Source organism: Camellia sinensis, chromosome 2, assembly GCF_055761805.1.
Source record: "Camellia sinensis isolate YWXY chromosome 2, ASM5576180v1, whole genome shotgun sequence".
Lineage (NCBI taxonomy): Eukaryota > Viridiplantae > Streptophyta > Magnoliopsida > Ericales > Theaceae > Camellia > Camellia sinensis.
In genome coordinates, this window is record NC_138962.1 from 30190557 (window position 1) to 30262645 (window position 72089).

At 34.1% G+C, this 72089-nt stretch overlaps 3 protein-coding genes and 3 pseudogenes across 5 annotated transcripts; all 6 read left to right on the forward strand.

Moving 5' to 3' along the window:
- The first annotated feature begins 1365 nt into the window (after positions 1 to 1365).
- Positions 1366 to 2561, forward strand: LOC114300266 (putative carboxylesterase 12). Its single transcript, XM_028245142.2, has one exon. The coding sequence runs from the start codon at positions 1431 to 1433 to the stop codon at positions 2388 to 2390; it is 960 nt and encodes a 319-aa protein (XP_028100943.2). The 5' UTR covers positions 1366 to 1430; the 3' UTR covers positions 2391 to 2561.
- A 23440-nt stretch (positions 2562 to 26001) lies between these two features.
- Positions 26002 to 27246, forward strand: LOC114300265 (putative carboxylesterase 12 pseudogene; annotated as a pseudogene). The gene has a single exon (XR_014360744.1). The product of XR_014360744.1 is annotated as a putative carboxylesterase 12 pseudogene (transcript).
- A 6877-nt stretch (positions 27247 to 34123) lies between these two features.
- LOC114300257 (putative carboxylesterase 12) lies at positions 34124 to 35395 on the forward strand. Its single transcript, XM_028245137.2, has one exon. The coding sequence runs from the start codon at positions 34334 to 34336 to the stop codon at positions 35282 to 35284; it is 951 nt and encodes a 316-aa protein (XP_028100938.1). The 5' UTR covers positions 34124 to 34333; the 3' UTR covers positions 35285 to 35395.
- A 2312-nt stretch (positions 35396 to 37707) lies between these two features.
- LOC114300271 (putative carboxylesterase 12 pseudogene) lies at positions 37708 to 38836 on the forward strand (annotated as a pseudogene).
- A 5879-nt stretch (positions 38837 to 44715) lies between these two features.
- On the forward strand, positions 44716 to 46056 carry LOC114300260 (putative carboxylesterase 12). Its single transcript, XM_028245138.2, has one exon. It carries the CDS (start codon positions 45013 to 45015, stop codon positions 46015 to 46017), a length of 1005 nt encoding a protein of 334 aa, XP_028100939.2. The 5' UTR covers positions 44716 to 45012; the 3' UTR covers positions 46018 to 46056.
- A 3898-nt stretch (positions 46057 to 49954) lies between these two features.
- LOC114300273 (putative carboxylesterase 12 pseudogene) lies at positions 49955 to 51119 on the forward strand (annotated as a pseudogene). The gene has a single exon (XR_014360745.1). The product of XR_014360745.1 is annotated as a putative carboxylesterase 12 pseudogene (transcript).
- The last annotated feature ends 20970 nt before the right edge of the window (positions 51120 to 72089 follow it).

The window sequence follows — 72089 nt, forward strand, 5'->3', positions numbered from 1 at the left end:
GCTTTGTATATAAGGTAGTAATTTTTTGATTGAGAATTGTGAATTCAATTTTTGAATATGTTATTTTGTGGGAAAATTAATGCTATATTTGTTATTTTGTGGGAAAATTAATGTTATATTAAATTGAATGGGAAAGTGAATTAATGCTATATTTGTTATTTGAATGGGAGTTATTATTTCATATTAGTGTTATTTAGTTTTATTATTGGTGTTCTTTTAGTTTAATCACATAAAATTAGCACAATTTCAAAACCAAAAAAAAAAAAGAAAGATAAGATGGCGTTTTTAAAATGTCACTATAAAGGTTGGAATTTTTAAAATTAAAAAAACCTATGAAGGCGTTTTAAAAACGTCGCTAAAATCATAGTGACGTTACAAACGCCATAAAGTTATAGCGACGGCCGTGTCGTCGACGTTTGGTACTCAACGTCACAAAAAGAATTAGCGACGTTTTTGGTACTTATAGCGGCGTTTTTTAAACGCCGCTAAAAGCCTAATTTCCAGCACTGTACTTAAAAGTATAAAATTTATGAAAAAAATTTAGGTTTTGTTTGGGATATATACATCTTTAGCCTCACTTTTTAATTATTTTAGCCTAACTAAAAAAATTCTATTTGGAATAAATTTTTGATTTTTTTGGTTTGAATGTGATGATTGTAAGAGAAAAAAATAAAATAATTATGATTTGTACGTGACATTGTCTTATTTTGGCTTTGTAACCTCTTTTGTCTTTTTATGGGCTAAATTAGCCCAACCCCATGCCCCAAACGAAGCCTTATTAAATACAAAAAAAGAGAGTAAAATTTCATATTTTTTTGGTCTTTATTAATTTTTTTTTTAAAATTTCTTTACAAATATTTTATTTTTGAGTAAATTTAGATAAGGTGCATCTTAAAAATTAATTACTAAAATATGAAAAAAAAAATTACTAAAGAAAATAAAACACGAAAAATAAAAAATCTAAAAATTCAAGCATTGCTATTTTTAAAAACTCAAAACCAAATAAATTTTTTATTTATTTAAAATAATGATAAATTCACATAATCATATTTTTCAATCATTCAATTATCTATCTATAATATAAAAAGGAGAAGGCCAGACTTGGTATATACATCTCATTATTTTTATTTTTATTTTTATTTTTTTGTTTGCTGCGCCAGTAACATGGGCAATTAATTTTGTTTTTAAACCTCTCAATTGATTGATCTTTTTACATTTAAAAAATATTTTAATTTTTAAAATTTGAATTCAATCATATATTTATACTTTTAATTTTAAAAAATAATAATAATCATGTGCACACGCTTCTCATCCCCACCCCTTACAACTACAACTATTAAATGGAGATGACTAAAAATCAATTAGTGTAGGATCAGCAAAAAGGCCACTACTTTTTCTCCCTCTCTTCATCTTCTTTTCCACTCTTTACCATGGCTTCAAGCGGAGCTGAAGAAATAGTTCATGATTTTCCATCCATCATTCGAGTTTACAGAGATGGCAGAGTAGAACGACTCCGAGGCACCGATATTGTCCCTCCCTCAACCAATCACGACACCGGTGTCCAATCCAAAGACGTGGTAATCGATCCAGAGACTGGCTTATCTGCCAGGCTCTACCTCCCCAACAACAACCCACATCACAACAAGCTTCCTTTTCTTGTCTACTTCCATGCCGGTGGCTTTTGCATTGAAACCGCTTTCTCTTCTACATACCATAACTATCTCAATTCACTTGTGGCTAAAGCCAAAGTTGTTGTGGTCTCTGTCGATTACAGAAGAGCCCCCGAGCACCCTCTCCCAATCGCCTACGATGATTCTTGGGCCGCTGTCAAGTGGGTTGCTTCTCACTCCTCTGGGGGTGGTGGTGAGGTATGGCTAAAAGATTATGTTGATTTTGATCGCATGTTCTTTGCAGGGCATAGTGCAGGTGCTAACATAGCACACAACATGGGCATTCGGGTAGGGTCGGATGGACCGGATGGAGTGAAGCTTGTTGGGATGGTTTTAATACATCCATATTTTGGAGGGAAGGACCCGATTGGTGGTGAAAAAACTAACATGGGTAGAAAAGCGGTTTGCGACAAACTTTGGGGTTTTGTGAACCCGTCAGCTGAGGACGGGTGTGATGACCCGTTATTCAACCCGGCTAAGGATCCGAAATTGTCGAGCCTGGGTTGCAATAAGTTGTTGGTATGTGTAGGTGAGAAAGATTTGTTGAAGGAAAGAGGGTGTTACTACAAGGAGGAATTGGAGAAGAGTGGGTGGGGAGGGGTGGTGGAGATTGTGGAGTCTGCAGGGGAGGACCATGTATTTCACTTGTTTAACCCGACTTGTGACAGTGCTTTGGCTATGCTGGACCGAGTGGCTTCTTTCTTGAATCAGGACAAGTAATGATGAACGTAGTCATTTGCTTGCAGCTTTTTTTTTTTTAATAAATTGCATCATGTTCCGAATTACTCATAATTATTAAATATGTCTTGAAATTTTTAAATATAAAAATTCTTACATGATGTAATAATTATTAATAATTATTAAATATGTCTTGAAATTTTTAAATATAAAGATTCTCAAATGATCTAATAATTATTAGTAATTTGGGATAAAGAACCAAAATTATTAATAAATATGTCTTGAAATTTTTAAATATAAAGATTCTCAAATGATCTAATAATTATTAGTAATTTGGGATAAAGAACCAAAAAATTTTGGAGACAGTGACCTTTGCCAGATTGCGTGAGACTTGATGTCTTTGTGTCTAGTGAAAATTCAGTTTTTTACTGTTTTTATTCATATATGATGTTATAATGATATTTGATAAATTATGATTATAATAATAAAAATAAAAAATAAAATGTAACACAATTATTGTGAAGAAACTCTCAAATGAGAAAGTGAAACCCAAGACTGAAAGGCAAGTTTGTCCTTTAATTACAATATTTAAGTTTTATTTTCTGTTTTTTAATGTCAACTCTCAAAATTAACACGTAAATCCAGTCAATTTTGACGAAATTAGTAACGAGGAGGTAAAATACAAATTTATTAAAATCATATAGAATCTCTACTACAAAAAATTAAAGTTTTAGAAATTAAAATTTATGGATAAAATTATTTTTTACGGACTAAATATTTTTGTTACAAAAAGTGTCGTTATTATATTTTTAGCAACGGAAATTAAACATTAGTAATGAATTATTATTTTTTTGAAATCAAATTTTGTCTCAAAAAATAAATCATTTTGAGACCAAATTATTTTACTCCTAAAAGTCTATTTATTAGTAACATTTTCAAAATTTTGTCACTTAAAACCTTATTTTTGACTTTTTAAGACGATACTTTAGCGACTATTCTCACTACGACAGAAATTAATTTCTAAATATCATTTATAATAAAATTTTTATTTTTAAAAATCAAAATATTTAATTTCTAAAATTTTTATATGTTATAGTGCTCATTGATTAGTTTAAATGACTAGGAATAAAGTGCTTAAGATCAAAATCGTAATGGTGTCCAGAATTTTTGCCCAATATACGACAAAGCCGAAGATAGGTGCAATTATTATAAAAGAGTATTGTTATTCTAATTTAAGAGATAAAATCATTTTTAAAATTTAATGATGTGATAACGTATTAAAATATCTAAAACAAATTATTTCTCTTCTATTTTTTTTAATCATTAGAGAATTATCTCATTTCTACATCATTCAATTTTCTAATTATAAAATTCCTGTGAAAATTTATAGGGAAAATAACAATCTTAACTATTCTAAATTTTTTCATAAATTTAATATTTTTAGAAGCTACCACTTAATCTTAACTTCTCAAAATTTATATGAGTTCGACAAATTCATCAGCTTTTTCCAATTTTTATCAAATATTTTGCGTCGTTTGATTTGGTTTCAAAATCAATTTTGAAAGATAAATTTTTAAAAAGAATTTTTTAAATTTTAAAATTTATTTAGTTGTATATTTTGAAACAGTAGTGTTATACCCATCAATTGATATACTAATTAGTATACTAACATATGTTACGTATCACTTCAAAACTATGAGCCCAACCATTATACAAGTTATAAAGATCCAAAACTTCTAAAATTATATCATATCATCCATTAGTATACTAATTAATGTGATGCTTTGAGAAGTTGGTAAAAAGATGACTTTTTGGCTTTTTTAGTCTATTTTGTCTTTTTGTGAATAAAAAATGTGAGAAGTGATATGACCTAAAATGGGTAAAAACTAAAAACTAGCTTTTTTTTTGCTTCCTAATATACCAATTTGTGCATATAACATTATTCATTTTGAAAATAGTTTTGTGGTTTTGTAATTTGTGATGATTTGTAATTTTTTTGTAGTTAAATAAATAGATGTGAGAGAAAAAATGATTAATTGATGTGTAAGATATAAGAAAATGAGAAAATAAATAAATAAAAATAAAAAAAGTGATTAAAATAATAAATCAAATAAATTTTAAATTTTGAACTCCCAAAAATTGTTTTCAAAACTAAACTAAGGCCAAGTTTGGCATCCTCCAAAAAATTCAAAAAGTCAAAAAGTCACTATCCTATTTAAGTCACATCATCTTATTTAAGTCACATCACCTCTCTAACACATCACTTCAAACCCAACCCAACCCAAATCCAACCCATATTTCATAAAAAGTCAAAAAGTGCATTTAGTCTTCCCAAACTTGGCCTAAACAAGCCAACATTCCTATAATAAAAGATGTCTTGGAAATGTCTTTAGCAAGCCGGTATCAGGTTGAAAAATCATTTAGATGTTGCTTGGAAATGTCTTTAGCAAGCCGGTATCTGGGTTGAAAAATCATTTAGATGTTGTTTGATGTCGTCAGAAAGCTCACAGACGGTGGTCGGCAGCCGAGCTAGTGACAAAGAGGTGGAGCAAATATGTGATATTGAATACGTATGTGGATGATAACTCAAACGTATATAATAAGGCATTTGAGAAGTTAAATAAATAAATTTTGAGCAAGATATTGTTATGCAAATTTAAAAGTTAGATTTAACTTTCAACTCGAATAATATATCAATCAATTAAGATAATTAAGGTAACACACTTTCTCTCATACTTTTCTTAATTATCAACTAATAATATCAATTACATATCATTAAATTTAAAAAATGAATTTACAAAATAAATTTGTATAACAATTTTCCTTCCAATAGAGAAATGTTCTTTTAGAGAAATAATGACTCTTTTATTTTAGAATAAAAGTGCATACATATGCTATCTCATTTTTTATAAATTTTTTTGCACAAATTTCTTTTACAGTAATGATTCAGACCCCCACAAAATATCATCCCCACTCATTTGTGATTGGTCCAAGTAAGAAAGAAAAAAAATAAAAAATAAAAAATAAAATACAAACACATCATTGATCCACATCACTGTGAGAGTGGTGGGGTCTCCCCAAAAGGGAGCCCCAACATTTTCCTTTCTTTTATATAACACTCTTTGAAAATTCTTACCAATTGACTGGATTGAGATATTTTTCCCTCTCATTATTCAGTTGACATAATAATTTTACGTAGATATCTTCTCTTACAACTACAACTATTCAATTGCAGAAGAGCTCTCGAGCACCTTCTTCCGATCCCATACGATGATTCTTGGGCAGCCGTCAAGTGGGTTGTTTCTCACTCCACTGCTAATGATGGTAAGGTATGATTGAAGGAGTATGTTGATTTTGATCGTGATTTCTTTGCAGGAGATAATGTAGCTCAAATTTCATGCTCTTTTCGGATACGATAATCCTACAGTTCAGACTCCCGTGGTTCTGAATTTGATCTCACAAGTGTAATGTGAAATAGATAAACACAAAAGAGTCCAAATCCGACAAATCTTTTGAAAAATCGATTTTTGAATCAAAATGTCCAAAACGGACTGCTATGCCAGATACAGAGTCGCTACCTAAATATTTTTGGGAAATTGAGGAAACCCATGACTCGTGCCAAAGGCCACATGTCTGTCATCATCAAGATTGTCTCTGTGATAACTCTGCCCCGTATTATGCTAATTGATCCTTATTATGAATGTGATTATGTATTTGATATGATTCTGAGTGCCATTTATATGAATATATGTGGTTTTGAATTTCTATCTATTCACCGTAGGAAAATCTGTTTGATTATCTGCTTTAGAATTTAAATTAAAGGCCCGATCGGCCACAGAAACCGAAATTGACTACGCCATTGTGATTGGCGTAATTTTTAGAGCCTATGGTGAAATTTAATTAAAAATTTATTCGGATCAAATTAAATAGATTAAATTGATGCTATAGTGCTTAATTAATTAGTATCAATAAGTGTGATTAAGGGAGTTTGTATAAAAGGGACCAATATAGACTTATATTCATTTGTTTGAGACTCAAATCAGATTTTGCTCTCGAGAGAGAGAGGACCGAACTTAGAATGAGAGAGGGAGCTCAAATTGAAGGTTTGGTCAAGAGGCTTGAGAATCTTGAAGATACACTCAAGATTTAACTAGAATTTGTGCATATTACAGCTCCTAGGTGAGTAAATTCATGAGTTTGAGCTTGTGATTTTGTGAATTCAAGATTAATGGTGATCAAAAACATGAGTTTTGTTGATTTTGATGAGATTGAAGTCTATATGCACATGCATGCATAGAATTGCTATGAATTGCCATGAATTTACATAATCTAACATGTAGCATGTCAATTATAAAAGATTGAGAGTTGGATCATACATGCAAGCATGGTTTTGTTGAGTTTCATGAGAATAAACACCATTTGCACCACATTTTTGACATGCACGTTTGATTATTGAAGGTATGGAGCTTATGTAAGGTTTGAATGCATGAGTTTTGATTACACAAAAGAAATGTTGAATGATTTGAGAATGTGACCATGATTTTGAGCAATTGGCCTCATATTGCTTGTATACTCATGATATATAATGCATTTGCATGTGTTGAACCAAAATTGTGAGTTTTGGACCCTTGGAGGTCGAGTTTGGACTTGAAGAACAGTTCTGGAAAACTCAGAATTCGACATGTCCGCTCGAGCGGGGAAAGCGCCGCTCGAGCGTGAAATGCAAGCTCCCAGAACTTTTTGCAGACATGGATGTCCGCTCGAGCGGAGAGATTCACACTCGAGCGGGGAGCCATGTAGTGTGACCTTTAGCTCGAGCGTCCGAATTCACACTCGAGCATAAAAATGAGGTAACCAGTACTTTTGTAGACTATAAGGGTCCGCTTGAGCGGTGTAATCCACGCTCAAGCGGGAACCCCTGTTTCAGAAATTTTGTAAAGGTGTTTTGTGTTTCATTTTCCATTCTCTTTCATTTCTGAGCACTCTTAGACATGCATTAAGCATTATAAATGAGTTAAAAGGATAAGAACGAAGCCTAAGGGGAATATATGAATTAAGAACGGATTGAATTGTTTGTGACCCATTGTGTTCATAAAATGTGTAGGGTCAAGCGCGAGGGCAAATCCATCGGCAGATCACTGTGAGTAATATCTTAATAAAGATATCTGAAGTATGTTATTTGTCCAATTGTTTACCTCCATATAAGTCTTATAAGTTTGTTACTTTGAATTGTGGGCAAATGTTGTATATGCCGAATGAATAGACCAAAGGCCGTATGACACGAATGAATGGGCCAAAGGCCGTATGACATGAATGAATGGGCCGAAGGCCGTTTGACATGAACGAATGAATGAATGGGCCGAAAGCCGTCTGACACGAATGATAGTCCGACATGAATGATAGTCTGACATATAAATGATTGGGCCAAAGCCCGTCTGACACGAATGATAGTCTGACATGAATGATAGTTTGGCACGAATGATAGTCTGACATGAATGATAATCTGACACAAATGATAGTCTAACATGAATGATAGTCTGACATATGAATGATTGGGCCAAAGGTCGTCTGACATGAGTGATAGTTAGTATGAACGAGTGGGCCAAAGGCCGTCGGATATGAACGATTAGGCCGAAGGCCATCGGATTTGAACGATTGGGCCAAAGGCCGTCAGATACGAACGATTGGGCCAAAATGCCATTAGACATGAATGGATGGCCCAAAGGCTGTCGGATATGAGTTAATTGGGCCCGAGGCCGTTTGATACGTCTAGAACTTTAGTCGATTGATACATTAAATAGAAACATGAATTGGGCCCAAGGCCGTCTGATGTGACCGTCTCAAAGATTGTTCATGTGTCTTCCTTATTTGATATTATTCACTAGGCTTTCGCTTACACTCATTCATGTCTATGTAGGTGAGCCAAGGGACGTCCAAACCGAGCCTCGATGAAATATGTGAGAAATAGTCAAGGTTTTGGAGAGTCAGCCCAAACCTCTCATGCACGAGACTTGTCTTCGCCTCTTTTGTTCTTTTGATATAGTTTTGTCATATTGGCGAAAACATCGGATTACTTTTGTATATAAATCTTGGGTTTGACTGACGTAGACTTGAATGATCCTATGTATGTATAGAACTTTGTGTTATTACCCCTTTGATGTGAGTTATTAACAGAGATATATATATGTGGACTGTTATGATGTGCCATGTAAGCACAGCTCTATGGATAAAAGTTTTAAATTTGTTTCTGTTTGGCCCTTTTACTCTGATGAGATATGTCTTGTTTGGTTTGAAGCCGTAGGTAATCCCTTGATTACTAGCCGGTTATGTCCTTAACCCATAGGGGCGGATTCGGGTCATGACAGTCTCAGCTCGGGAACTTAGGTACAAAAGGGAAAGGTCATGAATTGAGCACTCCACTCGCCCGATCAAAGATCGACCTTTACTAATTATGATGTGAATCTTATTTAAATTATATACTCTTGTTCCGGTTATTAGGCTATTGTTACTATGTGATATGCACACAAGTATAGACCAATTTGTAAAAAATTGGAACACTTTGGTGCCGTTTGGTAACACTTACGTTTTCAGTTTTTTGTTTATATTTACAAAAAATTTTAAAACTCAAATAAAAACTTGTTTGGTAAAATTTTTGATTTATAAATCAGTGGTCTCAGTTTATAAATTTGGCCAAAAAATGTAAACTCAAAAAATGTGTTTCCGTTTTGAGTTTTCAGATTTTTTTTTTTTTTACCACCCAACACTAGCCACCACTCGCCACTATTTTCCACCACCGTCTTCCGCCACCACCACCCACCACCCACCCCCTACCACCACCTGCCACCACCGCTTACCACCCACCTGCCACCCACGCGCCACCCCCCACCTGTCACCCACGCGCCACCACCACCTACCACCCACCTGCCATTCACCCGCCACCCCCACCACCCGCCACTATCATTCACCGTCTGCCACCACCACCCGCCACCACTCACCACCCACCTGCCACCCACTTGCCACCACTACCACCACTACCCACCACCACCTACCACCACCACCCGCCACCTACCACCACCTGCCACCACCACCCGCTACCCACCATCCGCCGCCGTCACCCACTCACCCACCACCCGCCATCTGCCACCCACCTGCCACCACCACCCGTCATCCGCCATCCGTCACCCATCTGCCACCACCACCCGCCACTGTCACCCACCCACCCACTATCACCACCCACCACCACCACCCACCATCACCACCCACCACCACTACCCACCCGCCACCACCACCCACCATCACCACCCACCACCACTACCCACCCGCCACCACCCACCATCCATCACCCACCTGCCACCACCACCACCACCACCACCACTCACTCGCTACCACCCACCACCCGCCACCATCACCAATCCACCCACCACCACCAGCCGCCACCTACCCCCACCACCACCCCCCGCCACCACCCATCACCACCACCCGTCATCTGCCACCCACCTGCCACCACCACCCACTCGCTACCACCCGCCACTGTCACCACTTTCCACCACCGTCTTCCTCCGCCACTTGCCATTTCTCACTTTTTTTTATATTTTTAAATTTTTTAAAACATTTTTTCAATTACCAAACGCATTTGTAGTTTATGTTTTTCTAAAAATAAACAAAAGCCAGTTTATAAATTTTTTGTAAATATAAACTGAAAACGTAAACGTTACCAAACATACCCTTTGATTTCATGTTTGTTTTGAAACTTGTTTCAAATATGTACCACTTGAAAAAATGATCTCATATGCACATTTGATCAAATTATTTTAATTCAAGCAATTAGCCTTCATCCACATGCATTCAAGCAATTTATCACTTAAGCACTTAGCCTCATGATAAGCATACTAGACATGGCAACAATACTAGACATGGCAACAATCACACTTATGCGATATGCAAAAGTACAAAAATGCTCACCTCGTGCTCCAAGGCATGACTAATGCAACACATGCGATATAGTGCAACTAATATGCTCAGCTACTAATTATGACATGTAAGTCAATTTGATAACATGAGGTTTAAACACGTATTCAACAAAGTATGTAAACTACTATGCTTTGTTAGAATGATGAACCAAGCTTTGATGCATGTAAGACAAGTGGATGCAAATCATGGAGTATGCTAAAAGAAACATGATGTTCTACACTATCCATCGTAAGCGGATAAATAAAATGGAGAAAGATGTGGGGTTAGAAGACATGCACATTATTACATCTTGGCCTTCGCGCAAGAGGGTCTGAATAAATAGACTAGCTAATTAATTACGTAATTAACTAACTATTACAAACTAAAATAAAATAAATTAGCTAAGCTACTTAACAAATTATTATTACAACAGCAAAGTTAACTAACTATTCTAGCTAATTAGTTACAAATCCACTACTTCAAGCATAACATACTAATATTACAACATCATTTCACAGATCCCAAGACTCAAGGGATGGCTCATGAGTGGATGTGGATTTCTACCCGAAAAAACTCTTCGTTTTGTTACTAGAATGCCTTTGTTGCACAATTAGAAAATTGCCTCTGCTTTGCTCTGCCGGAAAAAGGACACTGCCTGCCTGGGAAAAGTGGCCTGTAACCCAGAAGTAGTGGCCGGCCACCTACTAAAAGTGGGTTGTCGTCCAGTAAAAGTGGTCTGCTGGCCACTAATGTTGTTTTTTTTCCTACAGCAACAGAGGACAAACAGAGCACAACCAAAGTATTCTAAGACGATGTTTGTCCACCATGCCTCTCTTTATCAACAAACAGGTCAAATGAGAGATAAGCTTGGTTCGCAAGCTATCAATCGACGCAATTTCATTGCGTGACGACTTATGAACCAAGGGACACAATTTCAATAAATGGTAAGAAAAGAGTAACCAAAACCTCCACCCTATCATAGATTTATCAAGATAAGTGGTTAACCTTGGAAATTTGAACCATTTCATCATTAGCAAGTATGAAATGACCCAAGTTTTCATGTGTTCAATTAACGTCCAATTGAACACTAAATTGCTTTATTATCTTGCATCACTTTTAGTCTCAATTTTATTACTTCATTCCAATTACCATCAATTCATTAGTTCATTTAAGTCTAATAATGAGCTTTAAGTCCTCTAATGGAAAAGAGCATCAAACAAAGAGTTGTTTTGGGCATAAGAAAGACACCATGCAATTGGTAATGAACCCCCAAAGGGATTAAACCATTAAGCATGATACCTCTATCTCAAGCTTAAACAAGCAATTAGTTTGAAACAACTTTCAAAACATAGAAAAAAAAACAAGAAATGAGGGAGGTTGCAGAGGTGATTAGGGATGAATACAACTATAGAAAGCAAGAAATAAATACTATTAACTCAAATAGGTTGGTGGCTACGGCCTAAACCACCAAACCTATGAGGACCATTACACTACAAGCCTACAATACAAAGCATACATAAAAAAACGGTCCTAAAATAGGCTAGAACAGTGCTGGAATTGAAGCCAAAAAAGTTAAAAGAGTAAGCTACAACATAGAGGAAGTTAAGCTAGTAAGCAAACACAAGGAGGGGAGGCTACCCCCTCAATTTTTGAGATTTCAAAACATGATTTTAGCCTCTGAAAAACCTCTAAAATTCAATAGTAAAAAGTTCAAAAAAAGATAATAGAAAGGTGGAAAACACAAGGGCAAAGGCTTAAGAAGTTAGGTGTAAAGAAGGGTGATCCACCCCTCCACCCTTAATGGCCTTAGACCACAAGTTTCAGCCCAGAAATTCAGTGTCAAAAATAGTCCAAAAAGCAATAGAAAAGATGGCAAATAAAGAAGGGAAACTAGTTAAGGATTATATCTCTTGAAGAGAGGTACCCTCTTTGAGTTACAAACCAAAACCTCAGCACAAATACTACAATGTTTGGTTTAGAGTGTATAGGCAAGGAGTGAAGAACTTGCAAGAGAGATAGAGAATTATAGAGAGAGAAATATTTTTGCTCCTAAATTTTCCTAACCTTTTAAAATGTGAGAGAGGGTCCTTTATATATAGAAAAACATTAGACCACCTCAGAAAATATATATACAAACACGTATGGACTGGTGCATGCATCTGTGGAAACAGCTAGCACAGCTGGCAAAAAGATCTAAAAAAACACACAAGTGGCCAGCAGGCCACAAATAGTGCATTGCCAGCCCCTATCAATGGCCGACAGTCTACACTAATGGGTCTGCAGGTCCCAGGATGTTTAGGCTTGAAAAACTGCTGTTTTGGTCCAAAAATGAGGCAAAAGGTTCATACGGTTTTGAGGCTCAAAGCTGAGGCATTCTGATGAGAACTTCGAGCATTTGACAAGCAGATACAAATTCATCATTGGGTGTGCAATCAGTGGCGCCCAAGTCGTAAGGGCGGTTAAAAATGGGATGTCTACAAATAACGTAAGTGGTAACATAATACACAATATGGGCATACGGGTCGAATGGGCTGGATGGAGTAAAGCTTGCTAGGATGGTTTTAATCCACTCGCATATTGAGGGAAAGGACCTGATTGGTGGTGAGAAAGCTAGCATGGATTGAAAAGCAGCTTTAGACAAATTTTGGGTCTTTATCAACCTATTGACGAGTGGGTCTAATGACCCATTATTCAACCCGGCTAAGAATCCAAAACTTTCTAGCTTAGGTTATAACAAGGTATTGGTATGTGTAGCTGAGAAAGATTTTTTGAAGGATAGGGATTCGTATTACAAGAAGGTTATTATATTTTTTTTATTGGCAATCTCGTTTAACAAAACTCCTTTCAGTTGTAATTTTATTCGTTCTTTTATTTCAGTGAGGCTATAAGTATTTAGATACGAATCCAACCAGAATTGTGCCTATGCAGAGTAAAGGAGTTTGTGATGTTAATCATATCATGTTTGTGACTTCACTGACTATGTCGGAAATCGAAGTTGTTTGTCTGCTCGAGCAGCCGATTGTGTGCTCAAGCGAAGATGCAATTCTTTCAGAAGTTTCACTTACCTACAAAAGTACAAGGAGTTGGATATTTATGCTAGAGTGGTCTTTCCTGCGCTCAAGCGTAGACCCTTGTTCTGAAACACGCGTTTTAGTTAGTCTGCCCAAGCGGCTATTTCTATGCTCAAGCGAAGATCATGATTCTATTTTCTATAAATCTGCGATTAATTCCATTTCTAGGGTACGACTTCCAGTTCTTCTTCTTGGATATTAGGGTTTTCATCTTGAGCTTCTTTACTTGTTTCCTTTGATATCTGTGAAAGTTTATATCATGAATTGAGTGGATTGTATTAAAGGGGTTTTGTTTATTTTATTTTATTCACAAAAGAGAGATTGGTTCTTCGGTGGATTCGGTGGAATTTGGGCCTAAAGCTTTGGTGAATTCTGGAGTGGCTCATCTTCGGTGGATTCTATGGAATTTGGGCCTGAAGCTTTGGTAGATTCCAAAGTGGCTCATCATAGTGGATTCGACATTGGCGTTGTGGATTCAACGTTGGGCAAGACAATTCTAAGATGAAGATGGTGGTGGAAGAGACATATAGAGGTCGGTTTAATTTAGGCTTAGATTTGCTAAGTAATTGAGAGTACACTTGTGTAATTCATTTTTGTCTTCTTAGTGAATTATTTTGTGGTTTTTACCCGTGGTTTTTTTTTTTTATCATAATTAGAGGTGCTCCAATTGTGGTTTTTTCACATTAAATCGTTGTGTTGATTTATCTTTGATTGTTTGATTAGAATTGTTATTTAAAATTGATACATAATCACAAATAAACATCTTAGGGATTTTTAGTTTTTTAAGAGGTGTTGGAGAAGAGTGGGTACTGAGGAGTGGTGGAGGCTATGGAAGCTCCAGGTGAGGGCCATGTGTTCCACTTATTTAACCCAACTTGTGATAATGCTGTGGCTATGCTCAAACGAGTGGCTTCTTTCTTGAATGAGAGCAAATCCTAGTTGAATGTGTTATGTTGAAAACGAACTTACCTCTATAGTTAATTTTTTTATTTATTTTTTAACAATAACTTTAAGGGTATAGAAAATCAAATACAGAGTGACACATAAAATGTGAGTTTTACATGTGAGTCCTATCTGTTTTGAAACTTCTATGTTTTATTCTACTTTATTTTTGGTTTCTATGTTTTTAATGTTGCTTTTTTCTTTTCTTTTTGAGAAAATTGGTGATAAATCCAATTTAAATGGTGTATAAGACATTAGGTCCAGTGTATTTTTTTATTGATGAGAGATCTACCATTTGTGAAATAGTTTAGTGAGAGGTGCTTTTACTTATTTTGAAGGACATTTTATTTTTAATTTTATCCCTTAATTTATCTATTGACTTTTTTTATCTGTTGACTTTTGTTGACTATCTATTCAAATTTCTTTCTATCTGTTCAAAATTTTCCATATCTGTTCAAATTTTATATCTATCAATTCAATTTTTTCCTTTGTCTGTTCAAATATCTATCCAAATTTTATTATCTACTCAAGTTTTTTCTATTCATCCGTTTAAATCCGTCTATCTATTCAATTTTTCTCAGTTCAAATTTTATTATCTATTTAATTTTTTCATTTATTTGCTTAAAATTATCTGTTGAATTTTTTTTATCTATTTTATTTTTTTATCTGTTCAAATTTTAAACATATTTTATGATCTATTATCTCTCTCTCATCATTTATCTGTTCAACACAAAAACAAAAATAAAAACTATCTTTCTTTTCTCTCTGTAACAGAAACAAAATTCATATGTTTGATCATGATCATCAACACTAACACCAACACCAGATCAATTAATCAACAACTAAACTAAAAAATAAAATAAAAAAATGAATCTGAGCTACAACTCAAAGCAACATATAAATATATAATTTTTATCTGTCACAGATCTAATATCTATAACAGATCTAATATAAAAAAAAAAAATCTAAGCTACACACACACACACACATAGATATATATATATATATACACATATATAACAGATCTGATATCCGAGATCGAAGGAGACCATACAGATTTGAGATATGTGTGGATTTGAGGCAACATTCCATATTTCGAACCTGAGATCGATGACAAAAAACCCTAAGTAGGTGTGTGGCATGCACTAAAAAAGTGCAGTTTTTTTTTGCATACATACATTTATTTGGGTCACATCAATCAACATCTACCAACGTCTCATCTCTACTTTTCTACTCATTTTCTCTACTTTTCTACACATTTTTTTTATTTATAAAAAGTCAAAAAATGCACTCATTTAAAACATTTCAAACCACCCCTAAGTGCGGCGCCATGGATGTGGCACAGAGAGAGAGAGAGAGAACGAGACATGTTATCAGATCTGATATGTTCAAATCGTTTCTCAAACAATATAGATCTAGTTATAGCAGAACAGTGACGGACGCCATAAAAAAAGTCGAAAGTCACCAGACGTCGTGAAACCCTAGTTGTGGTGGTGGCCATGGTTGGTAGCTGTGGTGGTTATTGGCAGTGGAGGTGGCAACGGCAGTGGGTGAGAGTTAGAAAGAGAGAGAGAGTGCGTCATCGTAAAAGGAGAGAGAGAAAGTGTGTAATCTGCGAAGAGAAAGAGGGAGAAATGAGAGAGAGAAAATAGTTTGGTTAGGGTTTTGATTTTGAGAACCATGTATATATATACATGGGTATTTTTGTCATTTCACAAAGGCTTGTCCTCGTGGACATGCTAAAATAACAAGGGGACTTTTGAGGTGTCACGACCTAACCCTAGGGGCTCAGGGCATGGAATCGCAACTTACTAATTTATTTATAGCAAATTAAATGGCGCAGGCGGAGGCAAATAAAAATAATTAAACATAAAATTTACTTCATTCTACTATTTTAATAAGAGAAAATATATCTATAGGGCTTTTATTTATTTATGTTTTTATTATGCAGTGATCGACCCTCAGTAAATAAAAAATAAAAGGAAGAAAAGAAAAAAAAGCCAAAATAGTGGATCAGCATCAATTCTTGCTCAGGTTCCACTACATGAGGTTACAGATCTTCCTTACATCTCGTCACCTAAAAGGGTAACAGTTATAAGTACACAGCAAAGTGAGAAATATTATGCCAGGAGTATAGGGAATACAAAGTAACCATAGATAGTTAGTTAAGTTAAAACATTTACATAACTTAATTTGAATAAACAAATTATTCAAAGTGTTAGAAATTGAAATACGAAAATTATGTAAATAAATAACCATAATCACGGTACAAAACATAACAGAACAGATGTCACAGAAATGACAGTCAAAACAGAGATCAATGGATCCATGACGAATAGAAGACCACAATGTGGCTAAACAGAGGCCAATGGTTATTTAAATTTCCCAAGGCATTGGACTCCCATAGTGGTACTTACAAAATATAATTGTTTATAAGGTCATTGTCAAATATTTTCTAAAATTTAAACAAACATATCCATGGGTTCCATTTAAACAAATAAAGTTCAAAAAATAATTCACATAATTGAAATATTAATATAATTTATAAATATAACTTATATAAAATAAATTATGGTAAGTCAAAACATACGTAAAATATATTATGGTGAGTCAAGATATAATATAATTCACCTTAATATTAATTCTTACCATTTCCCTCCTATTTACGCTAGCTTCTCGACACCATTTCCTTCCTCTTTTCTATCTTTTTTTTTTTTTTTTCTTCTTTTTCCCTCATTTCTTTACTCAATTCACAGCCCCCACCCCCTTATATATACACAAGCACATGATGCCTAAAAATAATGACTCACTTCCCCTGAGGCCTAGATAACACAAGTGGTGCAACATCCTGGAGAGATTTACAAATCTTCTTAATTAATTGTTAGTTAATTGATGTTAGCCTTATCACTTGCTATTAGCCTTATCATACTTTTTTTTTTTTGATCGGCAAAGAAAAATTTCATTTAACAGCATGAAATTAAAAGTACAGGAAGATGAGATGCATCGAGAGAAATTCAGAAGTATAAAAATACCCTTACTATTGCTACTCGCATCCAAACAACCAACCCTTAAGTCTCTCGATTTTTTAATTAAAAAGTTAAGAAGAACTTAACTAGAAAATAAAAAACATGAATCCCCACAAAAACTCACAAAAGCACCCAAACCAAACTAAAAAAAAAACTAACTAAACAAGACCCACAGCAGCCCACGGCTCTAACTAGAAAATTCAAATTCAAACCAACGTCCAATCAGCAACCCACGCCTCTGCCAAGACCACGTCTCTGCTGCTACAGCTCCCCATGCCTCACGCCTCTGCTGCATCAACTCCCCATGCCTCTGCTGCGTCAACACCCCACTCCGTCCAAGAAAAACACCAACGCCACCACCGGGAAGACTACACCTCCTCTGCCAAACTCCCAATGCCCACTCCATGCTGCTGCTACTCCTCTCCTCAACTTCTATCTCACACCCAATACCCTTTGCCAAACTCCCAATGCCCACTCCAAGCTACTACTACTCCTCTCCTTATCTTCAATCTCACACCCAATACCCTCTGCCACACTCCATAACCAACAAGTCTTCAATCTCACGCCACCCAATACCCTCTGCCAAACGCCCAGTGCCCACTCCATGCTGCTACTTCTCCTCTCATCATCTTCTAACTCACACCCAATACCCTCTGCCAAACTCCATAACCAACAGGTCTTCAGTCTCACGCCGCGGATCCGCACACCCACCGAACATCGACCACCCGCTGGGACACCTCCAAACAAATGGTAGAACTTCACCCCTCAAACTCTCACTCGAGGAGGAGCGCTCGAGTGACAACCGGACAGAAACTGGAACGCCTACGATACCCTTGTTTCCACCCAAAAAGCGCACCCCTCAAACTCCTACTCGCCAAAGAGCGCTCGAGTGAAATACCTCCCTGCTGAATCAGATATTACGGCAAGGTTGAAACACATGAGGACAAACTGAAGACAAAACAAAAACACACCAAACTCTCCCGCAGCAACGAAACACACCTAGGTGGGTAGAACCGGGGGACTCAATATTATTGAAAAGACAAACTAACAAAACAAAGGGAAAAGCGAGCTAGGCCAGCCGACCGCCATAGCCAAAGGCGGCGGCCAGCCGGCCCAAAAAAGAGACCGGAGAAGGAGGTTTTTAGAGAAGGAAAAGAGAGGTTTTTTTTCTGTGAAGTGCTCTTATTAGCCTTATCATACTTGGTATGCTTATTATTAGTATTACTATTTCCCACTATTATTATCATTATTATTCTTATTCCATATATTTATTTTATTATTATTGTTATTATTATTTATTTATTTATTATTTTAATAATATATTATCACATATAACCACAATTATATATAGTTATAAATATTTATGTGATATTTAATTAAACGTTCAGGGTGTCATATGAAGGAAATTCTATTTCCATGCAGCTATTTACCTCAGTACACATCATTTCTCAATACACACACTTATAAATTTAATTAGGTATTATTTGTCTCATCTCACAAACTACATATTCCAATTATAACCCTAAACTCAAATATTGTACACACTTTTTACCCAAGCACACACCCACACATCCACCGTGTAAAATAAATTGATGTATTATTATTGATTTGTGTATATTACAAGATTGATGTATTTACAAAGAGATTTACACTCTCTTTATAGAGAGGAGAAAGCCAACATTGGGTGCCAATTGAGGCACCGAAAGCATAAAGCAAACTAAACATAATGATACCACTAGCATCACTAACATATAATATTAACATATTTTAACAGCCCCCCGCAAACTCAAGGAGGATAGAAACTAACCAACTTGAGTTTGGAGAGAGTCACAAAACAGAAAAATAAACTGATAAATAAAACAGGATAGGAGACACGGTATGGTCGTGTCAGACCGATGTAGCAGACAGTTTATGGGGTCGTGTCGGACCGATGTAGCAGACAGTTTATGGGGTCATGTCGGACCGTTGTAGCAGACAGTTTACGGGGTCATGTCGGACCGTTGTAGCAGACACTGTGTGGTCGTGTCAGACCGTTGTTGTAGAAGCTAACCGGAATAAATGTCGGGACAGTTTACGGGGTCATGTCGGACCGTTGTAGAAGCTGACCGGAATCAATGTCGGGACAGTTTACGGGGTCATGTCGGACCGTTGTAGAAGCTGACCGGAATCAATGTCGGGACAGTTTACGGGGTCATGTCGGACCGATGTAGAAGCTGACCGGAATCAATGTCGGGACAGTTTACGGGGTCATGTCGGACCGTTGTAGAAGAGGTTGTGGTGGTGCACCAAGGGGGCGACTTAGGGAGTGCGCCATGAGCGACTTATACATGATACTGTATATAACCCCCCCTCAAACTCAAATAGGTGTGAAGATAGAAACCTATTTGAGGTTGAAACAAAGGGATTAATAAAGCTGACCGGGGTAGAAGACACTGTATGAGTGGGTAGATAGGCGGCCCAAAAAAAATATACATGTAGATATATATCGAGCCTTCAAAAGTCGTGCCCTCAAAAGGCGTGCCCACTTTATCAAAAGATGTGCCATGAAAAGGCGGGCCAGATATGATGGCGAGGCACGTGAGTGCCTTGGCTGGCGTGCCCGTTTGTCTGGCATCAAGAGGCGCGCGATGCGCGTGGCTGCCTCGGCTATTTAACCAAGACAGAGCCTGAGGCCGAGGCAGAAGCAAGAAACCTGCGAAATCCTCTGTAAAACTCTTCGTTGTGCTGAGAGAGAGAGGCTGTAACACTGTTGTGCTGAGAGAGAGAGTCTGTAACACTCTGTTGCGAGAGAAAATGGCTTCGTCGTCCCGTGGTCTGCTGACTCTCTTTCCCGACCTCAACGAGTCAACAAGAGAGATAACGGGTGCGGTGTCCCGTGAACCTCAACCAAACACCACTGGGTTTGCTCCGTTGAACTTTCCGATGCAGTCGGTGGAGCAAAAAATGGCAGTGCAAACGGATGTGGAGGCTAATCAGTATACTTTGAAGGCATGTGTGGAGTCCATGACGACGGTCACAAACTTGTCGCACCGGCTGCAGAGTAGGACAAATGAGGTGCAGCAATTAAACGCCCAACTGGCTCTGCTCCAACGCATGTATAAGGATGCGCGAGCAGAGATAAGCGTGCTAAGGGCAGAAAACAAGGAGCTGAAGCGGAAGGCCACCGTGATGTTCCGATTTGGAGGTCCGCCATATGCTGCAGTGGAGGAGCAGGGAGTAGTGATCGTGCCCAGTGGAGTGGGAAACACGGAGGCAACACCGTCAAGGGCCGGCCAGGACGGAGGCAAGAAGAAAAGACCGGCGGCAGAGTAGAGAAGAAAAATCCCGCCTGTGGATGAGGTTGTTGGGTATGGGTGGTGTTTGTTTTGTTTTTGTGTTTTTTTTTTTTTTTTTTTTTTTTTTTTGTGTAAAATGGATCGGGGTGAGTCCCGACAGGAATAAAATGAATTTGGTGTGCAGTTCGTCCAGTTCGTCTTCTTCGTCTGTTTGTTTTTTTTTTTTTTTTTTTTTTAAGTAAAATGGAAGATAAAATAAAATAAAAAAAAGTAAAATGGTGTGGTGGGAACGTGGTGTGGTTTGTTGAATTCTACGAAAAAGCAAAAAGCAAAGAAAGTGGTGTACTCTCTGGCCCACGAAAAAGCAAAGAAAAATAATTAGAGAGTGGTATAGTGGGAACTTCTTTTTAGGGTTTCACATGTTGATGAGACTTCCCCCCCCCCTCGATGGATGACAGTGGGATGTGGCAAAGTCATTGTTGTGCTGTGAGTCGGTTGTCCATGAAAAACCTGAGGAGCTGAGTGGCGAACGGAGTGAGGCTGCAAATGTTCAAACACAGGAAACAGACTCCCCATATTCACAGACTCTCTCTCACTCTTCCCTGAAAAAGCTTCACCACCATTAACGCTGTCTCGGCCGTTGTCTAAGCTCAAACCTAACGGAATAAACGGCTGATGGAAGCCGCCGCCGCCGCCGGCGGAGCTGAGCGGGGAGGGCGTAGCTTGAGATGAGCGGACATCGGGTCCAGCCAAGCCGGCGGCGTAAGAAGGGATGGCGAGGATTTGCTCGAGGAAGTCGTCGGTGTAGCTCTCCGATGGGTTGGTTGACATGCCGGAGATGAGGAGAGAGAGAGAGAGAGAGAGTGGTGTCGGAGATGGGGGAAACAGATTGATAGGGTCTGTTTGGGGGTGGGGGAAGATTTTTAAAGTAAAATTCCCTTGCGGTTTTTGCGTCGACCCATGATGGCGATCGATGCTCCATGCTTGCCCAACTGTGTGGATATCTCTCTCTCTCAATTTTACAAACAGAGACGACACAGTTATTTCTTGGTTGGAGGATGAACATGAAGACAACTTTGATTTTGAACGACTGCCTTCAAAATGAGATCTGGAAACTGAGAGAGTGACAGCTTCCTTCTGAAGAGAAAGAGAGCCAGAGCCCTCAGCCCATGTGTGTGTTGTGGTGTTTGTGTGTATGGCAGTGTGTGGATCAATATGTGACGCTTCTGCTAACTCCGAATCAAAACAGCGGGAGAGAAGGTATGTGTAGAGGTCCGGCGGGCGGCCAAGGCGAGACTGCCGCCCGCCGGTGAAGCAGAATGACTAGGTTGTTAACCTAGCTCTGATACCATGTAAAATAAATTGATGTATTATTATTGATTTGTGTATATTACAAGATTGATGTATTTACAAAGAGATTTACACTCTCTTTATAGAGAGGAGAAAGCCAACATTGGGTGCCAATTGAGGCACCGAAAGCATAAAGCAAACTAAACATAATGATACCACTAGCATCACTAACATATAATATTAACATATTTTAACACACCGAAAAAGCCATTCAAAGGTAAAGATGAAGGAAAAACTGCTGCAACGGTTAGGAAAGTTCCAGTTCTGTTGCTTTGTGCAGCCATGGCCATTGGTGTTCATGTTACTGCTAAGTGGGCTGGGTACCGACACTTGACATGGATAATAGTTTGACCAACAAAGGGTGTTATGTTGTAAAGGTTGCAACTGTATTTTCTTCATGAGATTAACTCAAAAGTAGCTATCAAAGTTTTGTACTCTCCACTTGTGCTAATCTTTTTTCTTTTCCATGGTTAGAAAGGCCATTCCGTGGGGTGCATCAGTAATCAATATTAGGCAACTCTCAAATTGCCAGAGAATTAAGTTTTGATCATTCGGTACTGATTTTCTAAATAAAATTAATTTTTTCGATTGTTAACTTCCAAAAAATTCCTAAAATTTTGAAACTTGATTTTCGAATGTAACTACTTTTTTTGATTCAATAATTGTTTTTTGAACAAAATTAATAATTTTGACAATTGATTTTGGGGGATTTGGTGATAGCCCCCTCACTATCTAATTTGTCTTTCAAAAGGACAAGAATTATATAAGTACTTTCAAAACCCCCTAATATTTTAAAACTTGTTTCTTTTACCATATTACCCTCATAAAATTTTACTTTGTATGAAAGTAAAATTTTACTCTGTATGAAAGTAAAATTTTACTCTGTATAAAAGTAAAATTTTACACTCTGAAATTAAAAGTAAAATTTTACTCTGTATAAAAGTAAAATTTTACTCTGTATAAAAGTAAAATTTTACACTCTGAAACTAAAAGTAAAATTTTACTCTGTATAAAAGTAAAATTTTACACTCTGAAAAACGAGTAAACTGTGAGATTTTGAAGCTAAAAGTAAAATTTTACTCTGTATAAAAGTAAAATTTTACTCTGAAAAACAAGTAAACTGTGAGACTTTGAAGCTAAAAGTAAAATTTTACTCTGAAAAACTAGTAAAATGTTACTCTACACAAAAGTAAAATTTTACTCTGTATAAAAGTAAAATTTTACTCTGGTTCTGTCAAATGAAAAAACAGAACAATAGAATCAGAGTAAAATTTTACTCTAGTTCTATCAAATGAAATTTGATAAAAAAACAACAAAAATAAATCAAAAACAAAACAAACAAAAACAAAAAAAATTAATCAACATATCTAATTGAGAAGAAAAACTTCTAAAACTCGATCAACAATCACAAATCTCAATGAAAAGAATACATATGTTCAACAACACTCATACACACAAATATATATATATATATATATATATATATATATATATATATTCTCAAAATCTTGAATGAGGAATGTAACGGCTGCGAGATCTTCAGATTTAGAGATCGTCTTCATCGATTTTGTGAAGTATGATCGATTTGGAGATCGTCTTCATCGTCTTCATCGGCTACGAGCTCAGATTTCAAATTTTTCATACGTATGATACTATATATATAAGGGCAATATTGTGATAAAAAAAATAGAAATTATAAAATGTCCTTATTAAGGTAAGCATTTCTTACTCATGGACTTTTTGAAAGAAAATTAATTGGGTTATCCTTTACCCTAATAAAAAGGCCCAAAATGGGGGTTCCACCAAAAATCCCATTGATTTTCGACAAAAATAAAAAATTTCAACACTAATTTGTTGAAGAGGGCTTTCAAAGTAAAGCTCGCCAGAAAATCAAATTGGTGGTTTTGCGGCAGCAGCAGTAGAGGCGATGATGATAACGAAGAAGAGACCATCTATTATTAACGACGAACCATTCAAGACCTTCTTCCTTTCTGTTGTTTTCTATTGGATTCGTAACCGAAACAAATTGAATTGATTCTAAAGAGAGAGGAGGAAAACAAAAGGGTTTGTGGGTTTGTTTTGTTGGTTGTTATTAGAGAGAGAGAGAGAGATGGGTTGGCTAAGGTTTTGATATCTATTATGGTCATTTTATTTTAGGATATAATTGTCACTAAAATAATATTTCATTAAGTGTGTGCACTGAGGTAGATAGATGTATGGAACTAGAATTTTCCAACTTTTGAGCATAGAAAATACATAATTTGATTTTTCACCCGAGTACCTTTTCTTTTTTGTAATGTAATTTTGTAACATTTATCAAATGTTGCTTTCTTGCCACATTTGATTAAATAATGGATAAATTAATTTAGAGTTCTGCATTATATGCTAGCACCTAGTTGTTTAACTGTTCCTTTCAAATCTTTTTGAAGTTGTGTGATTTTTTTTTTTTTTTTTTTTTCCTTCTTTGGAGGTGATAATATGTGATGATTAATTATAGTACTATTGTTTGGGAGATTCGACATGTGTAAATACAAATTGAACAAAGAATTGTGATTTTGTTTTTGGTGATTCTAAATCATCGCCTTTAAAAAAAATGATATTATTGTGGGGTTGTTTTCAAATTTTGATGGGTATTTTATTTCATATCCTTTTCATTGAACTAAAATCTTAAATCAAGTTGGATTAGCATCTACTTGGCATATTGTTTGAAACAAATGAAACAAAAAGTGACCCAATCGTGACATACTTCATGATATAAGTTTAAAAATTCCTACAAAATGAATTGATTGAGATCTATTTTCATTACATTATTTAACTGATGTGAAAAAATCACTTCAATATTTGCATTCATTTTGTTTGATTTTATAATTTTCAAAAATAGTTTTTGAATTTGTATTTTTTTGGTTTGTAGTGAATTTTTTAAATATTTTAATTAAATAATATAATTTTATTTTTTAGAACTATTTTTTTTTTCTCAGCTTTTAGATCTAATAGATATATTTAAAAAGAATAAAATTTGAGAAAATATATTAAATATAAAATGATTAAAACTATATAGAATCTCATTGATTATTTTAAACAATACCGAATAAAATGCTCAAGATCAAATCACAATGGTGTGAAGTAATTTTTGGCCAATATACTATGGAGACAAAAGCAATGATAGGTGCAATTATTATAAAAGAGTACTGTTAATCTAATCCAAAAATTAGACTTGCTTTTTAAATTCAATGATATGGCTAATATATTAAAATATTTTTAAAAATTTATATTTCTCTTATATATTATTTAATCATCAATTAATTATCTCATTTACACATCACTCAATTTAAAAAGTGAGTTTGTATATTATTTGTAATTATAAGATACTTGTGAAAATTTAAAGGGGAAAAAACAATACATTGGAGGTTTAGAGAAAAAAAATTTACACGTCAATGATAAAGTTTGAAAACTTTAATAATTAAAATTTTAAGCTTTTTCATAAATTTAAAATTTTTTTTTAGAAGTTACCACTAAATCCTAATTTCTCCAAATTTATATGTGTTCGACTAATTCATCAGGTTTAACTAATTTTTATCAAATATTTGATTCCTATAATAAATGATGTCTTGGAAATGTCTTTAGCAAGCCGGTAACATCAAGGTTAAAAAATCAATTAGATATTGCTTGATGTATATATAAGGCCAGTTATGATCAAGAAATCTCATCATTATAAATTTTTTAAACTAAAATTTACCTTAGTTTGACAAATTCAACCGCCTAAAATGGAATCAATTTTGATCAGTATTTTATTTCATATCTCTTGGGGCTGGTTTGGCATAGACTATATAATCCATCTTTTTATCTTTTTATCTTTTTTCCATCACATTACCTCTCTACTTTTCTGCACATCTTTTCGTAAAAAGATAAAAAGTGTACTTTTTTAGGACACCCCAAACCAACCCTTGTTCTGCAGTTGTATTAATATAAACTTGTGCGTTATATACTATGCAAAATTGCTTCAAACAAATAAAAACAAAACTAACCCAATCATCATATATAACTTCACACACTCCATTATTTACTATACTTCACAAACAAACACAAGCCTCATTGCTCAGTTTCTTTGCTTCACCATGGCTTCAAATGCAGCTGAGGAAGTAGTCAGTGATTTCACACTGCTCGGCTTTCGAGTATACAGAGATGGCAGAGTAGAAAGATTAATGGGCACCGATATAGTCCCTCCTTCAACCAATCCAGAAACTGGAGCCCAATCCAAAGATGTGGTAATTGATCCAGAGACTGGCTTATCTGCAAGACTCTACATCCCAAAAACCCCCAACCCAGATCACAAACTTCCTCTTCTTGTCTACTTCCATGGTGGCTTTTGCATTGAATCCGCCTTCTCTCCCACATACCAAACCTATCTCAATTCACTCGCTGCCAAAGCCAATGCAGTTGTCATCTCTGTTGACTTTAGAAGAGCCCCGGAGCACCCTCTCCCAATCCCGTACGATGATTCTTGGGCCGCTGTCAAGTGGGTTGCTTCTCACTCGACCACTAGTGGTGGTGAGGTATGGCTAAAGGACTATGTTGATTTTGATCGGGTCTTTTTTTTCAGGAGATAGCTCAGGGGGTAATAAAGCACACAACATGGGCATTCGGGTCGGGTTGGAAGGGCTAGATGGGATGAGGCTTGTTGGGATTGTTCTAGTCCATCCATATTTTGGAGGGAAGGACCCAATTGGTGCTGAATGTAATAACATTTTTGGGAAAGAGCTTTCTCACAAACTGTGGCTCTTTGTTTACCCGTCGTCAAGTGGGCATGATGACCCGTTATTCAACCCGGTTTTGGATCCGAAATTTTCGAGCTTGGATTGCAAGAAGGTGTTGGTATGTGTAGCTGAGCAAGATATGTTGAAGGATAGGGGTTGGTATTACAAGAAGGAATAGGTGAAGAGTGGGTGGGGAGGAGTGGTGGAGGTTATGGAGGCTGTGGGGGAGAACCATGTGTTCCATTTGTTTAACCCGACTTGTGGCCAAGCTGTGGCTATGCTGGAGAGAGTGGCTGCTTTCATGAATGAAGAAGAAGAAAAAGCTTAGCTGATTGTGCTGCGTTGTGGACTTTCTTATTGCTTGTTTCTCTGGTTTTCTATTTCATTATGTGTATGACACCTAGTCATTCCTCTCTTCTTTTTTTCTTTTTTTCTTTTTTCATTTCTTTTAAATAATTTTGTTGCATCTATCATATGTTTTGTTGCAACATTGTATTGGTTAGTAAAAAAATTAAATTATTTGCCTGAAATGCCTGATTGGAAGTGAAAGTGCAGGACCATCTGTTACTGCATTGTAATGTCAGCACTTTGTCGTATAGGTATCTAACTCCACCAAGGATCCTTTAGAATTTTTTTTTTTCTTAAAGTTTCTTAGAGTGGTGCATTGTGTGATTGAGATTTAAGTTGCTTCTTGGTTCTTTATGATTTTTTTTTTTTTTTTTAAGTTGTGTGATTTGGATTGGCAATAATACTATAATGAAAGGGTTTTGTTAATTGAAAAAATTACAAATCAAGTCAATTGTTCAAAAATAATTACACACGGATAAAAAGTTTATAATTTTAATAATTAAAATTTATAATTTTTTTCATTAATTTGATTTTTTTTTTTTCATCTTTAAATTGGTATACTTAAAATATTTGATAAGAATATAATGAGAGTGCAGCACGTTCTATAATTAATTTAAACATAGTTAACCAATGTCGTTTGGATACTTGTACTATTATTGTTTAAGTGTTAAAAACATTAACTTTGATACATAGAGTTTGTTTGGGATGTGGATTGGTTTTTTGACAAAGTTTGGGACTAAAAAATCTCGTTTGGGATAGATTTTTTTTACTTTCGTGAGAGAAAAAAATAAAATGATCATGAGCTGGATGTGACATTTTGTCATATTTAGCTAAAATAGCCAATTTTATACAGTGTGACTAATTTAGCCTAAATGTGTATTCCAAATGAACCGTAATCAATCATATAACACTTGAATAATAAAAAAAAAAAATGCAAGATTTTATCTTTGTAACATAATAAATATTTAATTTTTAATTTTATCAATGTAAAATTTAATGTTTTGATTTATTTTAAATCTAAATCATATGTTTATTTTTGCTAAGTAAAATTAACAAAAAATTAATATTTTAATTATTAAACTCAATGAAAAGGATTATCGTAGACATTTTACATTGAGCTTAATAATTAAAATATATTTAACAAAAATAAGCTGATAATTTAAATTAAGGGGTTATTTAGCATAATTTTATCTTATTTGAATCATATAACCTCTCTACTGCTATGTATATCTTTTTATAAAATATTAAAAATATACTTAGGTGATACTAAGCAATTCTTAAATAAAGAACAATATTAGTTTTTTTTTTTTTTTCAGCAGTGTTGAGGACCCCAGCACCCCTACCTCCCTCTACATGGGGGCTATGAGAGCAAGCCAACAATATATATATATATATATATATACATATATTTGAGCCAATAAAAAAATAGTGGGGGTGGTGAGGTCACCCCCACTGAGTCTGGATCCTCGGCGGCCCCTTTCTGCAGCCCGTCCTGCGGTGCCCCCAAAACGACGTCGTTTTGGGGGAAATTTCAATTTAAAAAAAAAAAAGGGACAGAACAGAGGCAAACAGAGAAAAAAGAAGGAAGGAGAAGAAGAAATAAGGGAGCACCAACACCTACAGTCCCAATTTGCACGGTCTTATATATAAAACCAACACCTACTGTCTCAATTTGGAGAGATCAATAATCTTCTCATTCATGGCCAAAAAATTAAATTGAATAACTTCCCATTCACATTTTGATGCTTCACAATCTCTATGTAATAATCAACAGTTTTTTGAACACAGAAAAATAGAATAAAATAAAAGATTAAAAATAAAATAAAATGAAAAAACCCAACCTATGAACAATGAATGAGAAAGCACGCAGAAATCATTAGGGGGCTATTTGAATCGATTATCGATTTCAATATTGTGGAAGTTCCTTGATAGCTTCAAAAACAGATCCCATACTTGGCGATGAAAACAGAGGCAAACCATAGAGAGGATATATATATATATGTATATTTATAAATCAAAACACACAAATATACAAACGATTTTACCAACAAAAAAAAAAAAAAATTGAAATCACAGATGTGGGTTGCTTGAATGAGTGCTCTGTTCCTTCTAGAGTGCTCTGTTTGCTTGTATGAATTTCAAGAAGATGAGACTCTTAGATTATTTTCCAAATGTAATCATCCCTTCAGGGTGTGAAGACCATTGCTCGATTTGGAGATCTCATTTGGCGACACACTCTCTCTCTTTTTGTTGGATCGATTTGGTTTTCACTCTCGACTATGTTCGATCCATAGCAGGCAAACACTCCCTTCTTTCTTCTTCTCCCTTCGTCCTTCCTTCTTCTCCCTCTGTTTGCCTCTGTTCTGTCCTTTTTTTTTTTTTTAAATTGAAATTTCCCTCAAAATGTCGTCGTTTTGGGGGCATCGCAGGAAAGGCTGCAAGAAGGGCCGCCGAGTATCCGGACTCTACCCCACTGGGGGTCCCACGCTTTTTTCCTTTCTTTTTTTTTTTTTTTTTTTTTCTTTTTGAGCTAGAGGGCCACATTATTATTTTCCTGTTCTTTATGATAGCGTGGATCACTTTATTTGATTATGTTTTTGGATTTTCCAATTTTAAGTTTTGTTGGGTTTGTTTGGAAAGTGGGTTGGTTTTTTAATTTTTTTTTTAATTATTTTTGTCTGGGATTAAAAAATTTAGTTTGGAAAGGACTTTTGACTTTTTTAGATTTCTTGTGAGAAAAAGAATATAATGATTATGGGTTGAATGTGATGTTTTATCTTATTGAACTAAAAAGTCTACTTTGTTTTTTGTGACTAAAATAGCTAAAAAAATCCCAAGTGGAGCTTCCCAAACGAAGCCTCACTATATATTATTTGATTAAAATAATTAATAAAATAAAATATTAATTTAATTTATAATTATTTTTTCATAATTATCAAATCAATTATAATTTTAAATACAATTTTTTTAACTAAATTAAAATAATTAAATAATTAAATAATCAACTACAATAGCATGCTCCTAAACAAGTCCATGTCCGTAGCATGATTCACCTACCGGTATCTCCGAATTTATATGGTTGATTAATGTTGAAAGCACTAAAAAAGGAGTGTTAGGGAGACACTAATGAGTTGGCTCCTCTCTTAATGTGATTGTTGTCTTTAGGGGTGAGCAGCGGATATATTGATTCGTCTAAATCGATCGAATCGAACCGATCCGTCACATTTTAGACAGATGCGTGATGACGAGCAGACGGTTGCGGATTGATTTTCTCCAATCCGCCAATTTGGCGGATGGATGGCGAATTTGAGATTCCTTTGGCCGCAACCGAACCGCCAAACCGCGAGCACTCCTAATAATTTATAAGATTTTATGTTTTCAATTTGTTTAAATATTTTGTTTGTGTTTTTAATTGAAAAAGAGTTTACATATTCTGTTGAAAAAAAGTTTTCATCTTGAATATATTTTTTGAATTGGAAAAAATAAACGTATTATTTATCTATATTTTTTGATTTTTAAATTTAACTCTAAAAATAATAAATAGAAAATATGACATACGTTGGTTCGTTTTTGTTTTCAAAAACATATATAGATGTAACAATACAGAAACATACAGTCTCTATTACTGCCATGTTCATGGTTTTGGTGGTTTGAATTGTTATTATAGTTTAAAAACCACATATTGTAATACTTTATATGGATGAATCATGCTGTGATTGTAATATGTGGATGAGCCATGCAGTGATTGTGATATTCTAAAATTTCAAACTTTTTTTTTTTTATGAGACATACAGTGATTGTAATAGTTTTTTAAGTCATTGATTGTAATACTCTTTTTTTTTTTTTTTGAGGAAGTGTACAAGTTAAATTATGTTGAAAAATTATAAAATTTTAAACCGCCAAACCAATTCGCATACATCCGCCAAACCGCCAAACCGCTCAATCCACATCCGCCAGATTGGCAGACGGATGCGGATTGATTTTTTCCAATCCGTCAATCTGGCGGACGGATGATAGATTGGAGGTTCTGTGGCCGCAACCGACTCCCGCACACCCCTAGTTGTCTTTATTATTATTTTTTTTAATACTATTTTTTAACTTATTAGAACTATCAAGTTGCTTGTTTTCACTTTTCAAAAAATATTTTTCAGAAAATTTTATTTTTTTATTTTTCGTGTTTTTTTATTTTTACTGAATTTTTTTAATATTTTAAGTATTTTTTTTCTTTTTAGACACATCTAACATAAATACACCTAAAAAGTAAAAAAATTGTAAAAAAAAATCTTTTAAAAATTTACTAAATACCAAAAATATAAAAAAAAAATATAAGAATTCAGTACATTTCTTGTATTTTTATATATTTATTAATTTTTTTATAAATTTTTTACTTTTTAGATACATCTAAGTAAGGTGCATCTAAAAAAGTAAAAAAATATTTAAAATTTTAAAAATATTCACTAAAAATAAAAAAATATAAAAATTAAAAAAATTAATTTTTAAAAAAGTTAATCCAAAAAATTCAAACCAAAATTAGTGTTACTCCCTCCGTCCCATAATATTAGTCCCTTATTCCATTTTTCATTGTCCCAAAATATTAGTCCCTCTTCAAAAATCAAGTACAAAAATAATATAAATTTCCCATTTTGCCCTTCTTTTAAATTCATAAATAATATAAAAAGTACAATCATAACATTGATATTCTCAAAAAAGTGTACTATCAAAGGGTGATTTTGGAAAACTAACTTTTTAAAAGTACAATAATTGTACTACCAAAAAAAGTTGAATTCCCCAAAAGGAACCATTATTTTGGGACGGAGGGAGTATATTTTTTAATAATCTCCGTCACTTCTGTTATATGGTACTAAATTGATCCCATCAATTGGGTTCTCTCTTTCTCAATCAATCAAAAGTCTATAAAGACTTAGACCATCATCTCCACTGCACTGCACTGTTTGTTTTTTTCAAAATTGGCTTCTTCAATCTCCGATGAAGTAAAATATACCTAGGTGATTCTAAACAATTCTTAAATAAAGAATTATATTCAGAGGGTATGATTTGGGTTTTTTTAAATTTTTTGAATATTAAATTTTTTAGTTTTTATATTTTTTATTTTTAGTGAATATTATTAAAATTTTAAACATTTTTTATATTTTTTTAGATATACCTTATGTAGGTCTTGTTTGTCATAAGTTAAAAAAATCAAAAAAATTAAAAGGCATTATCCTATTTAAATCACATCATCTTATTGTCACATCATCTCTTTACTGCATTGGACCATCTCTAACGGTTCATCAAACTGAGCAAATTTGAAATTTGGTGAACAATTGTGCTACGTAGCTCGAAAGAGAGGCCCCCGAATCCCTCCGAATTCAAAAATGACGTCGTTTTGTCGTTTTGAATTTTTTTTTTTTCAATTAGAAAAGAAGAAGAAGAAAGAAGAAGGAAGAAGAAGAAGGAGTAGTAGAGAGAGAGTGAGGGAGAGAGAGAGAGACAGAGAGATCGGGGGCGACGACGGTCAGAGGCGAAGGCGGGGTTGCGACGAGCTGCCAGTCGATCTACGATCGATCGGCGGCGGAGGAGGGGGAGGAGGGGCCCTCTCTCTCTCTCTCTCTCTTCATTCCCTCTTCTCTTTCTCTCTTTTATCTGTTTCGAGCTGTTCGGGGGTGCAAAAATCGAGGGAAAAATCATTTTTGTTTGGTGAAAAAGTCACTTTTTGGAGCTCCAATGGTTTCACCAAATTGGTATCAAAATGAAAATCGAACAAGAAATTCATCAAAGTGAGAACAGGCTCCAGATTTCACCATTTGGTCGACCGGTTCCCTTTCAAATAGATAGGTTCAAACAGGTAAAAAAAAAAAAATTTGCCCTTATCAGTCGACCTTTCTCTTTTGATGCACGGTTGGAGCAAGCCATATCAGATTGAAAAAATTGGCTTTTTTTTACTCAAATTTAATGAAAAATTTGGTTCACCATTGGAGATGCTCTTACTTCAGACACAATCCATATCCAACCCATATTTCATACAAATCTTATTTAAGTCACATTACCTCTCTGCCACATTACGTCAAATCCAATCCATACCCAACTCATATTTCATAACAAGTCAAAAAATGTTCTTATTTAGATCATCTTAAACCACTTCTTAGATGTATCTAAAAAGTAAAAAAATTGTGAAAAAATATTTTAAAAAATTAATAAATACATAAAAATAAAAAAAAATGTATTGAATTATCGTATTTTTTTATATTTTTGGTATTTAGTGAATTTTTAAAAGATTTTTTTCACAATTTTTTTACTTTTTAGGTATATTTATGTTAAGAATATCTAAAAATTAAAAAAAATTACTTAAAATATTAAAAAAATTAGTAAAAACAAAAAAATAAAATAAAATTTTTTAAAAAGTATTTTTAGAAAGAATAAAGTTTTGGACCCTTAGTGGGGATGCTGGGGTCGGCTGTGATTGGGCAAAAAAGCTTCTTTTTTTTTTTTTCCAATCAATGATAGGCTAACACGTCACTGGGGGTTGTTAGTAGGGTCACCCCACTGGAGGTCGAAAGCATGACTGTTTTAGAAAATTTTAACTAAGCAAAGTGATTGCCATTTTTTTTTTTTAAGCTAATTATTCTATGGGCCGTGATTCATACCCCAGTGGGGTCGACCCCTAATGACATGGTGGCCCCCTATTTGTTGAAAAAAAAATAAAATAATTTTTTTTGAACCAATCAATGACCTAGGTCTTAGGCATTTTCCTTATTCTATTAGCCTTCCTATCACGTCCCTCAATAGAATATTCCTGCCGCCCTGGCCACATTATTATTTTGCCTTTTCTTTATGATAGCGTGGATCACTTTATTTGATTATGTTTTTGAATTTTCCAATTTATATAAGTTTTGTTTGACTAAATGTTATTTGGTTAAAATAATTAATAAAAATAAAATAAATCAAAATAATTAATAAAATAAAATATTATATTTAATTTATAATTATTTTATTTTTTTTATAATTATCAAATCAATTATAATTTTAAATAATTTTTTTAATTAAATTAAAATAATAATAAAATTAAATAACCAATTAAAATAACATATCCTAAACAACATCATGCGTATATCATGATTCACGTACCGGTATCTCCGAATTTATATGGTCTAATAAATTGATCCCATCAATTGGGTTCTCTCTCTCTCTCTCTCTCTCTCAATCAATCAAAAGTCTGTGAAGACTTAGACCATCACCACCACTGCGCTGCACTGTTTGTTTGTTTCAGAAATGGCTTCTTCAATCTCCGATGAAGTAACCCACGATTTCTCTATCCTAGGCCTTCGAGTTTACAAAGACGGCCGAGTCGACAGATTCAAAGGCACCGATACAGTCCCTCCCTCAACTAATCCAGAAACTGGAGTCCAATCCAAAGATGTGGTTATCGATCCAGAGACTGGCTTATCTGCAAGGCTCTACATCCCCAGAATTCCCAACCCACACCGTAAACTTCCTCTTCTTGTCTACTTTCATGGCGGTGGCTTCTGCATCGAAACCGCCTTCTCTCCGCTGTACCACAACTATCTCAATTCACTTGTCGCCGAAGCCAACATCATTGTGGTCTCTGTTGATTACAGAAGAGCGCCCGAGCACCCTCTCCCAATCGCTTACGATGATTCTTGGGCCGCTGTCAAGTGGGTTGCTTCTCATTCCTCCGCCGCCGCTGGCGAGGTATGGCTGAAGGACTATGTTGATTTTGATCGGGTCTTCTTTTCTGGAGATAGTGCAGGGGCCAACATAGCACACAACATGGGACTTCGGGTCGGGTTGGAAGGGCTGGATGGAGTGAAGCTTGTTGGGATTGTTTTAGTCCATCCATATTTTGGAGGAAATGACCCAATTGGAAATGAAGGTACTAACTTGATTGGAAAAGCGTTTTCTGATCAATTATGGGTGTTTGTTTACCCATCGTGTAACGGATCTGATGACCCGTTATTTAATCCGGTAAAGGATCCAAAATTTTCGAGCCTGGGTTGTGGCAAGGTGTTGGTATGTGTGGCTGAGAAAGATTTGTTGAAGGATAGGGGCTGGTATTACAAGGAGGAGTTGGAGAAGAGTGGGTGGGGAGGGGTGGTGGAGCTCATGGAGGCTAAAGGGGAGGATCATGTGTTCCATTTGTTTAACCCGACTTGTGACAATGCTTTGGCTAAGCTGAAACGAGTGGTTTCTTTCATGAATTAGAGCAAAGCCTAGGCAGCAATTCGTCCTTTGTCTTACAAACCTTTGTCTCACCTATTATATGCTTCTTGCTAAATTCCATTAGTAATTAATAAAGCAAAGGATTTGTGTTCTTGGTGGAGGTGTCAAATATACTCTTCTCAAATATTTCATGTTATTATCTTTTAATACATTTTCAATCATTATTAAAATTTTCAGGCACAAAAATCTTATAATATTATCAAATTGTCAAAAATGTATTGGTAGGTGAGACAAAAAGATTTAGAAACTAAACATGATAACGTGGTGCAAATTTGAGGAAATGGATAGAATGTTTCATTCTATACGATACCTGTCGATTTACATATATCATTTTGACATTTAAAAATATTTAACATATCAAATTTTGAAGGTACACATAGAGATGCTCTAAGATTTTCAAATGATTTGATGGATCCAAATTTTTTGTGTGTTTGGCAAGATTTGGTTTTGGATTTTTTTTTTTATTTTTTTCACTAAAAGACAAGGTTTTTGCAAAATAAAAAAAAATAAATTTAAACAAAATATCACATCCAACTTCATAATCATTTCACTTTTTCTCTTACAACCATCACATCCAACCACAAAAAACTCAACTATCTTCCCAATCACCAAAAAAATTTTATCCAATAATATCTTACAACTAAAAAACCTACATAAAAACTCACTTTCCAAACACTTACAAAGAATAGATTGTGTACACTATGGACTTTATGAATTTTGTATACTATAAGGCCAAGTTTGGCAACCCTTGAAAAATCTAAAAAGACAAAAAGTTACCTAAAAAGTTAAAAAGTTAACATTATTCACCAAAAAAAAATATTAAAAAAATAATATACACATATTAATACAAATCAAAAAGTAAACTCATGGATTGATACTGACGAGATGGTGAAGTCACTAACCGGGGAGGAAAAAAAATTATAGTAAAATATTCACTAAATTGAATGGTAGAGCTAGGCCCATGGGGGCCACCATAGGTCCCGTTTTGATAATCCGAACTGTTGAATAAGTAGAACTCGTCTAGTACTATATTTTTGTAAAAAATCACGCCTATCGGATATCGCTAAATACATGATCAAATCAGTTTTGTATAAAAATGAATGGTGTTATAGTTAATAGTTAACAAAAAAAACTAAAACGATCAGATAGCTATCAATATCCAATAAACGTGATTTTTTACAAGCATATAGTACTCAACGAGTTCTACACATTAACGGTTCCAATTGGTAAAACGGGATCCGTGGTGGGCCCCTATGGGCCGAACAAAACCGACCTTATGCCCGAAAAGTAGAGAATCAATCTCCTACACTGTCCTCTACTGCGCTGCCATTTAGGCTTCCAACCGTACGGCCTATTCCATCACTTTATTCCTCTATACACTTATTTATATAATTTTTTAATACAATTTTTTCATAAAAAGTCAAAAAGTTAACCCAAACATCCATATTTTTTTTCCTTTAGTTCAAAAAAATAAAAAGTACATTTATTTAGAACACCCTAAACAACCCCTAGAACATCTCTCATGAAGCATTGTTAAAATGGATAGTTGAAGTTAAATTTTAAGAATAGATTATATTGCTTCAATGGTATATATGTTATTAGGACACTCATGTGACAAATTTAAATTTAAATTTTCTTTGTCTACAAATCCAAGCGCTAAAACATTCCGTCCATAAGAACAAGTTTATGCAAAAAGATCAAGCTATCCATATATTTTAATCCACATATATCTGTTCAAATTCAACTCTCTAGAATCAAATCTCTCTCTTTCTCTCTCTTTATAATCTGTCACCTAACGGCGGACCTAGGGCTGCGTATAGGTGGCTGCAACCCAACCCAAAATTTAAAACATTTTTTTTTTCCAGCCCACTCCAACCCAGTCTCCCAGTCTAGCCCAGCCTCGTAACCTCTCCCAGCCCTGCCCAGCCCAGCCCCACCCCAAATAAGGGCCAATAGTTTTTTTATTTGTTTTTTAGATAGGCAGCCCAACAGTAGCCCAATACTTGCCCAAAAAAAATAAATAGGCAACCTAATAGGTTTGTATTTTTTTAAAGAGGCAGCCCAAAAATATAAATAGGCAGCCCCATAAGCAGCTTTGCACCATCCAGCCCATCAATGATGGAGATCCAAAGAGGTTGTGGGGTCTCCCAAAATTGGGGTCTAAATCATTGTTGAAAACTTAAACTCTAATGGGAGTTGAATAATGTATTGAGATCTTCAATTATTACAATTATCAAATGGAGATGATACGAATCCTCCTTCAGTAAGTGTACAAAAAGAAAAGAAAAAGCCACCACTTTTTCTTTCCCTGTGTTCAGTTTCTTCTCATCATCACCATGGCTTCAAGCACAACTGAAGAAATAGTCCATGATTTTCCATCATTCATTCGAGTTCACGGAGATGGCAGAGTAGAAAGATTCATGGGCAACGATGTTGTCCCTTCTTCAATCAATCCCGACACCGGTGTCCAATCCAAAGATGTCGGCCTTGTTTGGTTTGTGTTTCTCAAAAAAATTTGGGAAAAATTCTCTACAAATAAGTTTTCAAAAGTAATCAAACCAAACAAATTTTTCTAAATTTTTTTTCTAAAACTTGTTTGGTTTACAAATTTTCCAAACAAATCTCTCTCTCATACACATCAAATCAATCACTTTTTTCTAAAACTCTCTCAAAATAATTTTTCAAAACATCTTTTGAAAAAAAGCTAAACCAAACAAATTTTCGTACTTTTTATCTCAAAACATGTTTCTCAAATACAAACCAAACAAGGCCGTCGTAATTGATCTAGAGACTAGCTTATCTGTGAGGCTCTGCATCCCCAAAACCCCCAATCCATATCACAAACTCCATCTTCTTGTCTACTTCCATGGCAGTGGCTTCTGCCTGGAAACCGCCTTCTCTCCCACATACCATAACTATCTTAATTCACTTGTGGCCGAAGCCAACATCGTTGTTGTCTCTGTTGATTACAGAAGAGCCCCTGAGCACCTTCTTTCAATCCCATACGACAATTCTTGGGCCGTTGTCAAGTGGGTTGCTTCTCAGTTGACCGCTAATGGTGGTGAGGTATGGCTAAAGGAGTACGTTGATTTTGATCGGGTTTTCTTTGCAGGAGACAGCGCAGGTGGTAACATAGCACACAACATGGCAATTCGGGTCAGGCTGGATGGTGCGAAGCTTGTTGGGATGGTTTTAATCCATCCATATTTCGGAGGGAAGGGCCCGGTTGGATTTGAAGGTGTTGACGGTAACATCATTGGGAAAGCGGTTGCTGATAAATTTTGGCTCTTTGTGTATCCATCGTCTAATGGGTCTGATGACCCGTTATTCAACCCAGTTGTGGATCCGAAGTTTTCAAGCATGGTTTATGACAAGGTGTTGGTATGTGTAGCTGAGAAAGATTTTTTGAAGGATAGGGGTTGGTATTACAAGGAGGAGTTGGGGAGGAGCGGGTGGGGAGGGGTGATGGAGATTATGGAGGTTGCAGGGAAGGACCATGTGTTTCACTTGTTTAAATCGACTTGTGACAATTAGGGGTGTTCGCGGATCGGTTTTGTGCGGTTTGCAGTTCGGTTTTGACCCGCCCGCATCTATGCGGTTTGGGAAAAAGTCAACCCGCAACCGCCCGCAGTGCGGTTTGCGGTTTGTGCGGATAGGGTTTGCAAATGTGCGGGCGGTTGCGGGCGGTTTGCGGTTTACACTTTTTTTCTTTAAAAATTAATTTTCGAGTTTTTTTCCCAGCGAATTTAGGCATTAAATTCATTTTATATATTTGTGATAACAATTTTTTGATGAGTTTACAAATAAAAATTGAATATCAATGCATTAAATGAAAGTACCTAAAACAAAGAGACTCTACACTAGCATTTTTGCCATGAAAAAAATGTATATCAATGCATTGAAGGTTGTACTCAATTAGAATTGCCAGTTCAGTAATCAATAATCAAACTATAAGTTCCATCGACCATTAGAAGGAAAATTTTATTAGGAAAAAGTGGATGAATCACCAATGAAAATCATATAAGAAACTAAGTTTAGGACTTGATAATTCTATGGCATTAAGAAAGTTGAGAAATACTTAAAAATAAGGATCCTAGTGTCATAGATAATATAATGGTACTCCTGTAAAAGTCACAAAGTTGGTATATAAATAATAATAATAATAATAATAATTAAAGTGCGGGCGGTTTTTGCGGGTTGATGGTTTAAACCGCAACCCGCCCGCAACCCGCAAATTTGTCATATTTCAAACCGCATCCGCCCGCATTATGTTTGCGAAACCGCCCATTTATATGCGGGTTGGGCGGTTTGAACGGTTCGGATAAACCGTTGCCCACCCCTAGTGACAATGTTGTGGCTTTGCTCAAACGAGTGGCTTGTTTCTTGAATGAGAACAATGCCTAGTTCTTTGTGTTGTGCATTGTTCTATTTTTTTAATGTAATGTGGTTGCATCTATCAAATGCTTTGCTTTTTTGCAAAATTTGATTAAATAATGAATAAATCAATTTACGGTTCTTTTACTGCATTATATGCTAGTAGGGGTGTCGTCATGGTATTTCGAATTCGTATTAGAATTATCTTAATACTAATCTAACTTATTTATTATTTCGTATTATTGTTTCGTGTCATTTTCAGACCATCTCAGATTCGTGTTGTGTTAATGTGTTATGTCAACAAATTTCACCATAAACTAAAAATATAAAATGTTCAAAAAAAATTTGAAAATTTCCTCACAAGTTAAATTTTAATAAAACTAATCTCTATCAAATGAAATTATTTATAAAAATATTTGATTTCAACTTAATTTGATTTTCTTAATTTAAAAAAAATTATTTTATAATTTTATTTTTTTTACTAGATTAATAGACAAAAATATATTAAAAGTTCAATTAAAAGCAAAAACAAAACTTATATTAAACTTAAAATTGTATTTTATATAATTTTTAATAAATTGGATGTAAATTACATAAGAGATTAAAAAATGTCATGATACTCTTTAGTAAAAATAATATTAACGGTGTAACTAATTCTTTATTATACCGATTATCCGTATCAATTTCATGTTATACAATTTTGATACTAACCTGATCTGTTTAATATTCTTGTTATCAGGTCGTGCTATATACGTATAAATGTTAGGAAATGATCAATCCTAACCCTCTAATTTCGTATACAATTCGAGTTATATTATCATGTCCTATTGCAAATTTCCACCCTTATATGCTAGTAGGGATCGCAATTTGAAACCGACCCGACGGGGATCCCCGACCCCGACCTCAATCTGAGCGATTTTTTCTCAAAAAATACCCCCGACGGGGAGAAGACGGTATTTGAAAATCAATCCCCGATCTGTTTCAAGCCGGGGACGGTGATCAGAGTTTAAGCCCCGTTCCCATCCCCGAATTTTCCCGAAGTAAAATTACTTTTATACCCCTTATATATATATATATAAAATAAACCAAATCGTGTATTATATTTATAATAAACCAACCTGTGTATTATATTTATATATTTGTTACTGTGTTGTATTATATATATATATATATCTCTCACTCTCTAACTCAGATATATCTCTCTCTCACTCTCTCGTTCTTCTCTCTCTGTCAACTCTCTCACTCTCGCAGTCACCGATGGCGACATCACCACCACCGCTGGCTCTAACCCCCTCTCTCTCTCTCCACTTCATCTCTTCTGTATTTCTCATGGCCACCGCCACCACCACCACTACCGCCGCACAAGGTCTGTCTCTCTGTCACCACCACTGAACCCACTGCCACAGCCAGCCACTATTGATCTTGCGCCTAGTCACTGGTAGGGGTGTGCACGATGTGGATCGGGCAGTTTGAGAGCAAAATTACAAACCGAATGACGATTTAGCGGATTAACGGATTGACAAATTGCAGTTTGGGTGGTTTTTGGCGAATTTGCGGATTGAAGAATATTATAACTAATTATCATACATTTGCATAATATATAACACTAATTTGTATAATATTTTTTAAATATATAACACAAAGTAATTTTACATAATATGTTTCATATATATAACTATTAATTTGTAATAAATTTCATATCTTAAATCTCTCTCACACTCATTTTTACATTGATATTTCATTGAAAGTTAAAAAATATACATGTATTAACTATAGTGGAGCGGAGCGGAGTGATTCGGTTGGCGGATTATAAATTTTAAAGTTTAAACTGCGGTTAGCGATTAGAGCGGTGCAGATTGATGCAGATCAGTGCAGTTTAGCGGATTGGGCGGTATTTTTGCACAGCCCTAGTCACTGGCGTCGCTCAGATCTGTGCCAGACGATGGAGGTGTACTCAGATCTGTTAGATCTGTTATCTGTGTGTGTGTGTGTGTGTAGGGATGGCAATATCTGTGTGTGTGTGATCTGATTTGTGTGGTGTATTCACACTGTGATTAATTTTTTTTTTAAATTTAAATATGTATTTGTTAATGATGATGAAACATAGTGATATATATTGATTTGTTGTTCTTGTGTTGAAGCTCGGGGATTTTTCGGGGTTGGGGAAACCCGATCCCCGTTAAGGGACGGGAGGGGTGATGGGTTCCCCCATCGGGGATCAGGGCGGGGACGGAGATTTTTTAGCCTTCGGGGATCGGGGACGGAGAGTGTAGTCTCCGGTCCCGCCCCGTTGCTATTCCTATATACTAGTACTTTGTTGCGTAACTTAAGTTACCTCCAGTACCTTTCAAACTTTCTTTTTTTTTGTTTTTACCATTTTTTTTTTAGAAGTTTTCAACTAATATGCGATTATTATGACATAATTGTTTTGAGATTTGACATATATGAATGTAAAAAGATTAATGATTTGTCTGTCGAATTTGTTTAACTCGAATTCGCCTAAATGAGTCTTTTCTAGAAAAGGAACTCATATTTATGTGCATGAGTCTCTTGCCGAAAACAAACTCATTCAGACTTATTCAAACTAAACAATTTGAGGTAGCCATACGAATAAAAAAATATTTGTGATTCCCCTATTTTTGTGATTTTAAATCACGCATCTCAACCAATTAAAACTGATTATATAGAAAAAGTGAGGCTTGAAATGTCAATATGTACAAATTTGATTTGAAATGTCAATTTGTGTAAACTTACATTTCCACAAGGCAGGTGATGGAGTTCCATCCACCAGTCAGTCTGCCAAAAAGTTAAGATTTTTAAAAAAAAAATTTTTAATAAATTTTATGGTTTTATTTAACAAATTAAAAATGACTATAAGTGTCTCTTTAGTTTGACGAATTCAACTACTAACGTTGTGTTTGGTTGTAGATTTGATGAGGGATTTAGAAAGAGAAAGGAAAAAATTAAGTGAAATGTGAATAAAATATACTTACATTTCACCTAGTTTCACATACCTTTTTATTTTTCCTTTCTAAATGTCTTCCCAAATCTCCCAACTAAACACAGCATAAATTTACATTATTTTCAAGTTGCCTTCAAATTTTAATGGATATTTTATTTCATATCATTTTCTTGGATGGACCATTGTTCTAGAAATAAAATAACTCAATGGTCAAGTAACTTGTCATTTGAAAAATATTATAGGTCTAATTTTTTTTATTAAATAAATAATTAAATATCTTATATAAGTATCAAATTCTCATACTTAGATAAGATATTTAATTATTTATTTAATAAAAAATTTGATATTTTTTCATGATGTGTTGTCACCACAATAACAAGACACTAGTTATGTGACTCACAATAAAATTTAATGATGTACAATGACAAACGGAGGAGAAACTAATGTTTACTCAAAGATCAAAATCATTATTTATTTCTCTCTCTCTCTACTCTTCGTCTCCTTCTCTTGGGACTTGGACTTAAATATGAATTCTTCCTCATCCATCTCCTCTGTCGCTTGATCTAATTCGACTAATAGTTTGAACTGCTGGGGAGATTTAAAGGCTAATGTACGAAAAGAATCATCAAACAAACATTTACAGATACGTAAAATTTATAAACAGATTACATTAAATCTGAATTTTAATCACCAAACTGATTTTCAACATGCGTTTTTCCACATAAATATTGAGTAAAGAACACTGCTACAACGCTTTTGGGCTCTAGAAACAAAAATTTCTCTGCTAATCTTTCATGGTTACAAATTTTCGTTCTAATCAATAGACTCCATCAGCCACAAAACCTTGGAACAAGAGAAGAACCAGCTTTCTGTTTTCTCCAGCAGATAAGTGGGTCACAAACAACACACACACAAACAAAACACTCACTTTCCAATTTAAGATCATATTTTATTTTTTATTATCTTCCCCTAATCAACATCTTTGAAACAACACACTCACATTCAAATTTAAGTCTTTCAATTATGCTAGGCATGCAAAATGAATTATTAAATATTATATCAAATCTCTCACATGGGTATGAAACCCATACAAATCACATAGTTGTGGATCCACACATATGTAAGAGGTTTGGTAGAGTATTTACTAACTCATTTGACTCTATAACATTTTCCGCTACATGATAAAATGAACGTTAATTGTCTTTTTGTGTTCTTCTGTTCCATATTTTTTTCACGATAGATTGGACTGCAGATATGAAAAATTAGATTTCCATGATTACATCCCACAACATTAACATCTATCCGTTGCTACAAACCAAAGTTGAGAGTATTGGTATTGGGCTGATATGAGGTGGTAAAGAAAAAAGTTCTTTCTTTTGAATAAATGAAAAAAAAAAAGGGAAGAAAAAAGTTAGGAGAGAGAAATGATAACTGATCAGAGAGAGGTAGACGACGATATCTTTGAAAAAAGTAAACGTTAATGTTGTTTTTGATTGGGAGATTTTGAGAGAAATTTGGAAAGAAAAAAAGAGAAAAAATGTGTGAAATTAGATGAAATGTAAGTATGTTTTATTCATATTTCACTTAAGTGTTCTCATTTTTCTCTCCTAACCAAACACAGCGTAAGTGTTCTCATTTTTCTCTCCGTCAATTACTAAATTTGTTATGGAACCCACAGGGTCGGTGGCTTATTAATGGAACAGCTCATCAATCGTAAGCGATTACATCTTGTGCAATAGTGACAAAACTGGTCTAGTTTTCAAAACATGATTTGGATCAAAAAAATAAAATAAAATTGTTCGGTTGATAAAATTTTAAAATATAATTTAAAACTCAATTTTTTCATTCATTTTCTATTTTTTTTATTTATTAATAAATCAATCAATAATTTTCTCTCTTCTGTCTCATCTCTGATTCTTTCACATTTTATATACCAATCAATCAATTTTCTCTCATAGTCATCTATTCAACTAAAAAAAAGAAAAATTACAAATCATCTCAGAGTTATTTTCAAAACTCATAATCAAACAAATTTTTAATAATTTATCTTTCAAAATACAACTGAAAATTCATTTCAAATTTAAACTAAACTAAACGGAGCTTATTCTATTTTTTTTTACCAATCCTCTCTATTATTAGATCATTTAATGACTCTTACTTTAACAATTGTATAAATTTTTTCTTCATTTAATATAGCAGTAAATTTACATAAATATTTTAGAATTAACGAATGATGTAATGAGACCTCGATGGTCAAAAAAAAAAAAAAAATTATACTATTATATGGAGATGATACGAATCCCCCTTCAGTAAGTGTACAAAAAGAAAAGGCCATCACTTTTTCTTTCCTTGTGTTTAGTTTCTTCTCATCACCATGGCTTCAAGCACAGCTGAAGAAATAACCCATGATTTTCCACCATTCATTCGTGTTTACAGAGATGGCAGAGTAGAAAGATTAATTGGCAACGATGTTGTCCCTCCTTCAATCAATCCTGACACCGGTGTTCAGTCCAAAGATGTCGTAATTGACCCGGAGATTGGCTTATCTGCAAGGCTCTACATCCCCCAAACCCCCAACCCACATCACAAACTTCCTCTTCTTGTCTACTTTCATGGCGGTGGCTTCTGCATCGAAACCGCCTTCTCCCCCACATACCATAACTATCTCAATTCACTTGTCGCCGAAGCCAACATTGTTGTGGTCTCTGTTGATTATAGAAGAGCCCCTGAGCACCCTCTCCCAATCGCTTACGATGATTCTTGGGCCGCTGTCAAGTGGGTTGGTTCTCACTCGACAGCTGATGGTGGTGAGGTATGGCTAAAGGAGTATGTTGATTTGGATCGGGTTTTCTTTGCAGGAGATAGTGCAGGTGGTACCATAGCACACAACATGGCAATTCGGGTCGGGTCAGATGGGCTGGACCGTGTGAAGATTGTTGGGATGGTTTTAATCCATCCATATTTCGTACGGAAGGGCCCAATTGGATCTGAAGGTGATGATGGTAACAAAATTGGGAAAGCGGCTGCTGATAAATTCTGGCTCTTTGTGTATCCATCGTCTAGGGGGTCTGATGACCCGTTAATCAACCCGGTTGTGGATCCGAAGTTTTCGAGCGTGGTTTGTGACAAGGTGTTGGTATGTGTAGCTGAGAAAGATTTTTTGAAGGACAGGGGTTGGTATTACAAGGAGGAGTTGGGAAGGAGTGGGTGGGGAGGGGTGGTGGAGATTATGGAAGTTGCAGGGGAGGACCATGTGTTCCACTTGATTAAACCGACTTGTGAAAATGCTGTGGCTATGCTCAAACGAGTGGCTTGTTTCTTGAATGAGAATAATGCCCAGTTCTTTGTGTTGTGTATTGTTCTGTTTTTTTTAATGTAATGTTGTTGCATCTATCAAATGCTCTGCTTTCTTGCAAAATTTGATTAAATAATGAAGAGGAATGCTAGGATATAAATGTTTTACTAATACTTTTACTAAATATTTTATATAAGTGTGGGACTCACATGAGACCTATATGGTGTGGGTTCCACACCCAAGTAAAATATTTGTCGAAATGTTGATAAAATATATGAGATCTCTAACATTTTTTAATAATTGATAAATCAATTTGCAGTTCTTTTATTGCATTATATGCTAGTATGGGTGGGCGTTTGCGTTTGGCCGTGTTCGTGTCATATTATTTTAGATTCATGTCAGAATTATCTCAATACTAACTCGACTCATTTATTATTTTGTGTTATCGTGTTACATCATTTACGGTCTGTGTTCGGTTTATGTCATGTTAATATGTCATGTCAACAAATTTCACTATTAACTAAAAATATGAAATGTTTGAAAAAAATTTAAAAATATCATCATAAGTTAAATTTAATGAAACTAATCTCTATTAAATAAAATTATTTATAAAAAAATATTTGATTTCAACTTAATTTGATTTTCTTAATTTTTAAAAATATATTTTATAATTATATTTTTTACTAGATTAATAGACAAAAATACGTTAGAAGTTTAATTAAAGCAAAAACAATATCTATATTAAACTTAAAATTGTATTTTATATACTTTTTAATAAATTAGATGTAATTACATAAAAAATTAAAAAATTTCATGATACGCTTTAGTGGAAATAATATTAAAATGGGTAAATAATTTTCATTATATGGGTTATCCGTGTCAATTTTGTGTTATACATATTTGATACTAACCCGATCTGTTTAATATTCGTGTTATCGGATCGTTTCATATTCATGTCAGGAAATAGTCATTTCTAACCCATTAATTTCATATTCGGTTTGAATCGTATTATCGTATCGTGTCGTGTCATAAATTTCCGCTCTCATATGTGATTATTATGACATAATTGTTTTGGAGATCATGTGTGAATACAAAAAGATTAATAGTTCGTCTATCAAATTTGTTTAGTTTGAATTCATCTGAATGAGTTTCTTTCCGGGAAAGGATTCTTGTACACGAGTCTCCTCCCGAAAACAAACTTATGCGGACAAATTCGGGCTAAACAAATCCGGTAGGTATAATGGTATTGATGGAAAAAAAGAAAGAAAGAAAAAGGTTTTGTGATTTCATTTTTTGTGATTTTAAGCCTTCATTTGGGATGCGGGTTGATTTTTAGTTATTTTAGTTTGAGATTAAAAAATCTCGTTTGTGATGGACTTTTTAATTTGTTTTATTTTTGTGAGAGAAAAAATAAGATGATTATAATTTAAATATGATATTTTATCTTATTAATTTTTTAATTTATTTTATCTTTTTATAACTAAAATAACTAAAAAATTCCATACCAAACATGGTCTAAATCATCCCGTTAATTCCTTTCTCAACCAATTAGACTGCTTACATAGAAAAAAAAGTAAGGCTTCAAATGTCAGTATGTACAAATTTGACTTGAAATATCAATTTGTGTAAACTCACACTTCCATAAGGCAGGTGTGCACCAGTCAGTTTGCCAAAAAGTAAAGAATTTTTTATTTTTTATTTTTATAATTTTTATGGTTTTACTTAACAAAAAAAAAAAATGACTATAACTATCTCTTTAGTTTGACGTATTCAACTACTAAAGGTGCCTTCAAATTTTATTAGGCATTTTATTTCATATCACTTTCATAGATGGGCCGTTGTTCTAGAATTTTATAAACAAATGAAATAAAATAACCCAATCGGCAAGTAACTTGTCATATGTCATGGTTTTGATGCCTTGTTTGTCACCACAAAAATAAGTCACCTACTATGTGAGTGTACAAAGGCTAACGGAGGAGAAATTAACGTTTACTCACAGGTTAAACTTATTAATTATTCTCTCTCCCTACTCTTCGTCTCCCTACTTCTCTTGGGACTTGGACCCAAAGATCTAATTCAACTAATAGTTTGAACTGCCAGGGAGATTTTTTAAAGGCTAATGTACGAAAAAAATCATCAAACAAACATTTATAGATATGTAAAATTCATAAACAGATTACACTAAATTTGAATTTTTAATCACAAAACTGATCATCAACATGCATTTTTCCACAAAAACAGTGAGTAAAGGACACTGCTACAACGTTTCTGGGCTTCAGAAACTAAATTTTTTTTCTTAATCTTTCATGGTTGTAAGTTTTCTTTCTAATCAATAGACTTCATCAGCCACAAAAACTTGGAACAAGAGAACCATCTCTCAGTTTTCTGTAACATAGGTGGGCCACTGTAACAATTCTCGTTCCGTAAAACCTTCGGTAATCTTAGATTTACTCACCAACGCTAAATTTATAGGAGCGGATTTAGATCGTGGCAGTCACACACAACGCACACAAACAAAACACTCACTTTCCAATTTAAGATTATACTTCATTTTTTATTCTATTCTCTTCATCAACATCTTTGAAACAAAACACTCACTTTCCAATTTAAGTCTTTTGCTGCATGATAAAATGAACATTAATTGTTTTTGTGTTCCATATTTTTTTCACGATCGATTGGACTGCAGATATGAAAAATTTGGATGTCCATGATTACATCCGACAACATTAACATCTATCCGTTGCTACAAACCAAGGTCGAGAGAATTGGCATTGGGCTGATATGAGATGGTAAAGAAAAAAGTTGGGAGAGAGAAATGAAAACTGATTAGAGAAAGGTAGATGACGATAGCTTTGAAAAAGTAAACGTTAAGTCTTCTCCATTTTTGTCATGGGACCCACAGGATAGGTGCCCTATTTCACATGAGAAAATGACTTGGACCCACAAAGGGCAACCATGACCCCACTCTGTGATTGGTTAGTTTTTTTTATTTTTTATTTTCTTCTCCTCCAATCTCTAGTTTTGACGTGTGTGTGGGGGGTGATGAGGGTGGTGATTGGAGGAGATTGGAGGAGATCTCAATCACTTTCCTTTCGCATAAGCAAAAATGATTCAGACCCCCTCCAGGAATGACCCCACGACCCCCACAGACCTTTGATTAGCCAGATTTTTTTTTTTCTTCTCCTCCTCCAATCACCAACCCCCACGTGTCTATGGAGTGGTGGGAGTTGGTGATTGAGGGGGTCTCAATCACTTCTCTTTGCATGAAACAACTCATCAACCGTAAGCGACGGCAAAAATAAATAAATGCATATATATATATTAAAAATTTTAAAAATTTTATCAATATTTTTATCAAATATTTTATATGAATATAAGGTCATATCATGTGGATCTCATGTGAATCTTACATCTATTTAATATTAATAAAATGTTTGGGATCCCACACCCAATCCTCTCACTATTACATCATTTAATGACTTTTACTTTGACAATTGTATAATTTTTTTCTCACAAAAATGCTAGATATTTCAAAAGTTTTATCACAATTTCTACTAAATGTTTTATATAAATGTGAGACTCACATGAAACTCACGTAACATAAGTCCTACATTGGTAAAAATTTTCATAAAATTTTTAAAATCTCTATCATTACTCTTTGCCTAATTTAATATAACAGTAAATTTGTATAAATATTTTACAATTGATGAAGAGTAATGCTACGTATCATGAAGTAAATATCATGAAAAACTTCATGAAACTAATTCAATGGTGAATGCATAACATACAATAAAACACTACAAACACTATAATCTAATCAATGGTGGAGAATCTTCATGAAGATTTTTCATGACATTATTTTCATGATACCTAGCATTATTGATTAATGAATGATGTCATGAGATCAGGAATTATTACAACTATTACTATTCAAAATAAAATAAAATTTACAACTACTAAATGGAGATGATACGAATCCTCCTTCAATAAATGTACAAAAAGAAAAGGCCACTACTTTTTCTTTTGTGTGTTTAGTTTCTTCTCATCCCCATGGCTTCAAGCACAGCTGAAGAAATAGCCTATGATTTTTCACCATTCATTTGAGTTTACAAAGATGGCAGAGTAGAAAGATTCATTGGCAACGATGTTGTCCCTCCTTCAATCAATCCCGAAACTGGTGTCCAATCCAAAGATGTCGTAATTGATCCAGAGACTGGCTTATCTGCAAGGCTCTACATCCCCAAAACCCCCAACCCACATCACAAACTTCCTCTTATAGTCTACTTTCATGGCGGTGGCTTCTGCATTGAAACCGCCTTCTCTCCCATGTACCATAACAATCTCAATTCCCTCGCCACCGAAGCCAACGCCGTTATTGTCTCCGTTGAATATAGAAGAGCCCCCGAGCACCCTCTCCCAATCGCTTACGATGATTCTTGGGCTGCTGTCAAGTGGGTTGCTTCTCACTTCTCGGCTGGAGGTGGTGAGGTATGGCTAAAGGAATACGTTGATTTTGATCGGGTTTTCTTTGCAGGAGATAGCGCAGGTGGTAACATAGCACACAACATGGCAATTCGGGTCGGGTCGGATAGGCTGGATGGTGTGAAGATTGTTGGGATGGTTTTAATCCATCCATATTTTGGAGGGAAGGACCCAATTGGATCTGAAGGTGATGGCGCGGCTACTGATAAATTCTGGCTCTTTGTGTATCGATCGTCTATTGGGTCTGATGACCTGTTATTCAACCCGGTTGTGGATCCGAAGTTTTCGAGCGTAGTTTGTGACAAGGTGTTGGTATGTGTAGCTGAGAAAGATTTTTTGAAGGATAGGGGTCGATATTACAAGGAGGAGTTGGAGAGGAGCGGGTGGGGAGGAGTGGTGGAGATTATGGAGGTTGCAGGGAAGGACCATGTGTTCCACTTGATCAAACCGATTTGTGAAAATGCTGTGGCTATGCTCAAACGAGTGGCTTGTTTCTTGAATGAGAACAATGCCTAGTTCTTTGTGTTGTGTATTGTTCTGTTTTTTTTTTTTTTTTTAATGTAATGTTGTTGCATCTATCAAATGCGCAGCTTTCTTCCAACATTTGTTTGTTTGTTTTTCTGTTTTTTGTGTTTTTTTTTTTTGTTTGCTGCGTGCAACATTTGATTAAATAATGAATAAATCAATTTACAGTTCTCTTACTGCATGCATTATATGCTAGTACCTCTTCTTGTGTAACTCAAGTTACCTCAGGTACCTTTCGAATCTTTTTTTAAGTTCTCAAATAATATGTAATCATTATGACATAATTGTTTTGGAGATTTGACATGCTTGAATACAAAAAACAAAGGATTTACGATTCCCTTATTTTTTTGAAAAATGCTCTGTAACTCGAATATTTCTGGCTCAAGTGGCCGAAACTTGGTCAAATATATTTCTGTCAATATTTTCTCTCTCCTCTCTATGTTTTACTTTCTACCTCTATTCGAAATCAAAACCCATTGAAATAGTAGGAGCTCACATCCTCTCAGCAAATCTCTCTCATTCTAGATTACTCTCACCTCTGCTCAGCAGATCTCTCTCATCCCAAATCTCTCATCCCAGGCCTCTATGGCACAAGCCTATCTATATAAGGGTTGATTGAACTATTGGAGTTATTGGCAAAATACTGAGAAACAGAATTTTCTTTATCTTATCCATGGAAGCCTTCTCATCTTCTGCCTCTCTCTCTCTCTGCTTTTACTTTGTTTAGTGAGTGTTGGGGATTGTGGGGGACATTGCCATCATTTTTAACTAGGTTGGAATAGGGAAACAGTGCCCATGACCTGTTGCGTGATAAACATCTGCCTAGTGCAGGAAACTTATGCCTCGTTTGGGAACAGGCTAATTTAGTAACTTTTTGGCTATTTGGCTAAAATATGAGCTAAAAAAAACTATATGTTTGGGATGACTTCTTGGCTTTTTACGAAAAGATGTGCAAAAAGTAGAGAGAAAGGAGAATCTTTGACTTTTTGGTATGAGTTGTTGACTTTTTGGCTAATTTTGTAACTTTTTGACTTTTTAACTAAAAAGGAAGGTTCCCAAACGAGGCCTTAGTATTGAGTCTGATTTTAAAGGCCAGTAATGCTTAATGGTGAGGAACAAGATACGAAGGAAATGAACTTGAGTAGTGGCATTCTTGCAATGGTTCTGTAGTAATATTGAAAAAGGAATTACTTAAACAAATGTTTGTGAGAAATCTGACATAGTAGCATGCAAGGACAAGAGGATTTCGGGTAAGAGATGTTATGGTCATACCTGAAACACAAGGGGAAAGTGATATTGAATTAATGGATAATCATATAACAAAATAAGTGGTGCTAGATTGTTTTTTGATTGGATGAACATATTGCGTACTGATTGCAAATATTCTTGTAGGGCTTTGTTCAATGTTACATAGAAGGATGGTCCCCAGTTCTGCAAGTGTCACCATGGTTTTGAAATTTGGTGCTCCACGAATTCGAATTCATATCATTCTAATGCTCTATGATTATCATTTTTGGTTTGTTTTCTTGTCAAAAAATGAATCAGAACTTGGAAGATGCTAAGCCCATTAATTAACCATAAACTTAGACCATGAGTTAGTCTTTGTCTAAATTCAAAGAAGTTAGCCCCTAACAATTAAAAACTATGAGAAATTTCAGGAATTTGAATCCTTTTTGTATATACAGCAATCCATACAAGCATAGTCCAACTAAAAAAAAAACAGAGAAAATCAAACAGAAAAAACCCTTCCTTTTATTCTTCACCGAAATCTCTACAACAGAAGAAGATGATTAGAAAAGCAGAGTATAAAATAACTTCTGTACACTATTATTATCAAACTCAAATGAAAGCTTTACAATTGGAAGGGAACCCAAAAATAGAGATCTCATAAACGATCTCTGAGAACTCAAAACAAAAATAAAAGAATCAAATTCAATCCCCCCCCCCCCAAAAAAAAAAAAAACCAAAAAATCTTTAACAAATTTGAAGATGAAACCAAACAATGAAATTTAGTACTGTCTGTAACCCAGAACAGTATTGGCAACCCCTCTTCCACCTCTCCCTCCCTTGTTTTCCCCATTAATCGCATTCGCAGCAGCCGACGACAATCCATTCAATTCCTCTATACTCGCATAGCTCTTCCTCCCCATCAATCTGATTTCAATTCCTCTTCTCCCCCAAATTTGCATCCTTCCAGGTAAGAAGTACAAAGTCATTGAAGAAGCTTTAGCTTTTGTTGGGGATGTACGCGATGCAAGTCGTTTTGTCTCACCTGATAATCTTTATGGTTCCGGTCCACAACCATTTGGACCCAGATCGGTGCTTAGTGGCGGCACACAGGTCTGTTACCCCCTCCTCTCCCTGTTCCGCTGCAAAACTTTCTCCCTGTTCCGCTAGGTTACGAAGGAGATGGTGCTCCTCTCTCTCTAGTCTTTGTTCTTTTCCATTTTAATTTTTTTTTTCTCCAAATGAAATGTGTGGGTGTGGAAGTTGAGTTGAACACACGCACACAGTAGATAGAAAATAAAATTTGAGCCACTCGACGCACATGATTTCGAGCTATGTAGCGGACTTGTATTTTTTTTTTTTGATTTTAAATCACCCTGTTAATTTGCTTCTCCACCAATTAAAACTGATTACATAGAAAAAGTGAGGCCCTTTCTACAATAAAAAGGAAAAAAGAAAAAAAAATAATAGTGAGGCTTGAAATGTCAATATGTACAAATTTGACTTCAAATGTCAATTTGTGTAAACTCCACATTTCCATACGGCGGACGGCATAAGGCTGGTAAGGGTGGGTATAGTTCGGATTGAATCGGATTGGAATAAAATCAGGATCAATTTATTATTTACGGATCTTGAAAAATTAGAACCAATCCAATCCATTTAAATTGTGGAACCAATTCAAACCAATCCATTTAAACATGGATTGGATCGGCTTAGGCCTACGGATTTACATAATTAAATAACAAAAAAAATATATATATATATATATATATAACACTTCAATTTCATAAAAATATAAATATAGCACCATATTAGTTTCATAATAGCAACATGTCTTTTCGTAATAGCGACAAACTGTTCTAAAATTTAAACAACTATAAAAAAATTAGTTTCACTATAAGTATTTAGATCATTACAAATTAACACTAAAAACTAGCAAACAAAAGTAATAAAAGAAGATATTATGCAAGTTTATGTTTGAATTTAAGTTTTATATGAAGAGAAATGTTAGGGATCATGAAAATTTTTTCATGAAAATGATCATGAAAAATTTGTGACCCTTAGATTATCTTGATTATTGTGTGGTGTTTTATTGTAAGTGTAATCCAAAGGTTACAAATCTTTCATGATCATTTTCATGAAAGACTTTTCATGATACCTAGCATTGCTGTTATATGAAATAAGAGAAAATACTATGCAGGAGAGTGTATAATAAAAGTAAAGACTACTTGTATACGGTTCGGATCGGTTCCAATCCGGAACCGTGGAGTTCATGTTAGATAATGTCTCAATGGGACCATATAATTAAATGTGGTGTTATCATTTATAAGAAGCCTACAATTTAAGTGATTCAATTTAGTTAATAGGCTTAAGGGTATATGTGTTATGGACCTAATGTGTAGATACTAGTTGTATAATTTCTATTTCTATGAGGGGCAGAAATAGAAATTAAAACATATTGGTTAAAGTTAGTTTTCATTAACCAATAATGGTTAATTTATTGGTTTTCATTACCTTTCAGTTATGAAAACCAATTACAACCTTTAAAAGGTTATGGTCCCTATTCCTTCCCAAGGTAAAAAAAAATAAGAATACTGTTTTGTTTTTCTAAATCCTCTCAAGGAGAAACATAAGGCACCAAAGGGAAAGGATTAGAAGGTTCCAACAAAGTCAATATTAAGGTTTTATTGACAATCAGACGCTTCCGTTTAACCATTTATCAATGGATTCAGGTATGTCATTTTGTCTTGATTTCTTGATAATACACATGGTAAATGATCCAAAGTGTAAGGTTTATGTTCTGAAATTTATGTTTACAAGTGGCATCAGAGCGGTTATATCATGTGTATTATCAGAATAGATATGCTTTTATTCATCCTATTTAGTTTCCTAGAATCAGATTCTGTTTTTTGTATTTCTGTTTTTTCCTCTGCTGCAAATTTTGTTTTGTTTTCTGGAAATGGAACATAATTCGGATGGGCGGTTCATTTTTCAAATGGATGAACATCATGTATTTATATATATATATATAGATATATCTTGCGATTTGATCGGTTTCATTTTGAACATCATAAAAAAAAAAAAAACTATTTGTTTTTGGAACCGTCAATTATATATATATATATATGTGTATATAATTGGAATTGCTGTAGATTATATAACATATACGGGGTCACAAATTTAGAAATCTTTAAATTTAATGTAATTTCATACAACGTCTACAGAAATTTAATTTTCTAACACTCTCAATATAAGTCAATTCAAACAAGATGTCACAAAAGTGATCTCTCTTGTCTAGATTGTTTTATATGGAATGTTTTGAAGTTCATGTCTGTGTATCTCATGCGGGTATTTATCGGTCCAAAGACATGATTAAGACTTGGCAGAATTACACACGCATTTTGTGGTGATAAACATGTGCCAATTGTCAAGGAAACCTAATGTGAATAATAAATCCATCAAAAGATAGATTTGTTATTTGACATAACTTATTGTCAATGTTTGATCATTACAACAAGAATACCACTTACAGTTAATATCACTACCCAAAGGCTTGGTATTAATGTTGTGCTAGGTTTCTTGAGATGTTGCCATTAAATTAATTTATTTAGAGATTATCTGTTTGGTAACTTAATGTGAACATGAGGTAATTGCAACATTTTTTGAGGATGTTGAGTTTGGGGGGAGAAATCTAGTTAGAGACATTGTCTTTGAGGAGGAAGCAGGAGTAGTAATCCCACTTCCTACTACTACTTTTGACCAATCACAGGTTCCTATACCTGTCATTGCTCGAGAAGTAATTTCGGATCCTCAACCAGACAATGTTGTTCAAGATAATATAATTCAAACCCCCATTCAAGATGAGGTAATTGTTCCTGAAGAACAAACTCTACAACCTCAACCTCAAGAATCTGTGCGATTAAGGCGATCCACCAGAGAAAGGAGATTTGCATTTTCAGATGATTATATTGTATATCTCCAGGAACATGAGGTAGAAAATGGAATGTCGAAAGATGATCCAATCAACTTTCGTCAAGCCATGGAAAGTTCCAACTCTCATAAGTGGATAGAAGCCATGAATGAAGAATATAAGTCTATGCAAGACAATAAAGTTTGGGAACTTGTCTCATTACCAGTTGGTGCGAAGCCCGTAGGTTGTAAATGGATATTTAAAACCAAAAGGGATTCAAATGGTAATGTGGAGAGGTAGTGCAGAGTGGACAGATTTCCATAGAGCACATTGGGACAAACTCCATGATAGCGGATCCACTTACGAAGGGACTACCACCCAAGGTCTTTCATGAGCACACTGCTCAGATGGGTGTTGTTCTATTTGAGAACATTCTGGTTTAGTGGGAGTTTGTATTTATATTACTGCATTATGTCAGCCTTGAGTTTTATCTATGTAATTAGATTAATTTCTGCAGAAATGAAATATTCAGTTTATTACGCTCTGTTACGTATTGTGAAGTATTGATCTCAATAAAGTTAAGTAGGACCAGTTGGAAATAGGCATGTATGGATCACATCACATGTAATTTCCATGCTACGCATCCATGATTGATTTATGTCATTTAGCTGTATTAGTATACGTGACCATTGGTGGGTCGAGTTACGATTGATGTAATGAAGACCGCTTTGATCCTATATTAATATAGTTAATGGACAAGATTGTTTGGATACCCTCAAGTTATGATAACAAATTTCTGAGCTCACTAAAGTTAAGCACATTTTTCAGGATACATATGTGGTCCAGTGGGAGATTGTTAGATAATGTCTCAATGGGACCACATAATTAAATGTGGTGTTATCATTTATAAGAAGCCTACAATTTAAGTGATTCAATTTAGTTAATAGGCTTAAGGGTATATGTGTTATGGACCTAATGTGTAGATACTAGTTGTATAATTTCTATTTCTATGAGGGGCAGAAATAGAAATTAAAACATATTGGTTAAAGTTGGTTTTCATTACCTTTCAGTTTTAAAACCAATAATGGTTAATTTATTGGTTTTCATTACCTTTCAGTTTTAAAACCAATAATGGTTAATTTATTGGTTTTCATTACCTTTCAATTATGAAAACCAATTACAACCTTTAAAAGGCTATGGTCCCTATTCCTTCCCAAGGTAAAAAAAATAAGAATACTATTTTGTTTTTCTAAATCCTCTCAAGGAGAAACATAAGGCACCAAAGGGAAAGGATTAGAAGGCTCTAACAAAGTCAATATTAAGGTTTTATTGACAATCAGACGCTTCCGTTTAACCATTCATCAATGGATTCAGGTATGTCATTTTGTCTTGATTTCTTGATAATACACATGGTAAATGATCCAAAGTGTAAGGTTTATGTTCTGAAATTTATGTTTACAGTTCAATCCGGAACCAATCCGTGAACTATGGATTTTTAATTTTTCAATCCGAAACCGAATCACGGATTCAGAAAACTAATCCAAACCTACTGGATTGGATTGGACTAGATCGGATTACGAATTTCACGGATTTCTTACTCAGTTCTAAAGGCTGGTGATGAAGTTTCATCCACCAGTCAGCTTGCCAAAAATTAATGAATTTTTTTATTTATTTTTATAATTTTTTAGGTAGTAGTTCTAATTATAACTAATTTACATAAAATAATAATAATAAAAAAGACTAGGCTCCATCCTATCATTCATTTTCTATTTATATCGTTATGCACGAGATAAAATAATATATTAAAAGCATGATAATTATATTTATTTTTTATATATTTTGTCTCATGTAAATAAAATTTTATATATAAGTTTAAGAGTTTTCTTTCAAATGTTCCTTTACTATAATATATAGTATATGTAAATTAAAATTGTTGTATTGACAATTAATAATTAAAATTATGCATTGTTATAAAAAAGACATAATTCTAATACTCACTATTTTAGAATAAAAATATATGAATTTTAAAAAATTATCATATTGATTTTTGAAAGGAAAAATAATTAAAGAAACTTAAAAAACTTAATGAGTAAGAAAAAATCACCGTAATATGTAAAACAGTTAAAATCACGGTTAAATCAATAAATCATTCAAATCAAAAATGGTTTAGCTTAATCAGTTAGGTCAAAAGACTAACCAGCTTACACAAAAATTAATTAATTAAAACTTTTAAATTTTATTTTATTAAAATTTAAACTGTCACTAAATATGAAAAAAAATCTATTAATTTAAATTTAAAATTGATATAATATAAATTTAAAATTATCAAAATAATTTTTGTATTAAGGAGCAGTAAGAGTGACATTGAGATTATCGATATATCTATATATTTTATAAAATAATACTTTGAAGGAGAGATATTATGAGAGTTTCAAAATCCCATACAAAATTATTTTTAAAATCAAAACGTATATGTGAGATTATAAAATAAAAGTTAAATAGAAAATAGCCAATCGAGATTTTCTTAATTATTTAAAATTAAGAAAATTAAAAAAATTAGTATGAGATATTGATCATAAACCTTCTCACTAAAAATCTCATTTTGGTTATATAATGGGAGTATAAGATTCACTTTATGTAAGCGAAACAATTCACTTTCTCAATCTTTTATCGATATGAGATTATAAAATAAAAGTTAAATGAAAGTTAGCCAATGTAAATTTTCTTAAGGGACACTTTTTCATAAATCCCTTTTCACCTACTTCTGTTCCATTTAGTCTACATTATTTTCTTATATTCTAATAAGTCCTATGGGTGACATGATTACCAAAATACCCCTAATAATATTCACATTTACAATGTGAAAGTTCCGTAATGTGAATGTTCACACCATCAATGTGAATGTTAACATCTCAATGTGAATACCTGAGATCATTCCACCAGAACTAATGGAACAAGTCAACTATTTTTCTACTATTTACAAACCAAGTCAACAGCAGCAACAGTTTCCATGGTTGCTCATTTTTATGTCCAAATACAAAGTTTCTTGGATATTTAAATGGCAATATGAAATTGATAAAAACATAGTCATCCGGCAATATTTTGTTAAATGGTGGGATAACTTCAAAGTTTTCCTCATTATTGAACAAGCTCAACTTGAGTTCCCAGTCAATGTTCATGCTCCAACTCCTACAATGGTCAAAGCTCAGCAGAACCCAACTGCTTCAGTCACTCAAGGAAGCCAACTTCCTCCAGTCAATCTTGGAAGTCCTACTGCTCCACCATCTAGTTTTTCCAAGCCCAAGTCATCCAAATCCAAGATGGATCAGTCAAGCAAGTCAAAGCCCAAACCTGATAAATCCAAGTCAGCTCAGTCAAAGCCTAAGGTTAAACCTGGGTCATCTAGTGATCAACTGCTTCAAATGGCTCGTCTCCTGATGGATTAGGCCTAGGCCCAATTAAAAGATGAACCCTCTGATGATAAGCCTCCTGCACCGGCCCAAAAGTCCAATTCATCCAGATCATCCAATTCAACTGCACAGTCAACCAGCTATGATCCATATGCGGCCCATTTCCAAGATGCTCAGAACCCATATGCATAGCTACTAGTCAACCATTTGCTCAACTACTTAACATTGGATTCGATATATATGCATTATAGCTTCACTCTCTACTCAGTTTTGAGAAAAGCTGCTATTTTGTCTATATATTGCTTTCCATCAGTCACATGCCACCGAAAGTAAGGAACAATAAAAAGTCAACTTTACTGTTCACTATTCATCAATCAACAATAGTCAACAATAGCTATCTGCTTTAGTCAATCAGCCGAAAGCAGTAGACATCACCCATGTGCTTCATCATACTTTTCCTGCTCCCTGCTCACAAGCTTCACAATTATTTGTATTGCTTATAAATAAGTAATTTTGCTCAATTGTAAGGCAGAGTTTGAGTTTGTTAGGATTCTGAGTGAGAACCAACACCTTTCTCTACTATTAAACTTTGTAATTTTATTCAAGTAATGTATTTTGAAGCAACTCCTTGTAGTTAGAATAATATGCACACAAAACACAGTTGATTTAAATAATTTATGTTAATAACTTACAATTGTTTACTGGAAGTGACTACCAGGAGTTGCTTCAAAATACATTACTTGAATAAAATTACAAAGTTTAATAACAGAGAAAGGTGTTGGTTCTCACTCAGAATCCTAACAAACTCAAACTCTAATTTACAATTGAGCAAAATGACTAATTTATAAGCAATACAAATAACTGTGAAGCTTGTGAGTAGGGAGCTGGAAGAGCATGATGAAGCACATGGGTGCTGTCTGTTGCTTTTGGCTGATTGACTAAAGTTGAGCAATGCTTTTGACTGTTGTTGAATTGTCTGATTGATGAATAGTGAACAGTAAAGTTGACTTTTTACTGTTCATTACTTTCGGTGGCATGTGACTGATGGAAAGCAATATATAGACAAAATAGCAGTTTTTCTCAAAACTGAGTAGAGAGTGAAGCTATAATGCATATATATCAAATCCAATGTTGAGTAGTTGAGCAAATGGTTGACTAGTAGCTATGCATATGTGTCCTGAGCATCTTGGAAATGGGTCGCATATGGATCATAGCTGGTTGACTGTGTAGTTGAATTGGATGAGCTGGATGAACTGGACTTTTGGGCCGGTGCAGGAGGCTTATCATCAGAGGGTTCATCTTTTAATTAGGCCTGGGCCTGATCCATCAGGAGACGGGCCATTTGAAGCAGTTGATCACTAGATGACCCAGGTTTAACCTTAGACTTTGACAGAGCTGACTTCGATTTATCAGGTTTGGGCTTTGACTTGCTTGACTGATCCATCTTGGATTTGGATTACTTGGGCTTGGAAGAACTAGATGGTGAAGCAGTAGGACTTCCAAGATTGACTGGAGGAAGTTGGCTTCCTTGAGTGACTGAAGCAGTTGGGTTCTGCTGAGCTTTGACCATTGCAGGAGTTAGAGCATAAACATTGACTGTGAACTCAAGTTGAACTTGTTCAATAATGCGGGAAACTTTGAAGTTATCTCACCATTTAACAAAATGTTGCCGAATGACTATGTTTTTATCAATTCCATATTGCCATTTAAATATCCAAGAAACTTTGTATTTAGACATAAAAATGAGCAACCATGGAAACTGCTGTTGTTGTTGACTTGGTTTGTAAATAGTAAAAAAATAGTTGACTTGTTCCATAAGTTCTGGTGGAATGATCTCAGGTATTGCACCATGAAGAGACCACCATCTAAGGAACCATGTAGGAATAGTTGACTTGAATTGGTGATCAAATTGGAAGAACTAGGAGTGACTGTATGACTCATTTTGATACAATAGAACTTTAAATCATGCATCCATATAGTCATAATAACTATATTGGATGGAGTGACCAGGTAAATCTCGAAGAAGGTAAGGAGTACCCCATTCATCGAGAGATACAATGTTGTGAATATAAAGTGAATGGTAAACAATTTTAACAGGATTGACTTTATCACGAATTGGTTTAATAAGAATTGACTGGTGGTGAAACAAGATATCCTTATAAAAGGAAATTGTTTTATCAGGATGGAGAGGAACAAAATGCCATCTTGGAGGGAAGTATTTCTGGGTTAAATCAAGAACATCCTGGGTGTTCTTATGAATAGGTTCTTTGAAAAACAAGTTAACTGATTGCATTTGAATGTAATTGGATTTAGTAGTTTTAACTGGATTGGGTGGATATGGAGTAAGTGTTTGACTAGAAGAAGTAAAGGGATCTGAGGCAAGAGCAGAAGTGTAACTAGGTTTAGGAATGTTACCAAGAACTTGGTAACGGTTGACCATTTCAATAGGAGGAACAACAAAAGGTTGACTAGATGAATGGTAAGGTTGACAAGATAGAACCAAGGCTTTGGAAGGAGGCTTGGGGCGAGACATCTGTAAATAAGATCAAGGTTAGCATCCACTGAGGAGATCTAAATAAGTTTGATGATAATCCAAACAATTGTAATAGTGAGCAAGTAAATGGCGATGGGCTTGGATTTGGTGAAATTGAATATATTGAGCACGTTGAGTAGTCTTTTTGGCTAATTTAAGACGAGCAATTCTGTAAACAGTGTGGTGAATAAAGGATTTGTAATGGGTAACCTGTGACTTATGGTAAGAGATAAAAGGAGTGGCCATCCCTATCCCCGCTATAAAAATTCTCGGGTAAGAAAGTCTGGAACATAATTTTGACTACCAGGAATATATTCAATATCAAAATCAAAGATATATAAAATTGATTGCCAACGAGCAAAAGTCTATTTACTAGCAATATTTTGAACATTTTTTTCTAAAATATATTTAGCACTTTTGCAATCAATACGTAATAAAAACGTTTGATTTAAAATATCATCTTGAAATTTACTAATACATAAAACAATAGATAAAAATTCTTTTTTAATAGTACTATATAATTTAGTTGTGTTTTATTCCAGACACCAGAATGATATTGAACAATTTGTTCAGATGACTTGGGGGTAATCTTTTGAAGGAAAATACCACCATAACCAATATCAGAAGCATCAGTTTGAATAATTTTGAATAAATCTTCAGTAGGAATACCAAGACAGGGTAAAGTCTTGACATATTTCTTGACTTGTTGAACAATAGCAGTATGAGCAGAAGACCAAGGAGGAGGATTATCTTTCAACCGATCAAAAAGCGGTTGACAAGTTTTCCTAAGGCCTTTGTAGAATTCATCAATGTAATTTAAAGATCCTAAGAATCGTTATAATTGAGTTTTATCAAGAATTTCATCAGGGAATTTGGAAGCAAATTCAATTGACCGACTAATAGGGAGAATGGTACTTTGGTAAATATCATATCCTAAAAATCTAACTTTAGTTTGGAAAAGTTTAATCTTAAGAGCAGAGATGACTAGACCATTATGTTTAATAATTTGGAAGAAGGCATGGAGATGTTTCTAGTGTTCTTCTAATAACTTGGAAAAGATTAGGATGTCATCAATGTAAACAATAGAGAAGTGACTAAAAGGGTTGAATATGTATTCATGATATTCTAAAATTCACTAGGAGCATTTTTTAAACCAAAGGGTATGACATTCCACTCATAATGACCAAAGGGTGTAGTAAATGCAGTTTTATATCTATCTTTAGGATGAATTTGGATTTGCCAAAATCCACTTTTTAAATCGAATTTACTAAAGATGACGGCTTGACTAAGTTTTTAATTAAATCTTTTTTTTTTCGAGATTGGATACCTAATCCATTCTAAAACTTTATTTAATGGCTTGTAATTAATGACTAGGCAAGGGACACCATGTTCTAATTCAACATTTTTATTAACATAAAAAGCAGGGCAAGACCAAGGTGATTTTCTTGGACCAATGATTTTATTTTTTAATAATTCATTAATTTCTTTTTTTACACATTTCAACCAATTCATTATTCATTTGAATAGGTCAAGATTTAGTGGGGATTTGTTTTTCATTAAAATGTTTAATATAAGGTAATGTGACTACATGTTTTTTCCTATGCCAAAAAGCACTAGGTAAAGTTGAACAAACATTTGATTCAAGTTGTTGATTGAGCTGTTTAATTTTGGATTGTAATGTAGGATTAGTTAATTGAGATTCAATTCTTTTATATTTAACTTCTTCTTTAAGAAATTTAAGTTGTTTAGTTAACCGATTAATTGATTGGGATATGAAATATTCTTTTGATTGATTTAATTCTTGGACTTCAGGAGGAGAGAGAAATCTAAATGTGACTTTTTGACCAAATGCATGAGTGGTAATTCCATGATTAGTAGTGGTAAATGGATACAATAGAAATATAAAAGGAGTTCCTAAAATAACTTTATCAGTTAAGTTTTTGACTAAAACAAAAGATGTTTTAAAACAAACATTATCTTGACAGATATGAACTTTGGGTAATTTATATTGGATGTGCATTTGACTTCCATTAGCAGAGCTTAATTGTTCAGTAGTTTTATGAAAATATTTAGTAGGGATTAAGCCTTCCTGAATACAGTTTAAATCAGCACCAGTATCAATTAATGCAATAACTTCAGTTTCAAAATCATTAATAACAAGAGTGACTTTTGAATGCCATTTCTGGATATGAATTTGGGTGATTAAATTAAGACGATTGCTTTCATTAGATCGATTATCAAATATGACTTTATCAAGATCAGTTTCACAACCAGATCCAGAGTCAGATTCAATGGTAGCTTTAGAAGAGGATTTTTGACTATTTCGAAATTCATCAAGACTTTTATTAATTTTTAATACAGATATTTCTTCTTCTAAAGTTTTGTCTTTTTCTTTTAATTCTTTAAGGGTTAATTTAATATTATTGATTTCAAGTTGTAAATCGTGTAAAGTTACTTCTTTATGTTTTTCTTTTTTAAAACATTCTAAAGTTTTATTAAGACTAATAATAGGTTTATCCTTTGTAGGTTTATTTTCTTTATTTAAAATTAAAGATTTCAACTTTTCAGTATATTGTTGTTTAAGTTCAAGATTTTTGAGTTTAGCAATTAATTCAATAAGAGCAGTTTCTTCTTGTTGAAATTTAGTGAGTACAATGATTTGTTTATTTTTACAACAAGTATCATTACATCCTGATGTAATATTATTATTATCAGAATCATCACTAGGGGCTGGAGTAGATTCGTCAAATGATTGATTAGATTGAATAGGAGAATGATCTAATTTAAATATATCAAATATTTGTTTTTGATTTTCTTCAGAAATTTTTAATTGGTTAAGTTTTTCTTTAACTTTACATTTATTTGAATAATGACCTTTTTTACCACAGTTATAACAGGTAATGTCTTTAGTAGATTTAGATTTAGGATTAAATTTCTTATAATATTTCTTTTTTGGTTTAGTATAAAATTTATTAGTTGATTTAGAGGGTGAATATTTCTTTTTATATTTGTTTGAGTATTTATGAGAAGATTTATGTTTACTATGTTTTCGGCGAGAAGGTGCAACAGGAGGTAAACCGTATTATTCACAAAAGTTACCTAATTCGTATTTAGCTTTGTGTTTGTCTTTATCAGCTTTTTGGTTTAATTTTAAATCGATGCACATTCGTAATCCTTCTTTTTGAATTGTACTGATTATATCACCATAAGTAAGATTATCATATTCAATAACGCCTGTAGGTTGACTAAGGACATCACTAATCTTATGAGCAAATAAACTAGGTAATCCATTAATGAATTTTTCTTTCCAAAATGATTTAGTACAATTATCGCGAAGCATTACACGAGAGGTGAATATATCTTTATACCATCGAAAATCACTAAGGGTATGGCAAGTTAGATTACTAAGCTGATCATGAATTCGTGAATAAATATTTGTGGTAGTTCCAATAAAATGTTTAACTATGGTGTAAATTAATGTATTAATACTATCAGGAATACTAGAGCCTATATCATCATCAAAAATAAGAAAACCATTATCATTCATTTGAACAAAATATTGAATAGATTCTCTTTGTTCAGAAGTGAGATATTTATCCCACCAAGATTTGAGCATTTCGATAAATTCGTTAGTGATTAATAAAACAATTTCAGGTTGAGTATATTCAGGGTAATTAGTTAGATAGCTATTTGCAACCATAGATAAATGATTCAATTTAGTAAGGATTTGATGTTCACTAAGACCATCTATATTCCATTCATATATTTTTTTAGCAGAAATGGAAAATTGATTATTAACATTAGTTTCTTCAAATTGTAAATCAGGAGGTGTAGGTCTATGATACCAATTTTTGGTAAGAGAAGTAGGATTAACTTTAGATTTATTATGTGTAATTCGAGTAAGATTAGTATCTTGGAACTGTTGGGTTAATTGATCAATTTCATCATGTGATGTTTCAGATTCACTGTGAGTGAGTGCATCAAAGGGTTGTTTGGTTGATACTTTGATTTCTTTAGTTTCTTTAGTAGAAGAGGAGGCTGCTAACTTACCAAATATTTTTTCAATAGATTCAACAGTAGTGTTATCATGAGTAGTAAGACTTAATCGTTTCCTAGAATTAGGAAAGTGGTTTCAACTTTGTCTAACTGTTTACCAATGGTTTTTAAACATTGATTTGTATAATTGTTTTGTTCAATTACTTTTTTAACTTCATTTTTAACATCAGTTGACTCATCTCCAGGTAATTTGAAAGGAGAAGCAGGGACAAGAGTGCCTTTATGATCAATAATTATATTTTCTAAAGGAGGGTGACTAGCGGTGACAGATGTGGTAACAGATGTTTTCCATTTAGTTTTTGTAACAACATTATTTTTTTTTATAATAATTTTCTAAATAATCGAAGAATTTAATTTCAATATTGATTTCAGTCATAAATTTGTACCATTTTCGAGTAATTTTCGTTTGTTGTTTATCATCATATTGTTTATAATAAGCATGTCGTTTTGACTTATTTGCTTTGGATTTATATTCAACATGGAGTGTAGTTAAATCGGGTGTAAAAGGTTTACTAAGGGTGAACCGTTTTGGATTAACAGGAGGAACTACTTCAAAATCAGTTTGAGTAGGTGAATTGTGAGATTCAATGTCTTCTTCGTAAACGGGTTTACTAATTTGGGCACTACAAGAATTATCTATTTCTTTTAATTTAGTATGAGGATGAGAAGATTGACCAAAATTAATTTGACTATTTTTACGAAACAAATGTGTATTAAAGATTTCATCATCATCAACTTCAGTAGTGGGGATACTAGATGTACTATGTCGAGAAGATTGACTTTTTGTTCTATTAAATTTAATATGAACAGATCCATCTGTGAATTGTTGAATTTCTTTAAGTTCATCGTGGTGTGTGTGTGGATTCAGATTATAATTTTCATTATTTGTAATCCATTCATCAGGTAGAGTGACATCTTTCTAGGTAAGCATATTGGGAGCAGTAATATTAACTTCAGCAATATTGCTTTGGATAAGCAGGGTTTTATCTTTTGGACTTTTATGTAAGGCTTGAATATTTAAATTGGTTTTCATAACTTTGTAGTGAACACGATAAGTTAAAGCAAGATTATGAACCTTTTCAATTATATTAGTAGCTGGACCAGATATTTGAATATTGAGAGTTAAAGCTTTTAATATGTGTGGATCATGTAAACAAAGAGTAAAATCAAGAAAACAATTAAAATGAACTGGTCCTTTGTGAAGGCCAATCATTCCTATAATACTATCATTAAAATCAATAAAGCGAGCATCTCGTAAGCAGAGTAAAGCAGATGAGTTCTACCTTGTTGAGTTAATGGTTTGATTCCAACTTGAATTAATCTTAGGTGAATAAAATTGTGACCAGTGGCTAAAGGCGTCTAATAGTTTCAGCAGAGAATAATTGACATGTTTCTCTAAATTTAGTTAATGCATAGACTTGTTCAAGTGTTTTAATATGAAGATTAACTTTAAAGGATGACTGTAAAAATGTTGTTTTGTAGATTTCTTTAATTGGTATTTTGGGGATATTCCAACTTAAATCAATTTGATCATTATTCTGTAATTCAATTTATTCCTCATTAATTACTAATTCCATATTTGGAATAGGAGCTAAGATTATAGAAGATGATCTAGAGCTAACTGATGAGTTACTTCTAAATAATCGATTCATTGTTTAATTCTGTTATTGGGATTCAATTTCTTAAATTCTATTATTACTTATCAGGTTTTCACATACCATGTGTTCGCACATACCCTCTTCAGGAAACCCCTATGTCTATCACTGCCTAACCAAAGGACCTACCCTAGACTTGGGACGAAAGACGGGTGGTTGCTAGCAAGGTGGACAACAGAGATAAGTGAATAAGAGATAAGAAAGTTGAATAACCAAAGAACAAGAATTTAACATAAATTGATTACGCAGAAATAAGAGAACAATAGCTCAATATCATGGACAACAATAACATGGCTCTGATACCAAAAGGGGCAATATTCACATTGTCAATGTGAACATTCACATTGTAAAATATGAATTTTCACATCACCAAATTGTTAACCGTTCAAAAAATATTTGTAAGGGTAGAAATATCCATAAAATACCTTAAATATGAGAATTTGGATTTAGTAGATCAAATGTCTAAATAATAGGACTTATTAGAATATAAAAATATCTTATGGACTAACTGGGATACAAACACTTGAAAAAGGATTTTCTAATAAAATTTTCTTTTCTTAATTGTTTAAAAGTTAACAATTGTTTGGGTGAGAAGTTTATTTCGAATTAAGCAATCTTAGCCGTTTAGTCTTTAATTAAGTCAATCTTTAATTTATTTCGAATCAAACAAATTTAACCAATATATTTTGATAAAACTGCTAAAATCGTCGTTAAACCAGCGAATCAGTCAAACCGAAAACGATTCACCCTATCGGCTAGATCAAAGGACCAACCAACTTAAACAAAAATTAATTAATTAAAACTTTTAAATTTTATTTTAATTTTAAAATTTAAACTGTCTTCAACGGAAATATACACAACACTATAACATTAAATAGGAGCATAAAGTTTGTATAGTGAAACAACTTGTTTTTTTCCTTATTTTCCTGATGTGAAATTGTAAAATAAAAGTTAATAGTTGTTTGGACGGGAAGTTCATTTCTAATAAAGTAATCTTAGTCGTTCAATTTTTAATAAGATCATTTTTAATTTATTTCAAATCAAACAAATCTAAGCAATACATTTTGATAAAACAGCTAAAACTATGGTTAAACCAATGAATCAGTCAAACCGAAAACGATTCAGTCTACTCGGCTAAGTTAAAAGACCAACCAATTTACAACAAAATTAATTAATTAAAGCTTTTAAATTTTATTTTAAAATTTAGACCATCTTGAACTGAAACATACACAATACTATAAAACTAAATAAGAGTATAAGATTCACTTTATATAAGTGAGACAACTCACTTTTTCTTTCTTTTCTCGATGTGGGATTGTAATTATTTTAAAGTTACATATTATGAGAGTTTCAAAATCTCATACAAAATTATTTTTAAAATAAAAACTTTTATGTGAGATTGTAAAATAAAAGTTAAATAGAAGCTAATCAATGAAGATTTTCTTAATTGTTTAAAATTAAGGAAAAAAAAAAAGAATTGATAATAAGGTTTCTTACTAAAAATATTTTTTTACTTATATAAATGGGAGCTTAAGATTCACTTTATATGAGTGAAACAATTCATTTTTTCATTCTTTTCTCGATGTAAGATTGTAAAAAAAAGTTAAGTAAAAGTTAACCCATGGAGATTTTCTTAATTATTTAAATTTAAGAAAATTCAGTAATTTATATAAATTGGAGCATAAGATTCACTTTATGTAAATGAAAAAATTAACTTTTTTATTTTTTTTTTCGATTTGGGATTGTAAAATAAAAAGTAAATGGAAGTTAGCCAATGAGAATTTTCTTAATTGTTTAAAATTAAGAAAATTCAATAATTTTAGAATGAGGGTTTGGAGTTTCTAGAAAGTTTCTCCTTCAAAACCCCTTTTATAATATTCACTTTATATAAGTGAAACAACTTACTTTTTCTTTCTTCTTCCCGATGTTGGATTGTAATATTTTACATAAGTGAAACAACTCATTTTTTTTCCCCTCAATGTGGGATTATAATTATTTTAAAGTTAAATATTATGAGAGTTTCAAAATCTCATATAAAATTATTTTTAAAATCAAAATGTCTATGTGGGATTATAAATAAAAGTTCAATGGAAGCTAACCAATGAAGATTTTCTTAATTGTTTAAAATTAAGAAAATCAAAAAAATGTGTACAAGATATTGATCATAGGAATTCTCACTAAAAATCTCCTTTTGCTTATATAAATAGGAGCATAAGATGCACTTTATGTAAATGAAACAATTCACTTTTTCTTTCTTTTCCGATGTGGGATTGTAAACATGGACAAGTTAAAACTTTTACCCTTGAGAGGCTCGTTGGGCCGAAAACCCGGAAGGGCGACCCAGGCAAAAGTTAGAGCAAGAAAAAGAGAAAAAGAACAAAAATGCAAAAATGAAAAGAAAAATGAAAAGAAAAAGAAAAGAAGAAAAGAAAAGAAAAGAAGAACAAATGAAAAGAAAAGAAAAACAGAGCTTGCAAGGTTGAAAACCTGGAAGGGCGACCTTGGCAAAAGTTAGAGCGCAAAAGTAGAGCGTCAACACCCGAGTGAACCTCAACCCGGAACTATGTCAGGCCTAATTCCCATGTTTGGGATACGTAGGCAACTTCATCCTGAAGTCCAGCCTTAATCATTTTCAGCTTGCTTGTCTCATCCATGTTGATTGGTTTACCCTTGTTTAACTCAGCTATCTTGTCCATGTACAAATTGGCTCGTCTTCGTTCAAATTCGGTTGTCCTACTCTGTTAGAAGATTTAGCTGCAAGATAATTCAAGTTCAGATCTGAGGTTATGCATATCAAGAGTAAATCCCATGTTGGTCGAGCAGTGGCCATTTGCAAAAACAGTCTTGATGATTTTTAATGAGGTTGACTAATTCTCTCAAAAATTATTCCATTTTTCTAAAATTGGACCATTTCTTGAACCCAAAAAAGGAAAATTTTTGGTACTCATAACCTGACTTGCATGATTTCAAATCAAAAAATCGAACAAGTGTGTTAATCTAACTCTCATATTAGTCAAAATTGTTTTAACAGAAAGCCAAAAACAAAAAATGGTCAAAATGATGAACTAGGGTGTAGACACCCCATTTTTGACCGTCCTCAAGACTTGGACGTCATCGTTTGAACACTCGGTGATCATCCATGTTTGTGTTCGTTTGGAGTTCCCGGAGGTCTCGGCTACGCGCCTTGCCTCAGGATCTCCGAACTTGACTGTTCAGTGTCTGGTTTTGCACCAAACACTTGCATTTTGCCTTGGAGGGGCAGGGAATGCCTTGTGAGGCATCCCCACACACCACCAGCCATGGCCAGAGGCCACCGGCTGGTTTTTGCTGCCATCGGCAATGTATATTGCCGGTCGGCACTATTTATTGTCGGTCGACATTGTGTTTGGTCGGCCGGCCACTGCTTCTGATCAATCGGCCACTTTTCCTGGCCGAGACCTTTTCTTGAGGGAGCTTGACCCTTTTGAACCTTTTTTAGCTTCTTGAGGAAGCTTGAACCTTTTTAGCTTCTCCAAGAAGCTTGACCCTTTTTTTTAGCTTCTCCAAGAAGCTTGACCCTTTTGAGTCTTTTTTTAGCTTCTTGAGGAAGCTTGAACCTTTTTAGCTTCTCCAAGAAGCTTGACCCTTTTTAGCTTCTCCAAGAAGCTTGCCCCCTTTTTTAGCTTTTCCAAGAAGCTTGATCCTTTTTTTAGCTTCTCCAAGAAGCTTGAACCTTTTGACCCTTTGTCTAGCTTCTCCAAGAAGCTTGACCCTTTTTAGCTTCTCCAAGAAGCTTGACCCTTTTTGTTTTAGCTTCTCCAAGAAGCTTGAACCTCTTGACCCCTTTGCCTAGCTTCTCCAAGAAGCTTGGCCCTTTTGTCTAGCTTCTCCAAGAAGCTTGGCCTTCTTGGCCCTTTTGCTCCAAGCTTCTAAGAGAAGCTTGGCCTTTTTGGTCAAAGCTTCTAAGAGAAGCTTTGCCCCATTGGTTTCTTTATATAAGGAGAGCCTCTCCTTCCATTTTAGGGGTTAGAAAATCTGATATATAAGATATATATATCACTCTCTCTATATATCTCCCTCTCTCTCTACATTTGGGTGGGTTAGAGGGTCCAAAAGGGTCTAGTTCTTGGCCATTTGAACTACACCTCCTAGCACAACACTTCCATCATCACTTGGAGGTTCTTGGGTCTTGTTTTCAGAGGTTGAGGGTTGCATTTTTGGGTCTAGAGGCTGCTGTCCCCTTTTGGCTACAAAGGTAACCCATTTTCCCTCTTTATTCCCCGTTTTTCCCACCATTTTAGCCTGTCTTGATTGCTGATTTGATCTTTGTGTATAACATAAAAAAGTTCTGTTTTTTTGTGTTTAAGATACTTCATTAA

What these genes read in the sequence shown, in the direction of transcription:
- LOC114300266 (XM_028245142.2), top strand. Translation starts at nt 1,431, where the DNA reads ATGGCTTCAAGCGGAGCTGAAGAAATAGTTCATGATTTTCCATCCATC.
- LOC114300257 (XM_028245137.2), top strand. Translation starts at nt 34,334, where the DNA reads ATGGCTTCTTCAATCTCCGATGAAGTAACCCACGATTTCTCTATCCTA.
- LOC114300260 (XM_028245138.2), top strand. Translation starts at nt 45,013, where the DNA reads ATGGCTTCAAGCACAGCTGAAGAAATAACCCATGATTTTCCACCATTC.